This window comes from Dromaius novaehollandiae, chromosome 2 (assembly GCF_036370855.1).
Source record: "Dromaius novaehollandiae isolate bDroNov1 chromosome 2, bDroNov1.hap1, whole genome shotgun sequence".
NCBI lineage: Eukaryota > Metazoa > Chordata > Aves > Casuariiformes > Dromaiidae > Dromaius > Dromaius novaehollandiae.
This window is the reverse complement of record NC_088099.1, coordinates 5,839,385-5,897,022: the sequence shown is the minus strand read 5'-3', so window position 1 is coordinate 5,897,022 and position 57,638 is coordinate 5,839,385. Positions and strand designations below refer to the sequence as shown.

Genomic DNA, 57,638 nt, shown 5'->3' with positions numbered 1-57,638 from the left:
TAATTTGGGAGCTGGCAGGAGCATGCCGCAGCGGGGCGATATAAATATTGTATGTGGATTGCTGCTTCCAACTGTGGCAACGCTGGCTGAAACGGGGATAATGTGCACTGATTGTATCCAGTGTGAACACAACAGGAGCAATCATGCAGATAATTTGGCTGATTTGTGTCTCTGCTTGATTCTTACCTTACTCTGCATGGAGTTTCAATGGATTTTGTGCTGGGCCCTCAAGCATAGTTGGGCCAAACTGCTGCTGGGGAGCATGGAGGTAATGACATGGTTGCGACTTGCACAAGGTAGCCCCCAATTCTTAAATGCAACGATTTCTCCAGAAGATCCCATAACCTGGAGGTGCTTGCCTCCAGGCCAGCCGGATGGTGACACTTCACCGTTACTGCACTGTTACTGGTCCTGGGTATCGCCTGAGAGCTCTTTGCTCCTAGGTCGTCTGCAGCTCCTAAGCATACGAACACCACCGCATCCTTGTAGCAGGGGTGGACAATCAGGACAACTGCTGAGCGGGAAGGAAGGGCAGCCCAGTAGCCTTGTTTGCAGGGAAAAGGGGCCTTCAGAAGCAGGGTGCATCGGCACATGGAGAGAAACAGTGCCAAGATGCCTGCTATGTGGTGTTTGGTGACAGAGGAGTCTCCAGCTCCTGAGTTTGTCCTTTTCTTTTTAAAAAAAGAAAAATCCCATTAATGACCAGATGTTTGAAGGAGCCGTGGCCCTGCAGAGCTCTTCTCCATCATCATCCTATCCCACCTGCTGATAAAGGACAATTATCATGTTGCTGTTGGCTGTTTATTTGAAATCACTGATCAGGCTGGAAATGGAATAAAGCTGCAAAACCAAATCTTTTGGGTTTCTTTAAACATACGTGTTCTTCCCTTTTGTTTACAGTTGTATCCCTTAAACACTGATCACTTGTATTGCCCCCCGCCCCCTTGATCAGATCGAGCTCACGCTGTGGAACGTGCCCTCTCAGCCCCACAGAGATCGCAGGGATGGAGCTCCGTGACAAAAGCTGCACTCGCACAAATTCTGCCTCTGGTCATCCCCCAAAACCTCCTGGCTTCTCCAGGCTTCTGGTCTGTAGGCAGATGGACTCTCCTGCCCACCTGCACCTGCTTGTGGTCAGAGAGGCCAGGTGAGAATGGAGATGCCATCTCAATGGAAGAAAAAAAAAATAGGGTCTTTTCTGACACTCAAAATCCTGCATCTAGCCCTAAATCTCATCAGCCTCTTGAAATAAATCAGCTAATAAATATGTTCTAAATATGTGGGTTTTTACAAGTCAGCTTCTCATTTGTTTTTCCTGCATCAAGTAGTGCACATTAGTCTGCAACTGATTTTCTGTGGTGAATATCTCTTCTGCAAGGCGAGAAGGGGCTGAACTGGCGAGTCTCACTCCATGGGCTACACCATCATGCGCCTGGCTACTCCAGTATCTTTTCCTGACCCCAAGGCTTCCCACCATCCCCCTAGTGCTTTCCCCTCCTCTCCCGACCCAGCACTTACACATCAGCTGAAAGTAGCCCTGGTCCTGCCTAATTTTAAATTTCTAATTTCCTAAATTTCCTAATTTAAATTTCAGGAAGACCCTGACCTTGTGCAAGTGGCAATTTGCAAGGGGGAGAGGAGAGGACAAGCTACACTATGGTTGTGTGACACACACTTGTCTTTGTGACTATCAGCAATAGAATGTCCACAAAAGGCAAGACAATCCTGCAAAGTCACGCCTACAAAAAATTTTGCCTACTTGTTTTTGAGGTTTGCAAGGAAAAGGAGCCTTCCCCTGAACAGTGTCTGCTGGAATAACTGCGCTGGGGCTTGGCCTGATTGAGATGAGGTTGGGTTCATTGACAAATGTCAGCATTCCTTCCCTGCAGCTCCTAAGAGATCGAGGTTGGTCCCAGAGTCATTAGATGCCAGATGGCCCCTGTGGTCTCAGAAGAGTCCGTATTGCTTCTTCTCGTTCTGTTGCTTCCATTTGGGCATCTGGTAGAACTCATGCTTGGATTTCCCAAAGATATCGTGGAAATCGGTGTCAGAGAGGTAGTACTGCGATGGGAAGACAAAGCAAGGAGACAGTCAGTTTTGGCCTTTGTGGAGGCTGTGACGCCTCCCTGGACAGCATCCCTATCCCACCATGCCAGTGCTGGCCCCTGACTTCAGTCAAACATCTCCTGTCCTACTGTCTGTCCTCATGGTGGGGAAGTGGAACATCCCAGCAGCTCTTTCTCATCCTGCTTCCCAAAGCTCAGAGGGGGTACAAGCCCACCAGCCCAAAGGGGCACAACCGTTTTGGGGTTACTGTGTTCTGTCTGGAATTCTGCCCCATTAGTCACACCGAGGCCAGGACAATTCATGTCACTTCAGAGGAGTTCTGCTGGCTAAAATAGTGGGTGGTTTCTCAAACAGCAATTCACAGTGAAAGCATTTCCCTCTCACACAAGTCTCCCAACAGTATTCTGACTGGAAATGCCAGAGAGCCAGGATGTTTTATAGATAGCTGTTTTATCGGTGTTACTCAGAAAAACTCTGTGGGAAGTGTAAATGGGGTTTTTGCTGGCATTTTGAGGAACAGAGAGCACTCATGTAGAGACCAGCTGAAACATCATCATTAGTACATGAACAGAGCTAGTATTGCTGCAGTGCAGAGCTGCTGGTCCTACTGTAGATCATCTCTCTGGCTACAGACCTTAGCATTTGCCAGGAGATCTGTTGGTGCAAGAAACTGGTCAATCATGGGTGGTAGAGAGTAAAGAGAATCAGCCTCTGTGTCTCTCCCATGTGCTTACTTGAACTTAGCTAAGGCTAAAAAATCCTTGGGCTGAGCAGAAATGTGAAATGTGGCAGTTCTCCTTATCCTTACAAATGGTCCTTGCTGAAATTTAAGTTTCTGGACAAAGAAAAGAACCTTTCTGGAAGGACTTTTGAATGAAAACAGAAATCTAGGGCCCAGCCAGAATGAAACTCCAGGTTTCATTCTCAGCTGCCCTCAGTCACTGTGTCATCGTGTCTGGCAGGATTTGTAGTTTTGAGTCTCTGTCCCCCAAGGACAGAGGTCAAGTGGCATAATAACATAATCCTACCAAAAGTAAATATTTTTAAAATCAGCTATTTAAACTTCATTTTTCTCCCCTGAAAAACATTAGCACTTAAAATATTTTGTTCAATATGCAGTCAAAACACAGGTGAAATTACTACAATTTCCAGTCCTCTGAAGTAGGATTGAACGGCTTAAAGTACTAGTGCACTTAGCTAACACTAAGTACCAGGTTACAAAGACATCAGACCAGCAGTGCCATCACCTCTTTCTTAGCAGGATCCACGCCTTCTGGAAGTTCATCCACCGTTTTGTTGATCAGCACCTCTCGGGAGTAAATTCCTTCACCGTTGGGCATTGGGGAAGGGCTGCTGTTGTAGTTGCTGCTGTTGCTGTAGCTGTTGCTGTTGCTGTCACTGTGGTTGAAGTGTGTTTTATACTCAGAGGAAGCTCTTTTTGTACTTGAAACAGTCGAGTTGATCACGCTGATGTTTCTCTTGTTCAGGTTGATGTTGTTAAGATCCTGCCAAGTAAAGGAAACATGTCAAGACAACATGCTCTATCAGTGCAACAGACTGGGGCTTATCCCATGTCATTCTCTCTGCTGGGGTGGGAAGGACTGCTCCTGGCATAGACCACTATTCAATCTGCTGCTTTGCAGAATTGAAGCTGCAAGGAGAAGGTCCAAACTGTAACATTAGCCCAGCACCTCCATCCAAGGTTGTGTCATGATGTTAGGATTGCAAAAGCTACAGCATTAATTGTACCCCCTAGAATTAATCAGGGCAACTTCCAATAGCCTAGTTTTTCTCAGGATAATGGCAAGGGAAGACTCATGTGGGATTAGAAAAGGTAAGGATAGATATCTACCTGGCCTAAAGCTTCAGGATTACTTGTGTACCCCTTGCCAACTTGCTCCCTCTCCTGGTTCAAAGTCGCTGCCTCTTCTTTCCAGCCTTTCTTCTGACTCCATTCAGGGCAGAACTAATCCCTTGTGACAGTCATGTTTGGGACTGTTGGGACCTTGTGCTAGCCATGCTTTGTGGCATCTCCCATTGCGCTGTCCCTCCCTGGCCTGCGGCACCTGTGTGCCCCTTGCCAGAGTCCAGGATCTCAGGGATCACAGCTCTGCAAACTGCTCGTGCAAAGATCCTCACTTACACCTTTAATTGCATGTGTAGTTTAGAAATCAGCTGTCCAGCCTCCTGCCCACAGATGCCTCTGCACAGGACTGTAAGAGTCCGAGGAGATCAGGGTATATTTAGGGGCTATTAATCACATCTCGCTCTGCTTTCCTTGGAAGAGCACAGCTCTGATCCTGAGAGCCTGAGGTCCCTGTACCTGCTCTGAGCACTATGCCCTCTCCTCCCTGTGACCAGGCTGGGGAGCACAGCGGTATCAACACCCTGATGTTTCCCACCCACAGGGTCTAGGAGCCACTCACCACGGTGATCTCGGATAGAGCCGACACGTCTCCCAGGCTGTTCTTCATCTCCTCATAGGACTTGCCATCCTAAAGGTAAAGAGAGTCATGAGAAGCAAAGGCCACCTTCAATGAGCACATGCTCCTGTTCTCCAGTGGGGTTGGGAGATCACATAAATTACAAAGCCGTGGGGATGCCAGTTATGGTGGCAGCTGGTGTTTCCTTTAATCCCAACTCCTGAAATCAGGAGATTCTGCCAGAATCTGAGCTTTGATTTTTAAACAAAGAAACAGATTTCAGCCTCTGCAGTTGTACAATACAAGGTGAAAACAGGAAACTTAAAGACTTCATAGAGCAGGAGGCACACCAAGAGAAACCTTATTTAGCACCAGATTTAAATCTTCTAAATTTTAAACTGCTCTTGCAATGCTTGAAAATTTAGGATAAGCATTTTTTTCCCCCTGTCTTTTCCTCCCTTTTTAAATTTAGCTAAAGCTACTGATTTTTCAAAGCCCAAACCTCAGTCCTAGGCTTGTTATAACTTGTGCCATGTATTACCAGATACCTCTTATTTCCTAAAAAGGATTATATTGGATATTTTGGCAAAGCCAGTGACTGTGTTTTCCTAAACAGCCAGGAGATGTCAGTTCTTAACAGCACCATCTAGAAAAGTTCCCCCAAAAGAACAAACATAAACACATGGACTGCAGAGCAAACGGATTTAAACCGAAAACTGAGCAATGAACACACACACCAGATGTTCCTGGGATGTTAACGGCTTGAACTGCTGGTCTCTAGTTGCTGAAGCTGCCTACAGGGGATATTTTACAGGGGCATGTATTTTTTGAGCTGTATACTTGTTTTTCAGTGGTTCCTCAAAAAGACTCAAGTTTTTGACCTTTGTTTCAAGCATCAACATTGTTTTAAGGTTCAGTGCTCTGGAAGTTACTTTCTTATTTGTCCAAACCCTGCTGTTAAGGCAGACTTTCTACCACCACACCAGCTGCAAAGAAAGAGGATGCAAATTCAGCTACAGGAAAAAAAATACCTCTGTATGAGATTTCCTGCAGCGTGAAGTCCCCTGGGGACCTTCATCCCTGCTGCCTGCCTGTCCCATCTGCAGGCTCCAGCATGGGACTTCTTTGCAGCGCTTTGGACAACCAGAAAACGGGAGTGCTTGTGAATCGGATGAACACCAATGTTTGCAGAAAAAACGGGGCAGAGAAGGGGTGATCAGTGGCAGCCTGCTGGGTAGAGGTCCGGGGGCCCCGCACTGTGCTGACTAAGCTTGCTCTGGGAAAACACCACCTGGGAGCCGAGCTTTTCCCAACTCTCCATCATCGTGTGGCTTTTCGTTTCCTATGCCATGCCCACCAGTGCCACGAGGTACCAGGCGCATCGGTGCACAGTCTGGCAGCGCTGCTCCCACCTAGGTGTTTGCTACAAACCCAAATCAGGCCCAATACTTTGGGTAGACAAACCAGCAAAGCCCCTGCAGGGTTGTTCGGTATTCCCAGTATGCTCTGTGCTGCAGCACCAGTGCCCAGGCTGGCTGGTCTGGTTGATGTGAGCTCTGCGCGGGGTTAATTACTCCTTCCTTCGTCCAGCCCCGCTATGCACAGCCTGGGTTGGGGAGCGGCACTGGCAGCACTTCGTGGGGCACCATGCACCAGCTGTGTGAGCAAATCTCTGCTCCGCCTTAAACTGCTGAAATGATCTGAAATCTGTGCGTTTTAAAGGGCAGAGGGGGGAACGACTTCTGTCTTTCGCAGGTTTTCCCTTCTGTATAGCTGGTATTTGTAAATCAGATTTTGAGAAGATGGGTTGTATGTAGGGACCAAAGGTGACCTGTCAGGGCATCCAGTGCCAGGGCTCTGATGGTCAGTCTGTGAACCTGGAGAAAAGACCTATTTGTTCGCATCTTTCATTTTACTGGAGTTTGCCCTTAAAGCCGGGTCAGGATTTTTTCTCTATGATGGTATTTTGAAAAATGGACATTTTTAAACTCTCTTTATGAGGTGGGATGCTTCTGTTGAAACTCTGAACTTGATTTTACTCTTAGCAGCCCCAAAATGTACTTTTTGGTTGAAATCCCAAATCATCTGATTTGGGACCTGATATTTTTAAAAAGAAAATGTGAATATTGTGAATTAAAGCACATTTACTTCCATTCACAGAAGCCCTCAGTTTCACCAAATAGGTACTTTTTGCTGGAGAAGGAACAAAAGCTGGACAGGTAGCCCTACACTAGGAAGCCACAAAGCCCAAGAGATGTCATAGCGAGGTTTTCCTCCGTGCACCATAGTGGATATTGACAGTGACACACTTTAAGCACTGCTGGGCACATGTGCACAACACAGGACTTCCTCCATAACTTACGCTCCATTTGTAGGGGTCCCAGGCGTTGAACCACCCTGTGAAGTTGAGAGGTTCATAGCCCTGCTTCACCAGTATTATTGGAGTTGCCAAGTCTCTCCCTGCCGGATGGGTCTTGAGATACTCCTTAGCTGAGGCAATTGCCTCGTTCCTCTCCTGTGTGTTGGAGGCTTTGCCGACCCAAAGGAAAATCTGCAAAGAGAGAAAGTAATGCAGATCTGCCATGTAGATCAGCGAGCAGTTAGGACCTGTGGAGGCACAGTTATTTGTCCTCCCCTGTCTATTGAAGCAGAGATAAGCACAGAATTGTTGTTGCCAAATAGTCCCCTGGGATTTTGATCCTAGATTTGTTCCAAATCGAGCAGGATTTTGCTTTTGAGACAGCCCCACAGTATAAATGTTTTAGGAAACAGCTCTCTCACATTTCAAGGCAGTTAAACCTAATCCTTGAGTGATCGAAACTCAGATATCCTCCGAGCAAACCACTTGGAGTATGTTTTCAACAGGCTAAAGCAAGTTCTTATCATTGGTCTAGGAAATGAGGGGGACAGTTTCTGGGTGCTACCCTGCTGGTGAGAGAGCTCATGCCTTTGGTCTCTGTGCCTCAGCTTCCCACTTTCTGAAACGGAGTTAACAATACTACCTCACTGAAGTGTTTTGTAACCGGATGAAAATGGTTCGGCATAGGCCTGCCTATCCAATGGGACATCGGGAAGGGTTTGGAGATGGGACAGAAGGTGTTGCCCTCAATTTCATGTTGAATACTGGATTATAAAAAGAATTAAGCCAGATGTGGTTTGCAAGCAAGTCTAGAGGGAAGGGGAGGGGGAGTCCATGCTAACCTCTTCCCAAGTGTCTAGCAGCATGACATCATCTTCATCCAAGTCTTCCTGGCAAAAACCCACCACCTCCGTCATGATGAAGCGTCCTGTCTGGTTGGAGCACTCGAAGAGGCGAGGCTGGTAGTGGGTGTTCCGCTCTTGAAACCTTCCTCACACGTGGCAGGGAAAGAAAAAGCAAGAGAGATGGAAACCTTTCCATTGTGGTTTACCGCTGGCCCAGCAACTACTAGTTATAACCGTGATGGATGAGGTGGGAACATCATCGGGCCTGAAAGTCAGTAATGTCAGTTCTCAAGGAATTCTTGGACAATTTTAACAGTTTAACAGTTTTTAAGATAACTCTTTCTCTACCCAAAGAAGGCAAAAGCAGAACCCTTCCCTACTCATGGGGATAAGCTTGCTGTCAGGTGAAAGCCACATCAGCCCACTGGGTTGCAAAGGAATTTGTCACCTGCCCAGAGGCCTGGAGAAATCACAACAGCAAGTTTAGAATCTCCTGGGGCTGCCCATCGGTCTAGTAATGGGTGGAAGTGAATATGTTGTTTAGGTAGCCCTCGGACAGTCATGTCCTAAGACAGACACAGGATGCATTTACTGTAGAGAAAGAACGGTTTAGCAAAGTTTGTCTGCTGGGTCTGGATCTGGAGCTCCTACTCCACAGAAGGTCTGACCCTAAAACCTAGACAAGAGACACCTCAGTGGAATTTCCAGTAGGGATTGTGTCAGACCAAGATTTTGGGGATATTCTGACCTAGTGTGCTCTGCGGTGAGGGCATGGTATCAAAATGCTTCCCCACATCCCTCCAGAGGATCATTTGCTTAATATTGCATGGCCAAACCTAGAGGAGCAATAAGGTCATTATTACCTCTTTTCACTGGCATAAGGGGCTTTGCCTCCCAGGGCTTCCCAGAACTCTGCTGGCTCTTGTCCCTCCAAAACAGTCAGCTTGTCCCGTTTTGAGACGACATCAGCAACCATCTTTGCCATCTCTCTTTCATCTCCACTGCAGCCCTGAATTCAAGACAGAAGATTGAGGCAGAGTTAGGGGCAAACTGGCAAAACTTATCTATGGGGCAGTGCTAGCCTGATCCTGCATTCTTTTCAAAAGTTTTAGACTTGCTTTAATGCTTTTAAGAGTCTCACCCTCTAATGGGTTGAGTAGGCAGAAGGACTGAGATCCACACTGACTACACCTGAGCTGGTCACAAAAACTCCACACCTAGTCCCTGGAGGGCCATTCAGTGCTGCCAATGGCATCTGGGGCCCAAGTCATCTCATCAAAAGGTAGATGCCTAAAATAGGTTAGATGAACATGCGCTAATCCCAGCTAATTTCTCACAGTTGGCTGGACAGGGAACCTGGGGTGGTTTGCTCAGCTTGAAACGGATCTGCTGTATAAACATCTAAAGCGAGGTGAGGTGAACCCCAGAATGGGTTACTTCTGTGGAGACACAGCCATGTTCCTGCTAATCATACAAAGAAAGGACCTTCTCCTGGGTGCACTGGCTGCTTGCCCAAGGATATACCTCCACGGGTCTGTGAAGGGTAGAAGACTCAAGCCCTGGGTCAGCAATTTTGGCTCCCATCAGCTGCCTCCCCTCAACTCACTGCCGTCTCACCTTCCCACACCACAGGTAGCAGACTTGGCTGGTCATCAGCAGGAAGACATCGTTAGAGTTGAGAGAGGAGGCCCGGGCCGGCACCTCCGTGGCTTTGGTGTTCATCTCGTCCGTGCCCCTCACCTGGAAGAGGCGGATCGCAGGTTCGGGCGTGCTTGTCTGACCCCGGCTCGTGCCTCCCTGCAAGGAAACAGAGGGAAAGATGGCAGTGGGAGGTGAGGATGACATGTAAATTCAGAGTGTGTCTGGTTAGAGGAGAAAGGCTCTTGAGCTCACAGCTCCTCACACTGCTGCAGCGAGGGACCACAGGCCTGTACAGAGCCCAGCTGGAGCAAGTGAGTAAATCCAAATATGTTCTGATTCCAGGTCAGAATAAATCCCACATGTCATAACCTTTAAATTTCTCTCTAGTTATTCTAAATCTCGACAAGCTCCTGTCTGTAAACAGACCTTAGGATCTGCTACGCCTTTGCCATGTAAAAAGAACACAACAGCTGGACTCGGATTTTCAACTGTGGTGAGCTTAGCTGAATGTCTGCTGTGGAAGTCATACGGTTGGGCCACCACGGAGTGTTGAGGGCAATCCTGCTCTTTTCCAGTCATTTATAATGTCTCTACAACAGATGGCAGCAACCAAAGCAGCAAGCGAAGTGGATTTGAAGGTAATGAGATGAAATTCAGGCAGGGACAATTCAAACAGTGTAACTTCTCGCAGGGTAATTTGGGGGACCCTCTCTGGAGGGCAGCCCCTGAAGGAACATGCCATCTGCAACTTACAGCACAGTTCTTCTATTGTAACTCTGCAAAAGATTTTGGGATAGAATTTGAAAGAACCTCAGATGTAAGTGCTGGACTTCAGTGACAGGCTGCTGAGTCCAGCTCAGCCCAGGACTGTTCTCCCTTAGGTATTTACTGTGTTCAGCCTCCTTGGGAAATTAGTACGGAGAGCTCAGATTCAATTCCTGAGATGTTCCCTCTCCACCAGAGACTTCTCGGTGGCTGTGGGAAGTCCTTAGCCTCTTTGTGTCTTAGTTACCCACTATTATGGGGAAGTGCACAGAGCTGCTTCACTTAATGAGAAAGGGGATTCTGAAAACACAAACACAGCAGTGGTGGCTATATAAGAACCAGAAAGAGAGAGCTAGAAATGTTCCATTCTTTCCCCACGCCAGCCCACACAATCCTAGCAGACACTTCTCCTTAACATCAGCCCATTACTCCGGGCTACTTCCATTGTAGCCACTGCTCCATCGTCGGTGTTTGCACCTTGCCCATGCACACAAAGCCAAATTACCTCGTAAATGATGAGTTTGCCCTTGAAGATCGCCAGGAAGTGCGATGGCTCCTTGCCCATTGTCACGCGCACCTGCACAGCCTCATCCCCGTACTTTTTGTCCAGCTCCACGGCATTGAGGGCACAGGCCGTGATTTCATCCACAGAGGCATGGCGACCCTAGGGGAGAAAGTGAGGACGAGGTGAAGGGTGTAAAGTTCTGCACAGTGTAACTTCCTGCGATACTTCCCAAGCTTGCTAGAGTCGTGATCCAGATCCCTGCCTATGATATCACGAGATCAGAAGTCAAACTACATGATTTTGAATTTGCATTCTGGTCTTGGAGCCTTTAAACCTCATTTTCTAAGCTTTTCTCTGCAATCTAGAGGAGGAAAATATACTTAAAAAGTAGAAAGCAGAGATATTCAAATATTCACATGATCCAGGTCCTAGGAACTCAAAAAAAAAATCTGAAAGCCTGCAAGGTTTGACTTCAGCACTGTAAACCCCATAATCCTTCATGCTCTCTGTTTTATATTGCCATCTTTTAGTCTGATGGCAGCTTGGGCTCAGAGAGTCCGTGTTGCTTGCAAGACAGAGCTTGGGATCTTTGCGAGTGGACAGCTGATAAGCAAAGGGCATGTGAGTTCTCTGGGATGTGTCGGTTGGGTTTTTGGGTGCAATTGCTTCCGTCAGTTGTAGGCTTCCAATAAACACGAGTTTTAGTTTTCTAACAGACACAGCACAGTCCCTTCTGCTTCGGTCTGACCTACCTGCCACATGTAGAGGACATAGTGAGGCCTGCCTGATCTCAGGTAGGTGTACAGGACCAAGTAGCAATCACCCCCATAGAACTGCCCGTATTTCTTGCGATCCACCGGCTGCATGTGCAAGTCCTCAATCCTCCACACCTAGCAAGAGAAATGTCTTAGCGAGCAGCAGTGGAGTCAACGCGAGGATAGAGCACAGCCCCTTTGCCTGCAGACCCAGGTCTTCAGCTGGGAAGATGAACCTTCCTCTCTTCCCTTGGATGCCAGCCTATGTTTCCCCACCTTGAATAAGTGCTTGCCAGCAAGCTCATGTCTCTCCAGTGACTCTCACAAGACATGGGCCATTAACTAGACTTTTGGCAGTTGGTGACCCTCAAGGAGGTGCAGCCCCCCGGTGCTTCACAGCCCCAGGGCTCGTCTCTCAACCAGCTCCATCTTCCACGGAAGGCTGCAAGGACAGAGGAGGACCTCTGCTCTGCATAAATGTCTGTGATATGGACCTAACTATAAGACAGCGCAAAAAGGGAGTCGAATGTGTCAGTCTCATGCCCTGTGCCTGTGGCAGGAGAGGGGCAGGGTAAACTCAGTGACTCCTTTGCTCCACTGGCCACAGGTTGGAGAAGAAATGCCCTTGAACTATAGTGAGTTTTGCACTAGTTAGAGTTGGCAAGGAGTTCGTTTTGGCAGCAGTCGTGCTTCCCTGGGGAGGAGAGGTGAGAAAGCTGGGCGTGCTTTCGCAGATCCATGCAGCTGCTGCATGTGGAATGACAGAGGGATTCGAAAACACTAAGAATTGCATTGCCTGTCAGAGGAAGGAGCTCTCTCACCTCTACGTCGCCAGAGGCATCATCCACCATTCTCTGCTCAGCAGCTAGCTCTGGTCTGGCGTGGAGCTGAGTGGTGTCAAACTTCACCTGCTCCACCTTGGCTGGATGCACCGCCAGAATAAAAGTGTGAACACAAGACATTCAATGCATGCAAAGCATATAAACCATGCAAACCCTGTGTACCACCCTCACACACATACACAATTACTATGTACATGAGAGAAACATGGTTAACAGGTACATGAAACCAGTCTTGCCACCAATAAGAAAATGTTGTTTTTAAAATATACAAGATAAGATAAAATATACAAGACAAATTTTTAAAATATACAAGAGTGCACACACTCTGATGCTGATCAGCCCTGTGTTATGAGCTGGCAACTGGCCACACTGCACATTACAGTGAAGTTGTGATGATTGGTTGGTAAAAATGTTAGTTACCTCCTGACTGAAAATTCATGATTATTTTCCAGACCTATACTTATTTCCCTCATTTTAAAATGTTTCTTTTAGAATTTAAAAGGCTACATTTCTCCAGTCCATGATAAAGAGAGAGTATGCATGGAAGGGAGAGAGAAAGAGATGGAGAGAAGAGAGAGAACTTGCAAGGAAAAGAGAGATTTGTGGCTGTGAAGTTATCACTAATGGAGACTTTCAGCAAGTTTGTCACTAGCCTCTCATTCATCTGTAAGATCTCTCTCTTCAGTATTGTTTTCCCTCTGGGGTTAATACACTGCAATATTCACTTCAGCAGCATGATAAATCAGTTACTGTTTACACCGGTGTAAGTGTAGAATAATTCTACTGACGTCAGGAGGGTCCTGGGTGGATGCCAGTGTAAATGAGAGCAGAATGTTGTTCAACACTTCCTTATCACATCCATTATTAGCCCTTTCTAAAGAAAATTTTGTAAAAAGTTCTGTAAGTGTGAATTCTTACATATATTTTTTCAGGAGAGATTGATCTTCTGCCAACATTTACATGTGGAATAAACAGCATTTTGGTTCACATAAGAAGCCTCAGCAGTTGTGAACATTGCTCAGTTGCTGATTCCTTTGCATCTACTAAATGAGGTGGAAAATATAGGGCATGAGAAGAACGTGCACTACATTTTCAAGATGCTGAAGAGAGGGGGCAACTATAGTGAATGATGTTCCCTTAGCTGTCACTTAGCACAGGCAAGCAGGCAGCAAAGCCAAATCTGGGACAATTCACGGCTCTGAAAATGTGCTTACCAATTTTGCCAGTAGTGTAGACTTTGCCCAGCCCTTGCGTTTCATCCTTTTCCGTCCACTTCTGGAAGAGCTGTTTAAACATGGCTGACTCCGCTCCATCGTTTATCACTTCAATGTTGGTGGAAGGAGGATAGCCTTTGGCTTGGATGAAACCCTAGTGGGGTTGCAGAAGGACTTTAGTTGAGATGCATCAAAGCTTTTACAGACATGAGAAGAAGGATGTGGAACTGAGCCAGTCCAGACAGCAAACATCTCCCTGCAGCTGAACACAGCAGCATGACCAATGACAGGATTCACCTCAAGATTAAGACTCTTGCATGCAGACTTATCAGTGGAGATGTCTGCAAGCTTCCACTATAGTACCTATGTTTATACCTGTATTTAGGCAACTGAACCCTGCCCTGAAGTTGGTGACCTAGATCACATCCTAAAACTAATCTCTAAATGGCATCTTCATCTTGAAGATAATCTCACTCTATGGGTCTAATGAAAATCATCCTCCTCTGTCTCACCCAGATCTGTAGACAGCTTCTGGTGAGGAGGGAAGGGGAAGGAGTGGTGTTGGGGTGTGCCCATGACCTGAGGGCACAGTTTAGTTCTCTGCTTCACCCCCACCTTTTTGCCTCGCTTTAAAAAAGTGTGTCCTCCCTTTTGCATGTTAAAACATGTGACTTGTCAAGATAGTAAAGGGATGGAGGCAGTTAAGTACCACAGAGTGTGATGTAGTCAGAAGAGACAAACACTCACACATAGGGCAGCTTTTAAGCTAAGAGACTACTTCAGCACAGGTGTTCGATCCAGTCTGAGGGGGAAGAAAATTATCTGTTCTGCCACAACGTCAGACATCATTGCTCAGTTTTCAGTAACTGCTTTCGTGTTTTTCTCAGCAGGCTCCAGGACAACCCAGAGGTACAGTGCTGACAGCCGCCCTTCAGGGAAGAAGCCTGAGTGTGGGCTTCTGAGCATTCATTTTGCGCTGTAAATACCGCAGCCACACACTACCCCCAGGGAAAAGCAGAGCAGATGGTCTTCCCATCCCTCCCACCTGCCATGCTGAAAGAGATATCTTTTGTTCTACATTTGTAGCTCAAGGCCAGAATTTGCAAAGTTGATTGCCTACTAAAAAGCATCTGAGTTAAACTTTTGAAAGGAGCACAGAGGACTGAGAGATAAGTTTTAAGGCAAGGTTTGTCTAAGCTTTTCTCCCCTGAGACAATGTGTGATCAGTATCGAAGTTGGGTATCCCCAGGCAAGATCTCATTGAAGGTGAGGCCATTTATGGTCTTCAAACAAGTCATTAGATAGTCGATAGGAACATAGTCAATAGAGTTAAAAGCCAAGTTCCCTTGTAGTCTTCACTTCAACATGCCAACTTGTAAAAAGACCTACCAAATGTCCTGCTCACTCAGGCTCCCTCAACGCTAATTTTGTCTGAAAGGATGTGCTGGGACATGCTAGGTCAGAAAATAATTATATGATACCTTATTTGAAGGGGTGGCATAAGTGTGCTGTGCTGGTATGCTCTACCTTAACGTGATCCCTGGTTTTATCTCAGGCTGGCCAATCTGAGTTCATAACAGATCTCTTTCTACCCAGTGGAAGATCCCCACATCAGCTTCAAATTCACACGCAGAACCTGAACCCAAGCCTATCGGCATTATCTTGTTGATCGCAATGGACCTGAGATTTAGCCTGTAGCACCTACATATAAGACCTGCTCTTTTTTTTCAGAGAGCGATCAAGTTCCCCATTAACTTCCCTGAGGCATCACAGTGTTGATTGGGAACGGAAGAAATGCCTTTTTGGATCAGAGCAGCAGTCCATGCTGCCTTGGGCAGTGGCTGCAGGAGATGCTGTTTAGCGAGCAGGTGTGACGCTGTTGACTATCTGCAGCCTGAGCCCTTCACTCTCCCCAGCAACCACAATATTGAGTCATGGCTGTGAGAGGGAAGAGAAGATCCTGCCCCCTTTAATATCACCTGCTGACCATGAATTTGTCTAATCCCTTTCTGAACCTGCTGATATCACCAGCGTCTACCATGTCTTGAAGCAACAAATTCTACAAGTTCATCATCTGCTGTAAGAAAGTATTTTCTTTTGTATATTCTTTTATTTTCTTTTCTTTAACTGATTTCCGCCTAGTTTCAGTGACATGTCCCAGTTCTACTGTGATTTGGTGAAGAACAATTTTTCATTTACATCATCCCACCTCCCTTCAAAGTTTAAGTCCTGTTATTACACAGACCAGTTCCTAAAGACCCACACTTAATTGAAATGAGTGGTCAGATCTAGATTAGTGCTTAGTTACCCTCCCACGACATTGTTTGCACTATATTACAGCTCACCAAAGCTCGGCTGAAGGCTGTTTTCTTCTCTTCCTTGCTGGATAATTTTCCTCTCCAAACATAGATTTTAAAACCACCTTGATCTAAAATGTGGCAGTCCTGATGTGAAACAGAAAGGAAAAACAGATGTAATAACCTTTTTTCAGGGAAAAATTCTCACTTGTAGCATATCTAGGTTGGGTCCTGCTTGGAGATCAAGATCTTGCTTATTTCCTTGCCTTGCAGAGCTGTTAACCCTGGTGTAACTGTTAGCAGAAGCAAGAGAGGATGGATTTTTGGTGGTGCATGAATGGACTATGACTACCTCAATTGTACAGTGCCTGGGTTCTTGGGTACACTGACCTTGTAAGTGCCTCTGATCCCAGCAGCTGCTCTGTAACTCTGAATAAATAAAACATATATTTTTTCCTAGGCACTTCTCCAAACTGGCCATTACAGCCTCATGAGAGCTGCTCCCAAACCAACAGGAACACCAGCTCCAAAAAGGCTCCAGAGAAGCAAGTGCTGAATTTCACCCTCACCTTGCTGTGCTACAACACTGCTGATGGTGGTTTTTATTTATGCTGAGTCTACTATTGAAGGAGCAGAAAAAGCCCAGTTTAGACCTCTTCTACTCCAATATTTTCCATCCCTGATCTGAAGTTATAGGTCAAGAGGACTGCCAGGCACCATGTCTCCATCATGGAGAGCTGATGGCCCCAGTTGACAACATGTGTAACCAAAGGCTTGGTGATTCTGAAATTGAACTTTGACAGGAAAAACACAGCCTTCATATGCCTATAAAAGGAGGCTGAGATTTAACAGTGCTGACAGCAGGGACTGAAAGGAGCATGGGTAATGGGTGCAAGGTGAATAAAGGAGCTGGAGCCAGATGACTTGCAGCACAACCCCATTTTGGAACAGGCCACTTTGTGCAGCAAAGAATCAGGATGAGCAATTCTCTGCCAGATTTTAGCCAGAAGGGTATTAGGAAGGCCTCTGTTTTCTCAGTGCCTTTAGACAACGAGTCTGTAAGGAATCTCCTTACAGGAGGGTCGCTGAGTCTTATCACTTGCTACAACAGGAAGACATATCTAATCTTCATAATTTTATGAGCAGAGTGGCTGTTTGCTCTCATTTCTGCAAATGGAAGGTCCCAGAGCATCACTGTGCAGATATTAAGAAGCCTGATTTCCACCTGGAATTTAATCCTGGTCCATTTCAACCCACCTCGCCTTGACTCTCCTTTTATAATGATTGCCAAGATAATACATTTCTCTTCTGAGAGGGCTGGTTTGCCACCTTTTGCTAAAGCAGCCTCAATCCACTCCTGGCCTCTGGGCACCAAGACTATAGGTGGAGGCTAAGGTGTCTTATTTTTAGAGGACACCTGACACAGTTTGAAGGATGGAAGGGCTGATAATTTGCTGCAAACAGGGTATCTATCTCATAGAAATCGGTGCTCATCTGAAAACAAAGGAGGTCACAGCAGCGTTTCTCTCTATAAGGACTGAGGTCTTTCTCTCACCTCGTGCTGGAGCAGGTCCTGCGTCAGGGGCCTAGTAGCTATCTCCTGTACCACCAAGTCATTGTCCTTCTCGTAGACACTGAAAGAAAGAGTCATTGCGCAGAGTCAGGCTGCACAGAGCCCTCTGTGAGAAGGGCTGGTGTTCAGAGGCTCAGCCTGAGACTTACTGGTAGAGCCGGACGTTTGCTTTCTGCAGCTCATCTGCTTTCGTGTCGGGGATGGCATCTCGGAGCTCCCCACGCCTCTCACCCAGCACCATCTTCATGATCTGCATGAGGTCTGGAGAGTCCTTCTCGTTGTCGATAATGCCGATTTGAGCACGGCCGCCTCTTTCGCTGTCCCTGATGCTACGAGCCAATGCGAGGCCCTACGTGAGGATCACAAGGGGATAAATCCAGATCCTGACAGTGAATTCAGCAAGCATTATCTCAGACCTATAGTAATGATGAAGAACTAATAGTCTAAGCTAGATTACTACAGTTCTCTGAAGCTGCTATTGTCTTGCAAATTTAGCTGTTAAAAAATGTGGATGTGTCCATTATACCTGCTTATTAACTAACTCCTAGGAAAACATTCCTTAATAGAGTCACTGCTGATGTTTGCTCCTGTAGGGCACAGGCGTGCAGTAGTCACAACAAACATTGCATATGTGTGACTGTACATAAGCAAACCCAGCGACCTCGTGAGACGCAGTCTGGAAGCGAGATGCACACATGCTGAGCAGAATAGAAGCCAGAGGCAGCAGAACTGCAGGACCCTGGATGTAGCACGATGACATTTCAAATTCAAATATTTCAAGTATTCAAAAAACATGAAAGTTTTCTGTGACAAAAACACTGTGAAATGTCAAACAACTAATTAGGCTGAAAACTCAATTTTCCATAGATAAATGATGATGTGTAATTTTTTCACCATCTCATAACAACAGCTTTGAAAGCAGCCCTCTTTGTTAGGCCTAGAAAATGATTTGTTTGCCAGGCCTGAGGTGAACCATGGCCTGTTCCTCACAGCAACCTTCCCTCTTCCTGCTCCCCTTTCTCTGTGTCCTACTAGCTTACTTGTCTCTTCTCCACCCTCATCTGAATCTTCACCTCTTCCCCTGTGTCCTGCCAAACTGCCTTCCCTGTGAACCTCCCACCATCCCAGCTCTTCAGGTGCCACCATATGAACAGCAGCCCCAGCTGCCTTTTAACATGTGTGATGTCAAGCTATGAGTTCAACCACCAACTCTGCCTATGACCCAGTGATAGATCTTGCCTTATTAAATCTCTGTATCTCGGTTCCTCTATCAGTAAAATAAGGATAATGACCCCTTTTTAAGTGTTTTGAGAGCTGTGGATGAAACTGTCCTTCCAAAACTTAGGATATGCATTCTTGCTTGTCTCATATAGGCCAAACTGGGATTCCCTGTGATGCTGTTAAAAAACTAAAAATTTTCCTACCTCTGGGGAAGTTATTGCAGTTAAACCAGCTGTTGCTACTGACTGTTTAGGCCCTACCTCATTCAAGCTATGGGGCACAGAGGGCTGGAGACATACCTCTTCGGAGGGAGCTAGATGCCTTTCTGGAGCTAGAGCTAGTGATGTGTCCAAGGCCACCCCTGACACCTGATTTGAGGCTTGAGCAGAGTACTTCCCTGGCCTCTGATATCAGCAGATGGGGAAGCAGTTCTACCAGGGTTTTCTCTGTTCATCTATGTGTCTCTAGTTTTGCTGACATTCTCACTTTGCAAGCATCTTTCACCGTTTCTTTTTCTTTTCTTTTTGTTTTGCCTCGCTTTAGGCATCAGAAAGTACCTCTGATAAACCAAGCGGCTTTTGTGCCTGTACTCACCCTAGATTTCTCAGCAATGCTGCAATTGGGTCCATTCCATTGAATCAGCACTTTCCCGAGATCCAGCAGGAAAACATCACCCTTATTAAAACTGTTCCAGGAAAGCTCTACCTGTCACGAGAAAATGAAATGCCTTGGGTTGGTGGGCACAACGAGTGCAAAAAGGGTAAAGTCACAGTCATAGGAAACTTGCTGTGAGGAATGTTAGAACTGTTCTGCAATGGCATGCTCATTTTTCTATCTAGATTCAACAATGACACTGGGATTGTAAGATCTGTTTTCCTTTTGAATGGATGTGAATAACTCTACTCTTATTAATGCAGGGGAGATAGGGTAGACTTTTGTGTGCTGAAGGTGTGTCCCTACTCATTCTCCAAAGATTCCAGTTTTCCAAATTATTTTCTGAGAACAACCACCACTCTGTGAAAGAAAGAGCCCGGGGTGGCACTCATCTATTCACTGAGCCAAAGGGCTTCTCGCAGGATAATACCAAATCCCACAGCGAGTTCTTGAAAACTGTCCCGTAGTAGGAATGCTCCTGCAGAGATGAGCTATCCAGCAAGTAAACCTGGTGGAAAATGGGTGCAGGACGAGAGGCAAGGAGAAGTGATCCATAAGTAGAGAGGGCTCCTATGCTTACCTCTGTGGCCGATATGTGCTTCTTCCCCTTGACATGAAGAAGACGCTTGATGTTGTACATATTGGTCTCCACATGCTTGAATCCTGAAGCTACTCCTCCCTTCTTGTAGCTGGTGTGGAGCAGGGAACAAAGAGTTCATGCTGGTTAGAAAATACTTGCTCCTCTGTCCTCTGAAAAAATTCACATTTTTGGTGACAAGTAAAAATCTAGAGAGAATATCATGTTAGATTCCCCAAAATGGCATATCAAATGCTGCTTTGTTGTCTGACTCTACCATACACGGTCTCTGTTCATACCATGACTCCTCATGATGTCCTTCCACCTGTTATGGGTGTTGTGTTGCTGCCGTGCATCTTGGAAGAAGGTGTGTGGCTGAACAGGCAAGTCAGAGAGGGGAATGGAAACATAACACAACCAAATTGAAAATCTCATCAAGCAAGACAGTGATGTCTCAGAATCGAAATATTCCTTGGACATTCAATTAAGAAACATGTTTTGCAGAAAATATAGCTTTTTGCTAAAATTTGGTTTTGTTGAAAATGGTTGTTCTATTCAAAAGTAGCTGAGAAAGAAAGCTGTTGACATAGGCAGCACAAAATGCTGTTGTAAAGGGATGCAGGATGCCATCTTCCTCCCAGATTTAATCTACCAGTTTTGCTGTTCTTTTATCCTTGAATATGCACTTTGCAATGCCTGCTGCTGGCACAGTATTGACTTACTGCATGATGCCATCACTTCCTTTCTGTGCAACTTTTCAAGGAAGAAACTTTGCAAGGAACTTTGCAGTCACATCATGAGAGGACATGGTCCCCCCAAGAAAGTCCTAGAGCCCTTTTACAGGCTTCTGGACAAGTCTAACCCCCTTCTACATATCCTAGTGCATTTTAGAAAATCAGTCCAATGTTCATGGTTCAGGTCTCTCATTAAGCGAAGCAGTAAAACTGCAATGTGTGAGAAGGAGAGAGAATTGCTGGGAGTTTTGTAATTTTTAGCCATGTGGGTAAGATATATTTCATCATAGTCTGGAAATGACTGGCAAGCATGGTTAGGCTTATGAGTGATTAACAGTATTTTAGACTTGTTTGGTCCAGTAGTACTTACCCACAGAAGGATGCTCTGGTGGTTAGACTACCTGCTAAGATGTAAAAAAGGCCTGGTTTAATCTCTAATTCTGCCCCAGACTTCCTGTATGACCATAGGGATGTGGTTTAGGCCAAGATGAAGCCTAACTCATATTGATCTCAGGGGCAGATAGGTTTCTTAATAGACTACTTGTTTTTGAAAGTCTGAATTTTAGTCCCTCTTTGCCTCTTAGTGATCATTAAAATGAGGATAAAAGCACTTCACTGTCTCACAAAGGTCCCAAAGAAACTCATGAGATGTAGGGGTGCACAATACAGCAGCATTGAAAGCCAGACTAGGATATAGGATAGAGAGCAAGGATGGGTTTTCGTCTGAGTTTTCTTCAGCTGTTTAAAAGTAAGGCACTTAAACTCCGTTTACTGCTGGTGGAGAGAGACAGGTCTTCTGGAGGGCAGCTATTGGAGTCACCTTCCAAAAACCCTGAAGGGGGCCAAGACCACACGATTGGACAAGATGGTATCTTTTAGATGTCTGAAGCTCAATGAGCCAATTTTTGCTTTCATTACAGGAGAATTACTCCCAGTGTGAGCCAAATTATCACTTCTCTTCAAAGTGGAGATTAGTGTAAAGTGCCCTGAATGGGCCTACTAATCTAAAGTGCATGGAGGAGTGGAAAGAAGACCCTAGAGTGAACAAAAGGGAGGTTAAGAGGCATTTACAGCAAACATCTTGGAAAACAACCAATGGAAGAAAACAACATGGTTCCAATCCCAACATTTAAAAGTAAGTATTTTTAAATAGGAAATTTGTCTTTTGCATTTTTACTGACTATAGAGTGGTCCACGTTTTTCATATTTCTGAAATGTTGATGCTTCTGGGATAGAGAGAAGCTGAAAGAACCCTAGGGACTGTGACTTGTATCATTGTAGGGTGTTTTACACTACTCACATAATGCCGTTCCGGAAATAGCTTTGGAAGGTCTCAGATTCGTGTCCTTGCACTTCCCGGTGCTGCACGGGGTTCCCCCCAAGCGCGTCATCTATCTGGGTGATGTACAGAGCCACAGCACCTTGTTCATCCTGGGATGAATCCTTGCCAATCCAGTAATGCAAGTCTGTAGTGGAGCCACGAGAGGTTCTTTTGTTCTGGAAGAGGTGGGAAAGAGGAAATTCAGGATGAATTTTCCCAGTCCATACAGGTTTGGCAAACAACACCGCTGGCCAGGGAGACCTGGCATGAACAAGCAATCATGGAGCCCTTTCCTAGGGGTTTACCTGCTCCTGCCTTTCTCCTGGGCAAGAGAAGGCAGGACTGAGCCCTATGATGCTCCCTGGGAGCTCAGGCTGGGGTCTGGCTGTCCCTCTGGTGCCTTGGCCTCCATTACCATCACCCTGACCATTATGTCACTGCTTTCAAAGGAGTGGCAGTAGGGACATGAAGGGCTGTGTCAGCACAAGGGGGTTCAGAACAGACCAAAGCCCGGGTGGTGCAGTGACTCTCAGGCAAGGTAAAGCAGGGAGTCAGCTCAGCCCCCAGGGCCCTGATTCAGGAGAGCACCTATGGGGCCTGCATACATACTGCACTGAAGCATGTTTCTGTCTTAGGTACTTTTATGACTCTTGTTATCACGGAAACAGAGCAGATGTGAAATTCCAAAAATTCATGCATTCAACCTGTCCTGCTTTTATAGAGTTTGATACCAAAACTTAACGGATATTCTTCTCATAGATCACTTTTTTGAATGTAATATTCACTCGTATTTATTTGCCTGGAGGTACTCTCCTTTCTCTCCTTTTCTATCACACTATTAAGTAACGCAAACTGCCTCTGAATTCCTGCTGACTTGCAAAACAGACATAACTCCAAATGAAGCTGAACCTATGCGTGCATGCTGTGATTCATCTTACTACAGAAAAACCCAATAGCCTAGAAAGAAGAAGCAAGTGGTCTGAGAACAGGTGTGCTTATTGTTATGTGAGTTGTGCCAGCTGTTTTTTATCACCTACTGTGTTAAACTCTATCATCCATGCTTGTGAAAGATCATAAAAGCTCGTATTCTACACTGGATTTGACACTAAGTTCTGTTTATCTGCTTTGTGTAGTGGTACCGCAGTGAAAAACACTTGAACTTGAATAAAATACAACTCAGTTTCCTTCGGCACAACTAATTAATTTGTGGCAAAATCTCTCTATTTAATTGACTGTCACTGAATATGATCAAAGTCCCATTGTCCTGTGGACAACCTTTGTTTGGAGAGCCTCCAGTCAAGAGGCATAAAGATGAGTATTTTTATCTTCTTTTATGCGAGGGGGAAGGAGAGATGTGGAGTGATTAAGGGCTTTTCTACCTGGGGAAGCTTTTGCAACATAAGCTGAGTCTGTGAGCATCAAAATCTATAGTGATTATGTCCAGGCCCTTGCAAGGACACTCCTATTCTGCTCTAAGCATGTCTTTGGGTGGCTGCTATGAAATCAATTCTCCGAAAGCACTTGAAAGGTAACATAAAGGCATCTGCATGATGAATTACTGCAAGACAGTCATTCTGTGTAGCTGCCTCAGCCTGCTTTCCCAGCTTGACACACAGTGGATTCAGCTTGCAGAGAAAGACACATGCAGGAGGATTCATTTGCCGAAACATTGGCATTTATGAGCTTTTTGAGACTTTCAGGGCTATCCAAGACTCCTGCACCGGGCATATATGGCTTAGGACTTACAGGGCATGTTTGCTTCTCTGAAGAAGGAGGTGCAAGGCAGGTGAGATAGATACTTATAACATGTATTTAGGCATCTCAACCATGTCCCTAAATTTAGATGTCTGCATGTTAGAAAGGTCTAAGCTCCCACTAGAGTAAATGGAGATCTAAGACCCAGATCAGTAGCTGTCAGAGACTACCTAGATGGTCTGTATACCCACATAGGGATAGCGGAGATGACACAAGACTGGCAGGTTTTCTATGTTTTCATCTGTACCTGGAGGCCAGGTGGGACACCCTACAGCAAGTGCAGGAAATTGAATCAAGCCCATAAAATTAAGAAAAGGGGATTCTTCAAGAAATCTTCCAAGAATTGTGTCCTGTGGCACACCTAAACACCAGGGGGTCAATTCAGTTGCCTCAGCCAGGACCCTGGGGACATTTGAGGTGTTTTGGGTCATGCAGGTTGCGCTTCAGGTGCTACCCCAGAAGGGTCCAGGTCTCATGTCACATCTGCTGGCCCTGTGTGGACATCTTGGATATTCCAGGGCCTCTAAAACGGCACAAAACTCTTGTGTTTTAGCTGAAACCATCCCTAGAGGCACATGGACAAACGTTTCTCTACCCTGTAAACATTTTTGAGGGTTAAAAGTAGGTTCCCTGCCCAAATAATCTGGGCATGAACTTGGGGTCTGGAGGAGATCTACATTCAAGTCTCCTCTCTAAAAAATTCACACAAAGAACATAAATCTAGCTCACACACATCCTCACTGAAAATCCTACACAACGATCTATTCAATGGTTAGATATTTTGTGAGGTATAGGAAACCCAGGTTGCTTCATATGATTCAAGAACTGCATGGACTAGGCTCTGCCTCTGTTGCATTACAGATGTGCATTTATGTGTCTTTGGTTATTGTGGAACAGCGGAGGCTTCGCTGTCACTTGACTCATGGGAACGTTTGCAGAAGGGACACTCTGACCCAGGAAGTAGGAAATGCTTCTGGTTTCCATGGTGTAGACATTGCTTGTCGCAACGGGGCCTGGATTGCTCTGAGCAGATGAAGAGATTTGGAAGGAGGTCCAGGAGCTGAGTGCAACACATCAGCTTTAGGAATGCAAGGCACTTTGTATAGGCCAGACTGTAGGGTTATTCTCAGAAGTTCCTCATGCTTCTAACTAGACTGGGTTCAGCTGATTTTAAGTAGATATAGAGCAAATTTGCCTGGGATGGATGAGGTCTCCTAACAGGGAGAGGCAGAAGACTATAGAGCCTCTCTGCTGCTCATGTGTCACAGAGTAAGTGGCACACCTCCATAACCCACATCATCCACTGAAAACAAGGCCCTCCAGCTGGCCACCTCTCACACCCCCAAACTACTCCTATAAGTCATACAAATTTAAGCCTTGCTTTAGTTTGCCAGGAATATGCTAGCCATTTTGCCATCTCTGTGCGTGATTCAGCTAATTAGAACATAAATCATTTTAATAAATTGCTGACTTGTTGGCTCTTCTGGCTTTCTGATTCTATAAACACACAATATTGTTGCAACAGGCAATGTTAAATTCAGGCGCATGATTAGATGATAGTGAACACAGAGGCACAACCATTTTTATCCCCACAGTGCTTCTCCCACCTGTGAGAGTGTCTGAGGGTCAAGGTGGAGCTAAAGAACCTGTTTGCCTACTGATGTTTGTTTGCCATACTTACATGTAGAATTATGTAACAGTCCCCTTCAAAAAAAGTCCCATAAGCCTTTTCAGGAACAGGAACCATCTTCATATTCTGTAAAAAAAAAAAAAGAGCATTTAGGTCATTGCTAGAACTCCAAGAGCTGGAAGTTGATGAGTGTGAAACGGGGAAGCTGGGATGCATGAAACACTAGGGCGACGATTAAGGTTTGGGAAGGAAGGACCAAGGAGCTCAAGTCGCAGTTACACGCTCCATGGCCCCCAGCCAAGAGCAAGGAGTTTCCTGGGGCAGAGAGCTTGTGTGTCATTTTGGAGAAGGAACTGATAATCACACTTAATTGCTTTTAGGGATACAGATAGGGTTTGAGGATACAAACACTGGTTTGCCTCGTCATATTTGTTGACATTTTTTTTGAAGGCTATTTATTTAGAGGAGGATGAATCATGGTTTAGTTTGGCAGCCATACATCAAAATGCTGTACTGGCACCTCAAACATCTCCATGTCAGACTTGCAACATGTCATCCTGAGGAAACTCCTAACTTCCCATTTCCACCTCTGTGTATAACTAGGAGTAATTGGAAGAGTTCAGACAGGAAGGACTGAGTGTAGAAATAAGAAGGTGCCTGGATAAGGCCAGTCATTAGCGTCTGTGGAAGAAGTTGTACAGGGAAACCATGCATACCCACACTGGCCCATGGCTGGGCCTCCTTAGACCAGAGGGAATGAAGATTAAGTGCATTGCTGCAACATTCTGGCAAGGGAGATCAGAGGGAGACCAGGATGACTGCTCAGATCAGCAATAGCACCAACTGGGAGCTGGGCTGGTGCTGTCACCACCAGGGCTATTGTTTTGTTTTCTTTTTTCCAACACACTGGATGACAGATACCAAAGCAGTTTGCCCTCGCTCATCGTGATCCTTGGTGGCACTGCCAGGGCTGTGCTCATGGGCTGGGAAAAGCCACTTTTCCTGGGGGAAATTCTGAAACTGCTAAGGGTTGAGAAGAAGCAAATGAGAGTGCTCTATGCTCAGATTGACAAGGATTTTTCACTCTCCTTGTCTCTCTGCACTCATGTAGATCGAGCACTTGAAGACCAGTAGGTCAGGCTGAAGTGCACCAGAGCTTGGGTTTGTGTGGGAACGTCAGCAGCAGTGAGCATGTCTCATCCTAGGTTAAGTTTTGGGATATGGTTTTTGCTCAGCACCCATCAGTTCAAGGACCCCTTTCAGCAGCTTTAACCAACTATAACTACTTCTTTAGGGACACATAGCAATTAATAGTGCAGAGAAAGATAGACTTGAGGACACTGATGCATCTCTCACCCCTCTAAACTGTAACTGCACACTGCACTTGGTCAACCAGCCATGCCTACCCAGTGTGCCTGGGTGTGCCACACACCAATACGCACAGGGCTCCTGGGCCTGATCTGTCTCTGTGGTTCCCTGGAATAGATACACACACTTTTCTGGTGGCCTGACTTGTTTCCTGACATACAAGCCTGGCCTCTGTGAATCTGTGGTTCTCTAATTACAGATCCACTAGAAAGCAGCTTAATACAGCATTTGGGAGAGAAAGGCAAAGGCAAAGACCCTGGACTATTTGGAACATAATCTGAATTTGTAGAGGACCACCACCATTTTGAGACACATGCAGGAGACCCTTCCCACTGCTCCCCTGGGCTGGCTCTGGACCTCAGTCTATGGCCCCTTCTTGCTGCAGGGGAACCTCCTCTGTGAAGCTGGCCAGAAAGAAGAAGCAGGATTGAGCCCTGCTCCAAATCACAAAGAAAGATTGCCCCAAGCAGAAGGTGATCTCACTTGCTGCAGTATCCCTCCCTGCAACGACCCATCAGTCAGAGTGGGCAAGCTGGGGGTGAGATGCAGCTGGACACTGTGGGAATACTTTCCCTGCAAAATTGTGTGCCTTCCTCATGGCAGCTGCCCCACTGCTGGTACAGATTAAGGTCACTAACCCATAACACCTCTTCTTCATGCAACAGGTAATTAACTTCAAATGTGCTAAAACAGCTATGCAACAATTCCCAAGGAGGGTAAGAAAGCCTCCTGTGCTGGAGAAGTACGCTGACAGAATGTATTCAGTCCCACCAAAACTAATGTTTCCTTAGTCACTGCTATCCCTGTTATACAGAGGAGGGAACCAAAGCACCAAGCAATAACATGTTGAAAGTTGCATAGGGAGGAAGGCAAAGCTAGAAATTAGGTTTCCTGTTTCCCACAGCTGCATCTTTCCTGTAAGACCATCTTTTGTTACCCAGACTACTTCAAGAATATCTCTTTCTTGAAACACACAGACAGACAGACACACACACACACACACACACACACACAAACAAACACACAATGCATCACATCACTCTCCTCTTGTCGTACCTCTATGCCCCATATCTGGAGTCCCGGCTTTCTCTCGATAATTGGAAGATTTGAGTCACCTTCTGTCATCTTGACCCCTGAGCTGGAAGGGAAAATAAGAAGAGAAAAACAGAATAATGATAAATAACTACATAATCGGATACAACAGTAAGTGAACTGAGACTGAAGCTTCTTTGCTTTGGACGTTCTTGCCAAACCAGTTTGATACAGACACTTATGATACTCGATTAGAGCTGCAGCCCAAGGACTGGGTTCATCAAGGTGGGATTCATCTGACCAAGTGCAGACATCTATATGTGAGCTAGTCACCTGGATTCCTCTTACAGTCAGTGGAGATTTAGATATTGGGGCAAACCACGCCATGACATAGCTCCATCTCTCCGCTGCCTACAAAAAGAGGACAGATCAGCTCAGCTGTAGTTAGTAAGAGTTAGGCGGGATGAACTCCCACTCCCAGTGTATCCATGCTCATGGTGGAGGACAAGCAAAGTGTGGGATCACAGCCCAGCAAAGCATGGTTAGGACACCGTTCTTCTGGTATGGGATTATTTTATATGCATTTAAAGAGATGGAAAGGATCCAGCAAGGTGCTGAGCCTGGCATCAGTATTGCTTTGTTCCCACAGTTGCACAAGGGGGGCAAGGACAACTCAGGACCTACAGGAGACCCATGCCATCCTAGAGCAGCTATTGGAGGTCAGGCCAGGTACCCTGGGCCACTGGGGGCCTAGGGAATGGAGCCCTTCCACCTCAGGGTGAGAGTCAGCTCTAAACTAAGACACCTACATATAGATGTCTCAGGGTGGGGAGATCCAGGCTTTAAGCTCCGTTAAAACCAACGGAGACCTAGCCGGTGCAGTCAGTAGAGCATAGGGAGTGATTCAGTTGATGACCCAGATGTCTGCTTTATGCATAGCTGAGCAGTTCCCTAGGCTCCACTGCCTGCATGAGGAAGAGGCGGGTTTCAGTTGCCTGCACAGAGGTCTCTAGGGACATCTGAAATGCTCTGGATATCTCCAGCTGTCACTCTTGAAGGGTGAAGGTCTCCTATCCATCCTTGATCATATCTGCCAGCTGTGAAAAGAGAAAGGGACTGCCCTTAATTATGTTACCCATTCCTACTGCCTGAATAACAGGTTTTGCTAGAGAAGTGACTCTCAAACACAGCTGTTTACACCACAGCCTTCTGAAGCAGATCAAAACCAAAACCAGCTTATATAAAAACACTGGGTTATATGCTAGCAGAGCTGGCTGGCCCATGGGGCCCACCAGGTGCCTCCCGAGCAGCTTGGCTCCCCTGCAGTGGCCGCGGCACAGACCGTTTGTGTAGGGGTGACAACCACAGCAGCCGTTGCAGTATGAGTCAATCCTGCTCGCAAATCAAGGCCCAGCTTTGAGAGAAAACATGGCTCACTGATTTTTGTGTTTTGCATTCATTTGCTTTACCAGTATGCTCCTCTGATTTACATTTGTTTATAACAGACTGAACTATTGTACTATGTTAAAAACAACAACTTGATTGACTGCATTTTTTTCTCTGCCGCTGGATGACAAAGCTGCTGTGATTGTAGGCCACGGCCTCTCCTGCGTGCTTCTGTTCAGCTGTAAGACAGTGCCTATCAGAAGGAACTGTACCATTGCTGAACACGAACTTGGCAGAATACCTGAGCCACAATAGATGAAAAATAAAAGAGGCCACAGGCAGAAAAAAAAAAATACCAACATGAAAGACGCTCCTTCTGAGCAAGAAAAGCACAAATACAGGTGATATCATGCCAGAAGGCATTTTTATTGCTTGTGTTGTGATAGCATGAAGAGATACGCTGCCCTCGGCACCACTAAGACATGAGAAGAGATGGTCTTTCTCCTGAAAAGTTTGCACACCAAATAAGAGCACGAAACTTGTGGTTCCAGGCAGGACCTTTGGCCCATCCACGTCTTCCACAGTGCAGAGCTGCCAGACCCTGGCTCCTTGCACAGGCAGCAGAGAGAAGCAGGTACCTGTAGTGGTGGTGGACCACAGCCCCAACACCTCTCCACTAACTGGGCAGGCATCCGCAGTCAGGCAGCCTTGGATAGTAGGAGTCGGAAATGCTCATTGCCCTTTTGAACACAGATATATCTGAAGGACCATGGAAGATTGACCCCTCGTGTACGGCCTCATGTATCTACCAAGAGTGCATTTGTCAGCCCGCATCTCCCTTTCAATTTCTCTAAATAGCTTCCAGGCAAGAAGAGAAACAGCAAGGAGAAAAGGGACGTTTTTCACCTCAATTCTCGGAAAGGCAATTGAAGCCCACACAGACTAAAAAAACAAAACCAAAAAGGTATTTCAGTGTCTAAGCAGGAGCTAGACACTTTTCTGAGTGGAGGCCTTAGTGGCTCACCTCCTGTGGAGTCTGTGGCTGCCAGGAACTGAATCCAGAAGTGTGGCTCAGTTCAGATCCTCAACCAAAAGACCTTCCTTTCTTTCCAATATGGCATTTGAAAAGTCCCTGTCAAAGAAAAAACGCAAATGAAATCTCCTTCCCTCAGCCATCTTTGTCATTTATTTAGGGCACTGTTTTTCCTTCCAGTCTAGTATCAAAGCAGGAACAACTTTAAAATAAAGCCAATAAAGGTTCTTGCAACTTTGCGTGAAGGGGAATTCAGGGGGTGACGCTTTTCAGTAAAATTGATACTGCTCCCTGCAGAAGGCAGCGGGCTCTTGTCTGCCTGCTAGCAGCACAGGAAACCGGCAGCTGGCCAGCTGTGAAACACAGCTGGCTTCGTGCTTCTCCCAATACCCCATCCTCTCCCGTAAAAGAAGTTAACCCAGAGGCTCCACAGATTCCTCTGAGCTCAGGCAATCTTGTCGCCTAAAGCCATCCGAAAGTCAGCTACACTTTACAGATTCTCATGCAAGCCCATGATTCAAAACGGGGATTCTCAATCTCTTCCACTCCTGGGGCTCCTTTCTCTGTTGGAAACCTCCCTGTTAGCTCTGGTACCCCACTTTTCTGGAAAATGCTGTCCCTTCCCTTCTCCTTAGTCATTAAACTTGGGAGAGAGTGTGAAACACAGACAAGGTCAGTGCTTTCTTTGGACTTTCCTGTTTCTTTCGGTTTGTGGCCAAGTTAGAAATAATAGGACTATGACTTATATAATCAGACAGCTCATCTCTTTAATTATTTAATGTGGATTTTTAATCAAATGATCCCATAAATCAACCCCTGTCCAGACACAAAATCCAGTATTTATGGAGTGCAAAATTTTCATCTGTGCTGATACCAGGAAGGGTAGAAACTTGTCTAAATTAAAAAGAAAGAAGACTTTAAGAGTCTTGGGTTCCTTGTAGGGTTTGAACAGTGATGTTCAGGTCAGTTCCTCCCTCAACCAAACTGGTTTTGCCCAGTGCTAGGTGAAGCGTGAACCCACAAGAACCATGAGTCAGCAGCCCCAGGGGCAGGAATCCTCCGAAAAAGGCCGGCGCCACTTCAAAGGACAAGAGCCAGTTATGGGGAAGGTTATTTGCTTCTTCATACACAGGAATGGTTTTACTGCGAAAGGGGGTGAAGAGAGGCACTAGAGGCATTAGAGTAGCTGTAGCCTCCCCGCTTTATCCTCCCCATGCAACCACCCTATTCCACCTCCATGCCCAGCTACTCTAGTTCCACCAATTCCAGGGCCTCTTGCACCCCTGGAAGAGAAGACAAGTTCGCACTAGGAGCACAGGCTGAGGCAGGACCAAACAGGGGAGCTCTGTCTTGGAGCTGCTCTGCTTGGTCAGCACCACTTGATTAAGATGCTATCAATTAAACTGCATTGAGCCAAACACTTCTGGCTGGTAAGGACAGAGACCCTAGAACCAAATGGAGGTGGCTAGCATCTTGGCAGGATGTCACAGCTGGGACTGAGCCTGGAGCCTTCAGAGATAAAAGCAAAGTCTTCCACAGCTTGACCTAAATAACGAAGCTTGTGGATCAAGGCAGATAGTTCTTATCTCCACGCCTGCTTGCCAAATCTGATTCCCATCCCCTCACCAACCAACACAGTGTAGAGAAGAGCTTTTGCTCTAGGAAGGACTAGATGACTAATTAAGTGTCAAGGTCATTCCCAAGCTTAGTTAATAAATAACAAATGGCGTGGAAATGCCAGCAATCACTATTTCATTTTGGTCAGCCTGGTAGCTGTTGAGAAAGAGGTTTTAGTAGGACATTTCTTCAGGCAGATTCAGGCTGTTTGGGTGGGGAGGAAAAATAAAGACTCAGAAGGGGGATAGGAGATCATTTCAAACTTCCTAAGGACATTCTGAATTAAGCCTGATTTGGCTTGTCTGGATTTTGGCGGCACACTTACTCGGCTGCAGTCATGGTAATAAAAAAACCCCAATGAGATGACTAATGCTCTGTACAGCCTTGGGAAAATCGGAAGCAGCTGTGGCTCCAGCCTTTCCAGGCTGAAAGGCCTAATTATTGGGAATACTTGGACTGGCATTGGATGAGGTAAACTAGGGCTGTTGAATTGCTTTCACTGTCCCATTGTAGTTGGGCATCTGGGTCCAACTAGGTGCCACTTTTTTGTTTGCATAAAGGACAGCAGTTAACTCTTATTTTGCCCATAGGCATGAAATTTAAGGTTGAGTTACCTTGTGCGGCTCATCAGCTACTGGTTGGGACTGTTGCTTTGAATGTTTAACATTAGTGAGTGACTGTCCAGAAGTACAGTACTCAAACAATTTAATCTGTCTTTTATTTTACTACTACAGCAGGAGAAAAAGTAGCTTTCATCTCACATGGAAATGGTTGGTACAGAAATCCAGCAATGGGGCTTATCTTCTATCTCATGTTGTCACACGATCAGTCATGTTATCAAGTAGTCTCCAGTCTCTTGGCAGAAAGGCAAAGTTTACTTAGGTGGGAGCTCCTAGAACATACATGTGCATACGTATGTACCATCGTGTGTTGGTGACAGCTCCTCACCTCTCGCACCATCACAGGAGAAGCTGAATCGCATTACGTGCATTGGATATGCTGGGACGTGGTGACTAGGCAGGGATTAGGAAACGTGCTTTGGGCTGCGGCAGAAAGGAAAGAAGTACAGCTCGGATCACCCTCCTCCTCCAGGTCCCATAAAGTCGAGATTCAGGAGCTCAATGTGTCCAGCATGTCAAAGAGAGAGCTGTGCACAGGCCCCTATGGCTGCAGGAGAAATCTGATCGCAGAGAGCATTTCAACCTTCTTGAAAAGAGCTGTTGCCTGGCAGCTAAAATTAGGTAAAATAAGCCTTGAAATGAGATGCTATTTCTGATCTCGGTGGGTAATTAAATATTGGAACAGCTTATTAGGGAAGCTGGCAGGCTTGCCATTGCTTACTGTCTTTAAAATGAGATGGCTAAATGGTGAGGGTGTGCTCTCTGGCCTTGGATCCTTGAGGTCTGTGAAAGTGTGAGCCTCTGCTCACATGCATCCCTCACAGGGCCTGCAGGGAACAGCAAGCTGTGCCACCTCAGCTTACCCACAACCTTTTCAGTTTGGCATTAAGGCAATGACATCGATTAAACCTCATGCTTCAGAGCTCTGCCTGGCCACCTCCATAGGTCAAAAAAAGATCTTCCCCTCCTTGATACTGAATCATCTGGATGAATTATGCAGGGTTTGAAGGTTTTTTAGTCTTCTCATAAGTAGGGGTGGACCAAAACTTGGGAGGGGACATCAGGCAGGATGAAGTAATGTTGCAAAGAAACTCTTTGTTCCCCTCTTCAGGGCACTGAGTCTGCAGCTAAGAATGAATTTCTCCTGAGCTCAGACTAGCAGGTGTTCACCTTTCTCCATGAATGGCTGTTAGGGATTGGCAGAACAAATCTTGTGCAAGCAGCTCTCTGCCATCCCAGGACAGTAATCTTTTCTGGTTTTTGTTCATGTGACAAAGATGGGGATGGTGAGGACTGGGATGAATTTTCTGAACTGAAGTCAGGTAAGGGAAAAACCTTGTACTTTCTCAGGTTTTCCATGAGCAATAACCAGGACCCAGCTGTTGTATCTTTGGAAGCCTGGGAATTTAACCCTTCTCCAGTAGCAGTCCGAAGAAGCAGATCTTTGGCTCAGTGTCCCTTCCTATAAGCAGTGCCTTCACCCCCATCCATTTCTGAAACCTCTGTCTTTGTAGCTCAAACAGTTTTTCCCAGAAATTCACTGATGTTGTGAGCCCCTTGTGAGCCACATACTGCAAATGGGCTTTGCACTAATCCTCTGAACATACTATTGCTTCTCATTTAAAAGGAAGGAGCACAAGAAGTAACACGTTACTAGGAAACAAGCACCTTCCCAGTTGCAACAGCTCTCAATCTGTACCTCATCTGTCTCTTCAAATCCCTTGGGGGGCATCTGATTTAGAAGGGCGGGCAACTCACAATTTATCTCCTATGACTTTGACTAGTCCCTGCAGCTGCCTCATTTCCACCTGCCATAAATTCTAGCTCAACACTTTGCTCCATCCAGAAACTCTTGCTCATCTCTGCACAACTCCCTTTATGACCTCCTTTGTCTTCTGTATTGATCTTACTGCTGGTATCTTTCCAGGACTCTGATCTTCAAGCAGATGGTCTTGGGAAACTGGTTTGTATGAGCAGATTTTCCCAAATAGCTTCCATTTCAAAAGCTCCCTTTAACATTTTAACAACTGACTATTTTCCTTACTCTCCTGGGAACACGCTGTATTGTCCAAACAAACTTCTCAGCAATGTAATAACTATGTAACAATGATTAAATCAAAAAGCCTTAATACCAGCCACAACTCCCAAGTCATGCAGACTGAATTTCCACATTTATACTATTGAATGCAGAGACCATAATGCTCAGCAGTGACCGGCACTAAAAAAGGGAGATCAAGTTGGCTAAACTTGGAGGCAGATAGTCTTTGCCGTGGTGTCCTGTGGAGAAGGTATGAGCACCCACCATGCTCTTGGCTGATTGTTGTCCCATGAAGTCATTCTCCCCTGGCTTTCCTTAAGGATGTCTTTGAAAGCTGCAGGCTCTCTGAGGAAGGTGACATCTCTACATGGTGAGGGGGACTTCCCCAGATCAGGCCCAGGGACAGACACTGAACTCTTTCAGTGCAAACCCACCAGCTCTCTCTGAGCCATGGGAAAAAGAACAGCGGCACAAGAAGCCCCTAAAAGGCTGCTGTGTGCAAGTGCCTTGCAGCAGCGTTGCCCCTGGTAGGGTGCCAGGTGCACTACTTTCGGGTAATAAAACGAAGGTTGACTCAAGCCCGCTTCAAAGGTATCCATTGCACCTTCGGCTTCTCACAATGCGGTTAGTGAGTCAGTAAGGGTACGGAGCCATCCCAAGGGAACGGAAAGCATCGAGCTTGCCAATTCGTTACAAAGAAATCTCTCCTTTCTTTCAGATCTTCCTCCTCTGGTGAAAGGGAAAGATCACTGGCTCGGGACCAACACTATTCCAAAAGCAGGGCTTCATGCCACTGTGATGGCAAGAGATGCATGAAGAAGGAAAACAAAGCTGGAGCCATTTTAACTCCTTCCCTGGTTTCCGGAGAAGCAGCTCAGGTTAGAAACATTCTCAGAAACTTCTGATTATTCACCGCCTCCAGGAAAAAGATTACGATCCTCTCCCACATCAGCATTTGAAGGGAACATTATTTAGCCTGCTGGCTGTTGGGAAGTACAACCGAGTGCGGACATATCCAGGAAAAGGGCACGTACGTTTGGCCATGTGTACAAGAGCTTCCTGAGCCCTGTGCAGCACCAGAGTTTCAGAGGTTTATGGGGACTGTACGGCAGCTGGATAGTTGAGGAGAGACCCTCAAAACAAAGCATTTTTCCACCCGAAATGGAGGACCTGGTTCTTCTTCAGCTAACAACTGCCACTCATCTTTTGAAGATGCATTTAAAAAAAAAATACAAAACCTTTGGGAAAAAAGAATCAGGCCACTGCTTCTTATGGAGGGTTAGAAGAGTATAGTCAAAGCAGGAGAACTACACCCCTTTGGAGAAAGACCAGGAAAGGGGTCAAGGGCTGGGATTCATCCACCCTCAGTCAGATGTCTTGAGCACTTAAGTCTGAGGAAGACTATTCCAGGGCGGTTCCTCTCATCCTCATGCAGGCTCCAAGGCAGCTCTGCTGAATCTCGGTCAGGCTGGGCTCAGTGTCTCCTCAGTCTCCCAGGGAAAGCCTTGGGTGGTGGGCCCAGCCTCCCCGCTCTGCCCCTCACCTCTCTCACGGGAGCTCAACCCCATCTGTGGTGCCCAATGACCCTGCTTGCAAGTTCTGCCAGAGCGAACTGAACCAAACAACGTGAAGCATAGTTAAACCCAGGCTCTGCAAACGGAAACCTTCAGAAGGTTTCATTAAACCTGAAGAGTGCTTCCCCTGCAGGGCTTTCTGTTTTGTCAGGCACTCAGCACCATGTTTTCCTAAAGCAGCTCCTGCCATGGGTACGTTCACTCTGGAACTGGTGCTTTAGTGACATGCCTAATTATCTGTCAGGGTCTTATCGGTTTTGGTAATGCAGGTATCTGTGAGATTCCAAAATTAAGAGCCATTTTTGAGACAGCGAGTACCAGTGCTCCCCTGGCCGACCCTCTTTGAAAACTGTGTCTAAGAGTTAATGGTTTTTGCTTACTGAATATAAGAATTTTATATTTACTGTGTGTGTGTGCATATATGGGCACGCGCACACATACATGTGTGTGTATGCAAGATAAAGAGCAGGTTTTCCCTGCTGCACTGTTTAAAAAGTGCTGTTGAATAAGCCCCTGTTATCAGGACCTTTGTCTGACTGCAAGGGGTGGCTGCTGTGCCTCTGTTCAGACCAGCTGGAGAGCTGGTTCCCAGAGCAGTAGCTTGCAAGTGGGAAGTGGCAAGATTAATATTAACTATCAAATGGAAGGGACTGTTCCAGTCTTGCTCCAGTTTAGACCTGCAAGCAAGTTGTCAAAGAGGACAGGAGGACCCAGGACTGCTGGATAAAACAGGTTTACATTTTGGGTTGCAAACAAAATGACCTGGACCAAGCAGTGCACTCTGTAGGTAGTTCTGCACTTTCCTGGCGGGCATGGCACAAAGCAATGGATTTGTTCAGAAAGCAGGTTCAATTCTTCAGCTGCAAAGGAAAGCTTGTCCTTTGTCTTATGGCAGAGGTGTGTTATCAGGCACAAACACCTTGCTTGTGTCCAGGCAAGCAGATACCACCCAATCCAGTGCAAGCTTCCACGGTCAGAGCAGGGTGCTGAGCTGGGGTGTGAGGTCTCTTACACGAGCTTTTAAGTCTTTGAAACAGCCAGACCTCCAGGTGACTTCTCAGAAGAACGCCAGAAACACCCTCCTCTCCATCATTTCAGCGGCAGTCACCAGTGCTAGCGTTATCCTCTAGGCTTGTGTGAAACTAGAGGAACATCCAGCACCTCATATACAGTGTGTTTATTACTGCTTTGTTCAGCTCTTGCAACACGGAGTGGGTTGCGAGATCATGTTTGGCTCTCCTTGGTGAGTTGTGGATGCCGCTCACCATCTGTACCTGCATCGCCCCACTTTAAGGAACTGGTCTTTGAGGAGACGTCTTCCCACCATCCCACCCAGATTGTGTCTCCTTCCTGAGATGGCTGATCCACCTTTTGGTGTCTGTTCTCTGTCATGGTAGGAAAAGGGGTCAGGGAGAAAAGAGGGCAAATAGAGATGGGATGGACTGTGGGGAGCGAAGGGCAGATGGATACAGGACAATGAAGGTGCATAGCTTTGCCTCTGTGGTCCCACCAGCTGTATGATGCATGGTGTTGGTGCATCACAATTTTGTGAACCTGGGTGCTCTGTGCTACTGAGCACTGCTCTCAGCAGATGCTACAGGGCAAGAAGGAAAGCCCCGGCTGATGGGGATGTCCATCTGTGTCTGCTCACTGGCATTCATTTGGCATAAAAAGGGAAATCCAGGCCATGCAGGACCCAGTGTGTAAATGCAACAGGAAACTGTGCAATCTCATCTTGCAAAATGAAGGCCAGCTTTGAGAGAGCAGCAAGCTAACTGCATAAGGCCAAATGAATAAAACATCCCTACTGCAAATAGTGCAAAAAAACCTCTCACCAAATGACCCTGCTCAGCCCTACTGATACTACAGCACGCTGACTGAGCGCACTCAAGCTCACCTTCCCTCCCACTCTGAACAGCCCCAGGTCCTGTACCCAGATGGGAGACCGCCTGGGAAATGAGGACACCTCCATCAGCAGCGAAGCAGCCGTAGTTGAACACTTGGTGAACATTAGCCCACAGGAGCACACTGAAGGGACTCACCAGGTCCCATTGCTGAGCTGAGACACAGGAAAAAAAAAAAAATCTCAAAGAGAGCTGTTCAGATTAAGATGTCTGAAAGAGCCTTAGAAAGGGTTTTCCTCCAGGACCTCATTCTGTACCCAGAACTGCCAATGGGGGTTTTGTCTGAGCACAGAGAAGGGTATTAGACATCTGAAAGATTCAGGATGGGCAGGATTTGTTCAAACTAAGACAGTTATTTTGTAGACAGCAACAAAATACAGTAATTCAGGCTCTACCACCCTCCCAAAGAGAAGGTGGATATCTGCATAGTCTCAATCACCCAAAATAGAATACGATTTCTGCCTGTTTCCTACCCTGTTCAGCTGTTTTTGTAAGAGCAGTTTTATATAAAGGGCCATCCAGAAACCTGTTCTTTCTTTACAGGGCACAGCAACAGGACATTTTTAGGTAGGAGAGGTCGGCTGCTCTGAATAGCACATTCCACAGGAACTGCCGAGAACAGAGCTCAACCATGCAATTTAGCATCCCCTACGTCTGGTGTCTTTGACGTGGCCATAGAGTGATAATGAGTTTCACCGTTACTCTACCAAGCACTGCACCAGATAAGCATGAATAGGCTTAGATAAGGATGGGGGGGGGGGGAGGTAGGATTTCTGTTTCAAGCAAAGGTCTTTGGAAATCAAGGCAACTGGAGTAAATGCACAACATTCTTTGTTGAAAATTAACATTACATCTGAGAGGACATTTCAGACTGAAGGTTGTCAAAGACTTATAGACAATATTCGACCCTTCCTGCATTCCACTTACATGTAAAATAATCAGTGGAAATGTATAATCATGCAAGATAAATTGTAATTAGGCCCATTTCCAGGGTAGTATTATGTGGAAAGAGAGAACATGAAAAGAGAAGCTTTAATGAGTCTTAGGAACACATATTCCCACGTGACTGTGCAATGTATATTTGTCTGAGAGGCCAACAGAAGCTGAAGAATATATGTGAATAAACAGGGAGCTGGAGCAGATATATTTTAGGTATGGGATGCCTTATTAAAGTTTTTGCTTCCTTGCTTCCTTACATGGTTGGATATTTCACACAAAGCAGAGCAGCTTCTAGAGCAGACATTGAAACCCATGAATTTGTTTCAGTTTGGTCACACAGAACACATTTCAGAAGGTTGAAAAAAGCAAGAGAGCCCTGTGATGAACAAAGGACCTCAAGGAGGGCTAATTATGACATGCTGATTTTCTAGGAGTGACTAAAAGAGAGCTTGGTTAGGTAGTGCAAAGGCTTTCACTGTGCCCCTGAGCTACCCTTCATTGCACAGAGCTCTGGATCAAAAAGGGGTACAGTATATCCAGCTCCATCAAAACTGAAGGGTTTTGGTCCAGCAGGATATGCCTGGCACAGAGCTGAGCATCTGCCCCAGGAGGCAGAGCTTCACTTGGAAACGGCGAGGTCTTAATCTGGTCAACAGCACAGTTCCCTTCCAAGCATGAGGCAGATGTTGAAGTTGGTCACTTCCCTGGCCGGGGATGAACAAGCACTGCACGGGCAGTGCTGGAGGGACAGACTCCAGAATGGATCCATCCCCCCATGAAAGTGAGCCCGAAATTAGGAAGGTCGCAGAGGGTCTCCTCCACGCGTACGAGTCCCAGATCTCCCCGGCCCTCCAGAACAGATGGTAGCAACCTTAACGCCTAAAGTTCAATAAAACTTGCACAGCTCTGGGAAACGATCAGCAGGGACTGCGAGCATCTTCAGCACCCTTAGGCATTCAAGAGCAGGAATTTGTCGTCTCAGCCTAACCAGGAGCCCCAAGATCCCGGGAAGGCAGACGACCAGGGTGACAGCGTCTGCAGCCATGGCATGAAACCTTTGTTCCCAGCTGGGAGGCCCTGGCAACCGTTGCCACAAAGTCCTGCCTGGGAAATAACGTCATGAGACCTACATCGCCGCTGGTGGGAAGGGAGTCGGAGCAGGAAAAGGGCAGCTTGTTTGTGCAGGGAGGAGGAGGGGGAGGCTCACCTGGCTCGGCCAGAGCAACGTGGGGGAACAGCCAGCGCTTCCTTGCTCTGGACTGCGCTAGCCGGTGGGGTCCTTGCGTTTTGCAAGCGGGGAGCTCCCACCGCACAGTGCGCCGGAGCGGTAGGGTATTGTAAAACCCTGCTGAAGAGGAAGGCGGATGCCCTTCGACTGTCTAATCTCTACTTCGCAGGCTCTAATCGACCCATTTAGCTGCGGTGTGTAAAGAGTACCTGGATGATTCACCACCTAAGTACTATTCTTGTGGGGCCAGTTTGCTCCAACTGCTGTAACGTTTGTTTAGATCTGCAGCAGGGCAGCCTTGAATAAATGTGAACCTCCTACAGATGCTAATTCATATCGTCTCTCCTTTGTGTCAAATATTTATGTTCTTAATAGACACGCCTAAGAAAAATACTGGCAAGGAAGCCTCAAGCTTAACTCCATTACAACTCAATTTTCTCTTAGTGCAATTTGCATCTCAAATGAACAGGATGAGAAAACACCCTACACTTATGGAGCAAAACAGCCCAGTTCAGTCATTAGCAGATTTATCGATTAGATCTATCAATAAGAACTTCCAACGTCTCTTTTTCTTGCTGTCTGCGTGCATGACCACATTACAAAGGCATTCAAGCTTTAAGCAAATCCCCATGGCAGCAAAACATGAAACAAACCGGGTTAAAACCAAACGCCTTGCTTGTTGTGTGAAATCAAAGCTGTTCTCTGCAGAGAACTAAATGAAAAGCATGTGTCGTTGGAGCAGCATACGCTGATACATAGACTGGCCAGATTTTCAGAGACCTGAGATATCTGCTTATTCCAAACCCAAATGCAGTACCAGACATGGTGAAATCAAGATGGCCTCATTCTTTTCAGTAGGGAGATCCTGGTGATTTTTTTTTTTTAATTTAAACTTACTCTTTTTTTTTTTTTTTTTTAAATATCCCTCAGAGTAAAAGTAGTCATAAAACTATTCTGGCCTTTTTAAATAAAACTGAGAGGGTTGCAGTAAAGCTGCTTACCTTACCAGAAAGTGCGCAGTGTCCTCGCAGGTCTCTCCTCCCCTGCTAAACTCACAGCCTTCTCTCTCCTTTGGCGAGCTAGTTTCAAGGCACTTTTGTTTGCTGTTCTGCTACCTTGTCAGCTAGGGAACAGCAGCGTTCGGTAATTCAATCCTCTACTTAACTGCAGAGACACTCCTACTCGGAGATCACACCCATTCCCAGGCTCGCAGAGGGACAAAGAGGGAGCCAGTACCAGAGAGTTTCAACCAACTCACTCTTCGCATCCAGTATCCACCAGCTCTCTTCCTTCATGGAGCACTAATGAATAAGGGCTGCTTTAATTAGAAACCTGTTTGGTCTAGATTTAAAAGAGCAGGAGAGTTTTTTCCCCTTTTCTCCCTCTCTGTTGGACAAAGTGAGGCACAGCGACGTTCAGAGCTACATTAAAAGTTGGGCCCAGGAGTCCCAGCTCCAGTCCCTGACTTCAAAGGGGGAAGATCTAGCAGCCAGCTGCTGAAATGCAGCTTGTCTGAGGTGGGACAACCAGCTCCCGTGCTCCCTGTGACCCAGAGGTCAACGTCCCCGTGCCCGCGGACTGGAGCCCTCTGTGCAGCCTGGGAAACGTGGAGCAGCGGCGAGGATGGCTGGGAGGATTATTGGCTGAAACGGGCACATAGCAGAGTATTAGAGCATGCAATCGAGCTGCCCTCCCAGGAGAAAAATAATGATAAACCAGAAAATCCCAGCAAGGCTGGCAATGTTTGCTGTAGTCCCCTCCCACAGCAGAAAGCTCTCCTCTGTGCTGGGAAAGACTGTAGCTGGCAGTTCAGAAGTGGTGTTAAATAACTCACAAGGGGTCTGTGTGTCCCTGTCTGGTATAAGTGATAAACACCTTTGCAAAGCCAAATGTGATTAGAGGCCAAAATATCGTATCGCAGCAGGATGGTCAGGATGCTCAGCCAAGGAGGGGTTTCTAATTCTGGTTCTGCTCATTTCCTTCCCTCCAGCTCGGCCCATTCAGCTGCCAGCACACATGAACAGAAACGGGATGTTTATCTCCTTTGTAAGGTACTTGGAGATACATATGCAGATACATGCTGTGATATCATAGCTCCTCATTAAGAAAGGTCAAGCAGTATCTGCAAGGGTGAAATGCAGTTGCCCTCTCCAAAAGCTGCCCTGATGCCACTGACTGTGGGCTAACTGAAGACAAACCATGTCCTCTCAGTCCCAGCCACTCCTGCCTGACATCTGCACTGCACTGCTCGCATTGGTGGTGGGAACACCCTTCGCTGGAGAGGGGTTCAGGTACCGCTTCCTACTCCGCTGTCACCAGGCAGCTCATCCTTCGGGGGCCAAGGCACAGCTATGGTGGGACACAGCCTGCGGAGATGGACTGCTGGTTTACAGAAGGCATTTGCCCTGCCTGCAGGCCCCTTCTCTCAAGTCTCGTGCCACTGATTTCCTGTGTGCTTTCGGGCAGACTGCTCAGACCTAGATCTTCGGAGAAATTCAGAGACCAGCTTTCCACCGATTTCCCTGGGAAATGAGACTCTGAACATCAACAGTGCTCATCTATGAAACTAGCATACCAACTCTGCCCCAGCTTTTGGAGCAGAGGGAAATGGTCACCAGGCCATCTCACATGTAAGAATGAAGATCGTGTATGTGTCAGAGATACGTGGGGAGGGCAGAGTTTGGAAAGGACCTCTGGAGATCGTCTGGGTGGGCCCTGCTCAGAGCAGGGTCAGCTAGAGCAGGTTGTCAAGGACCACGTCAAATCAGGTTTTAAATGTCTCCGAGAATGGAGACTCCACAATCTCTCTCAAGTAGGAACTATCCAAGTTCTTGCTTTCCTTCCCATGAAGTTTTTCATGCCTTATTCTTAATTTTTCAAGCAACCCACAGCAACTGGAGTGGGCATGGGCTCCTTGGCTAAATCCCAGCCAGATATCAAAATGGGATTAAGCAAACACAGAGTTGCTGCAGATCTTAGGCCTTCTTGAGCCTGAGAGACTGGTAATGTGAGGAATTCCGAAAATACCTAGCGGCTGTTGTGCCACTATTCCCTACTCTTCTTCATTTTCACAGTGAAAAAGTAGCAATTAATCCTGGTGAGCTTTTAAAGAGACCAAGTCTGTAGAAACATCTGTAAAGCAGTTTAGAACAATCAGTGCCGAGGGAAAAAAAAGATCAATTTTTCACAAAACAGGGGCTCATTTAGTGCTGAGCTGTAGGCACCTTTGTTTTCTGCTAAAAAACATCATGCCATGCAGTTACAGAGCAGAAAACATTATTTCCAAGCAGTTTAACTCAGTACTGGTGGAAAACAGAATGGCCGGCTTTCGCAATTGAGACATGATCTGAGATGTTGCTGTTCAGGTCTTCATTTACAGCTATTTTTTCCGCACGCATGACATGATGCATTCATATTCTGCTCCTGGGCCTTGGCTTAGTATTCCCAGAGCTTACAGGCCTTGTAGTTTAAGAATTTTTTTGTGTGTACAGATGGCAGATGAAAGCCGGTTTCAGTGACCCAGTGCAACGGTAAGACATTGAAGACATTGTTAGAAGGAGGTACTGGGGTAAATCAGAAGTTACTGGAAGGAAGATTCTGCCAAAGTGCAAAATAAAGAGGCCCCCATCTGCCTCACTCTTGGCCATCCCATGTGCCTGTGGACAAGGTTAACATTGTGTTTGGGGAAACAGGCTCTGCCAAAGACCTGTTTGCAAAATGACACGTTGCAAAGGTATTTCCACTCTGTTTTCTGGTATGGAGCTCCCGGGGGAAGCGAGAAGGGCCAAACCCTGCAGGGTGAGATAACACAGCGGGGGCCTCGCACTTTGGAAAAGCAAGGGGAGGAAGCAGAATCATCAAAAATGTACAAGCTGCTCAAGAGACCAACACAAAGACCTGCCGCTGCTTGTGCGAGGTTAAATGCCCTGACTTGTAACTGCCAAAGGATTGCATGAATTTCTGAGAATGTTTCAGGAGAACTTTCCTTGATCCCAAAACAAATCATATGACATTTTACTATGTGTTCCTCATCAACCCTCTATAAGGCAGTTCTCTACTCTACAAAATCATCATAGCCAAATGAAAAATCTACATGGAGACTTTTATCAGCCTGCCAAAAGATCTGTACTTACAAAAAACTGGCGGTTTTTAACTTGCTGAAGTTACTCCCCCAGAAGTACATCTGGGCCAGCTGTGGCATCTAAGCATGAGCGAGCCAGTAGGGACTGACAGCCACGAGGGGCTGAGCACCAGTTGCAGGATTTGGGCCAGCTCTCTTCAAGGGGAGTTTTGCTGAGGGAGGCTCTTTGCTATGGGGAAAAGCAACCGTGGCTTTGCTCTCTGGCTTTGCCTAGGCCTGGGCCAGCTGAGGTCAGGGTTTGCATTGGAAACCGTTTCACAGGGGAGCACTCTGCAAGCACCACCTCACTGGGAGCACATTGCTGCGTCTGACGGGCAATTGTGTTCTGGTTAATGTTTAACTGCAGAAAATGGAAATGTCTCGAGACAGAGGAAGGTGCTCGAACACCTGCGTGAGCAGTGGTCCTGCGCCACAGATCTTGCGGTGCAAAGCTGTGCTGCGTGGGCTAGACCAAGCTGTCTTTAGCTGCCTGGAGTCGTCGCATCCCTCCTCCGGTCTGCTTGGGTCAATAGCCAATAGCTGTTAGCACACAGAGGCACCTTGGATCCACAGAAGAGCCGTTTTATCACAGGTCTTGGGTAGCGATCGCTGCTTTGCATGGAGCTGTGCAAACAGCAAATCTAGCTAAGCCAGGGCAGGACAGGCCAACGCCTCTCTGCCCAATTCTGCAGAAATGAATGGCCTTGGCAAGCCAAGGACACAAGGGTAAATGCTGATTTCAGGCTGGAATAGCTTTGATGAGAGATCTAGAGATCCGGTTTGCCGTCCCAGAGCCAACAGCTTGCAGCAGGTTAAGACAGGCGCAGTCTCCCTGGCAAGGGGGTTATAGCACTGAGGCAGAAGAAACCTGTACCTGTTGCTCCAGTTCATTGCTTGGCAGTCTTAGTGCAACCCTCATTTTAAGCTGACTAAGGTGGGCTGTGAGCTGGGGCTATGGGGCTCATATTTCCTCAGGCCTGTGTGTAAAAGTGCACCTTATAGTGCCACAGCATGATTCGCCAGGGCTTCTTGCTTCTCTGTATCCTAAAATATCTATATTCTTAAAGATGGGGGCACAATTGCAATCTCTACCCACTCTCAATTTTAATCATTCCATTTAAAAACAACACCAAAACTACCCCTTTTTGGAAGAGAGTATACCACACACAAATTCCCAAGTGTTTTCCAGCACATGAGTGATTCCTCCCTCCCCAGGATAGTTCTTGCAGCTATTGCTGAGGGCCCAGCTTCAAACCCTGTGTAGTGGGTGCCTGAGAAGATCCATTGCAGTGGTAAGGTACAGATAGCAAGACCAGTGGTGCCAGCCCTAAGAACATCAGGTTGGCAGACAAGGAAGACTGATGCATGGGCTATAAAATTGTAGCCCCAAAGGAGAAATACCTCAGTGAATATAACAGCACTGACGATACTGATAGGATGTAACAACAATGATGGAAATGGCCATACTATTCCAGACCTCCCTTAGTCTTTCTGCATGAGCTCCGGCTGATACTGCAGACTTCGTGGAGTGTTATGCTGCAGCATATTTAGTTTTCCAAAACTGTATTTGGGCGGATGCAGAAGGAAATCCTCAGGGAAGGACTTCTTCTGCTGGTGAGTGACTCCTGCCTTGAAGCAAAAGACCTTTCAGGAGGTTAATTTGCTACTCACCTGAGCGCAGAGGCAGCTCAGGAGACTCTAATCTCCGAGGAAGGCTGGCCATGCATGTGTGCACTGTGGGCGTGGGTTCCTCTGTGCCCCTCTCCGTTTGCTCACTCGCGCCGCGGCCAAGAATTAGCAGGTGCACTGAGAAAACCGGATACCAAGGTGGGACAGTGACGTGGCATGGGCAAACAACGACGCTGGCTTCCTTCCAAAGAGATAAAGAAAGAAAGGCTGTGGCAGAGGGGCCCCAGTTTGGATCCAGCCATGTTCAGACTGTTCTTTAACATGGGGAGATTCCCAGAAGCACCCAAGTCCAACAGACCCTTTGCTCCAGGTCACCATCAGATCCAGTGCCCAACGCCTGACACTGAAGCCAGAGCTTGGGTAGCTGATGCTCTACCAGCTGCGTTCTTGGGTTATTGGCTGACTGTCTGACAGGAAGTTTGTGCTAGAAAAGTTTCCATTTTCAGCTGCTTCGGAAAATGGGCCTGGTTTTCTAGAGCGCCAAGAAGCTTTAAGGAAGTAGTTGGTGTCAATGAAGATTCACCAGGAATGGGCCCATCAGGTAAAGAGAGAGAGTCTGACGGGGTGAACTTCCAGGCAGTGTGGTGGACTTCACGGACTCTAACCCTGGAGACCAAAACCTCCTACTGGGTGTCCTGTCACCACCCCGTCTTCAGCGCTGAGTCACAGTACAAAACAGATGTTTTCCCTAGGTAGAGAAGCACATCCACCTTGAAGAGGAAGACAAAGAGGAGAGGAAGACAAAAAACAGAGAAGAACAGTACAAACATCATTGCAAATGGGACAGTTTTGCAAATTGCTGTATAGATCGTTTAGGAGTTTCACAAAACCTCAGGGACTCTTTCTGAGCCCTAATGAAAACCTTATGAAACCCAGCAAATTCCAGCACGCTTTGGTCAGGGTCATCAAGCAGAGCCTTTGCAATTTACAGAGTCAGCTGAATCTAGCAGCAAGGATACATTTCATAGCAGAGGCTGAACAGCCAGGGAAGATTCAGCAGCAGAGTTGCTAGTTAATGGGTGTTCGAACCTGGCCAAGTTTAGCCGGCAGCAGGCCCTGCACGGCAGAGGAGTCGCTTGTCCCGTGGCGGTGACATCCCCTGAAGTCCGGGCCGCTTGGGACTGCCCTTCCTTGGGAATCGCACCACGCACGAGCAAGACAGAGGGTTAGTGAGTTGTTCTCATGTGTCATACGGGAAGTGGAGCAAAGGGAGATTATGCCATTTTGGCCAGAAGTACGGATGGATTCCACACAAGAACCAGAAAGTCGGCTCAGGTCCCCAGCAGTGAACCTACACCCTGCAGCCAGTGTGACCCAGGTTTGCCTCCTGCAGCATACAGACCAGTCCTTCGACACTCAGAGAAGCCAGCTGATCCCAATGGGTTTAATGAGAGTTAAATAATCTGGAGACCAGAAGGTCTAGCTACAGGACACACCAGCTTCAGTGGTGAAGACTGCTGGAGTCTCCACCCTTCCTACTACTATTTTTCTTTTCTTTAGCATTCAGACAGACCAGCAGTATTCACCCCTGTGGTTACTTGGTTGCTCATATTGGTACCTGAGTGCCCACAAAATGACTCCACCCTCTCTTTCAAGCTTAATTTTTAACCCCCGTCTTTTCAGTGACTTGGCTACATGTGTGACTGCACAAACTCAATCTCTGCAAAGGTGTGGGGGAAGGCAATGAAATCTTGGAGCCCTGATCTGCTGCCAATGCACATGAGGGCCCCCCATGAAATCAGAGCCATAGCCGCTGCCTGTCTTACTCGAAATTGTGGTGCCCAAGTGTGGAGATATCCATGTAGCCACATCGAATGGGAGCTCTGCCCTGAGAGAGGCAGTGAGGAGAGGCTTGGGGCTTGGCTCAGGGACTTTTGAGTCTGCTCCCCATGTCTTTCCTTGAAACAGGCCAAAAATTTCCGGTGGACACAGGTAGTCTGGTAGCTGAGCCGAGTTTATCAGCTCTTGTTGTTCAAATCCACCAAACGAAGCTAATGAATTTTAAATCTTCGGGGGTCCAAGGACAAATCATGCGAGCCACTGAGCCCTGGGACCAAGAGGCAGAGCCAAGACCGTGCCCACAGGTCTCTGCTTACAGAAGGCGGCCAAGGCCGGAGACCGGCCTGGCAGCGAGCTATTGTTCGCAGGAATGTGGCCCCGAATGTGCCAACCAGGAAAGAGCAAGAAAAATCAATCGCTGTAAATGCTGAGAAGTTGTCATCTAGTTAAATCTTGCCCCTCCCTGTTTTTCAGAGTCCCCAAACGGTAGAGAGCACCTTCAACTCCTGATGCACACACTTGCTTCATTACCCCCACGTTACATGCTAGTCACGTCGTGCTCCTGGAAGGGACTCAAATACTGCTGCAGCAAGCATGATGTGGGCACTGATATTCAAAACAGCTTCAATTCAGCTGATGAATGAAGATCAGTCACTTTGCTGGGCCCTGTACACACTTCTCTGTGCTGCCTGCAGCCTTCTTAGCGTTGCCTCCGTATACTTCTTGCAGAGCACCCCATGGATCTAAACAGGAGAGCAAGCGCAGGGTGGGCCGGAGCAGGTGGTGTCAACCAGGACCCACGGAGCTTGTCTGCATCTCTGAGAAAATGGAAAACGAGTCATGAAAACTGTTCAAAGGGAAATACAACTTGGTTTGTGTCATCATAGCTGCTTCAACAGCTGAAGAACTCATGCAGCCAGGTTTTAGGCAATGCCATAGTCTACAGTTAAGTTGCCTGTCAGAAAAGGACCTCAGGAAGTTAAAGCCAGAACTGAAACCCGGGTCTCCTGTGTCCCCCGTATTACCCACTGGGCCATACCTCACCACTGTGTTGCACTTGGACTCGCAAAGCTGGTCACAAGCTTGGGTGCCAAAGAGTGATGGTGTCCCTCAGCTTCCATCACACTCTGCATTAGAGGCCAGTGAGGAGCTGTGATACACTCCAAAACCCTCTCATTTTCAGGACAAATCTCCCCCTGAGGCTGATGCACCTAATTCCTTTTGAGAGTTTTTCAGATATTAGTCAGTACAAATATTGACACCGCCCGTTGTTCGCGGGTCACAGCGTTGACACTGGGCGAGGAGCTCACATGAGCTGAAAGCATTTTTCCAGGCAGTTCTGGTTACCGTGTTTAAACACTAAGCAACAGACTCGTGTTACGTCGGTAAGAGACTGCAGTCTTTCTACTACGAGGGAGAGGTCACATTTGGGGCATCTTTGTCCCACTTCCCAACAGAAAGAGGCCAGTTTAGTGTTTCTCCTTCCTATGTTTCCTGGCTTTTCTGAACAGCAGCCAGCAGCACTTGCATAAAGAGCCCATTCTGCAAATCACAATATTTTCTTAGCAGCTCTGGCAGAAATGGAAGGCCTCGGAAGTTGCAAAATTGCCTCTTTTAGACCTATGGCTTCACTTATTTGGATTATACATGTTGTCCAACAGAGCTCACGGCCAGCAGCTAACGGCACACGCTCTGATCTGTAGGTGTCTGTACAATACAACCAGCATTTCCATTTCTTAACAAAATTGCTCGGAGATGGAGGATAAAGAGATGCCAGGGAAATCACAGCGCATGTGAACGAGAGATCACATCAACACGCACACAGACGTTGGCTTCCTGGACATTTTTTGTGCAGGTGCTAGCTCTGGTTTTGCCTCACCAGGAGTCAGAAGCATCAACGCTTTCATGAATGGGGAGGAGGAAGACGATGCTATGGCTCGCCAGCACCCAAGTGCCGGAAGGGCAGGTCATTCCCACCTCCACCAGGAAGCTGCTCTTCGGCCCTCGGGGCAGGTCTGCTCTACCGACAGTGTGGGGAGGTTTTCTCTTCCCAGCAAGGACCTGAATGAGGCAGTGAACTGACTCCTCTTTACTTAAATGTACTGGAGCCAACTTTTCCAGGCCACATTTCTTCCACCACGGCGTACAGAAATCCAACTCCAGAGACAACCGCAAGCAATGCTTTCAGGGTTGCATTCCTGGGCTGCCAGATGAATCGTTTTCCAATCACGCAGGGGGAAAGTCCATCGCTAACACACAAAGGCCAGGAACCAGTGTCAGAAGGGGATTTAAACAGGATGGACTGGTTTCCAGCTTTCGGACCATGTCAGCGAAGCAGAGCAGTTAACACCCCACGACATCCGTGTTTGCAGCTCTCAGACAAACCAGTTGTGTCAGTCGCACTCTGCTTCCTCCGCGGGAGGTTGCGTGCAGCACAGTGCTTGCTGGTCAAATAACCTGACTTGCTAGAGAAAAAATGAGTTTCTTGCCATTTTAAAAGTATTGCAGTTTGTACATAGGAAATGCAGGAAGGGGAATAGCCCTCCAGAATTGCTTTTTTTGCCTCAATTAGTGACAAATTGATCAAGCCGAGGAAGCAAGCTCTCTCAGGAACATTTTCTACTTTACACAGAAATCGTTGATTTTTCAGTAAAAAGCCACACCCCGGCTCTCAGCCGTTCCAGCCAAACTCTGAAATGCTTCAAACCTCTGATGACGCAAATTTAAAGTTATTTCCTTATATTCCCCTTCTCCTCTCCTAAGCCAGGCTTCCCAGCTGGATTACATATCCCAAAGATGCCTCTAAAGCTGCTTCGCCGTGGTGCTTTGCACCTCACACTTTCTGGAAACCAAGCGGCAGCAGATTCACATTCTGCTCAGTTGTGCGGAGCAGGGAGCTTTCACAACATCTGCTTTTGATGATTGTTACTGGTCCGAATGCGTTCCTGCCTGTCCAAAAAAGATGGACAGGCATATATCTGCAACTGGGACAATAAACAGCATTAGATGTTTTTTTCCAGTAGAAATGCATAGTGTCCCGTGGCCCTGGAGACTCTGACATGGCCAAAGGAGAGAAGTATCACTTGCAGCACTGTGGTGTGGGCAGGGTGCCTGCATTTATCCCAGATATGATGTGCTTCCACTTAAACCAGGGAAATTTTAAGTACGGTTTATGCCTGGCCACATTCAGAGTCCAGGGAGATTTATACACTTCCAGATTATGACAGCTGCATTTGTTCTTCGGTATCTCCATTAAAGGAGACGTTGAATAAAGGATGCATGACCACTGAAGCAGGATACCTAGAGTAGTTATGAACGTACTCCAGGTATCCTGCTTCAGTGGTCAACACAACCTTACAGCTAGGACATAGCTATGTGTATTAGTGTCCTAATGTGTTGACAAAATCTTTCTTTTTGCTGAAAATGAAGCTGTTTTTTCTACTAGACATGACACAAATTTGACTGACATCCTGCTTAAAACAAAGTATTTATCCTGACAACTGACCTTCATTTTCCTCTCATCTAGAAGAAATTGTCTCTCTGTGCTACTTTCCTTTCATATGGGTCATGTTTTCCATGCCGTCACTTTTGTAGCACTGTCAGTCCAGTTTGTCAATATTTTTTGCCTTAGAGTGCATTGGCCAAAACTGAACACAAATCCAAGTGAAATTGCTCTGGCAATTATTTCCCAGATCTTACCCAACCTTCTTATTGAATATATTCCTAGAAGGAAACTTTTTTTTGGTGGTGGTGGTGGTGGCTTGCCTTTTTTGAACTTGTGGCTATTTTTCTTCAGAAGCATCACGCAAGTGATCCAGCTTTGCTTGCCATCCACTGCCCCTCCCAGCTTTTCTTCTGCAGTGTGGTTCCCTTCCAAACAGTCTCTGGATTTCTTTTCATATATTTGATCCACTTGTATTTTTTGTGCAGGTGAGACAAATGCAGTCTTTCCATTCGCATCTCTACTTTTAATCACCACTGGGAAATCTCACCTCTACTCTTGAAATACCTGAAAGCAAGACCAGCGAAGATGAGTCTGGCACATCTGCCGAATACTACTCCACCCTCTGATTTCTAGATACCAGCACTGCATAAAACCAGATGCTATACAGGGAAACGTATATGAAACTCCTCACAGCCCGTCCTTAGGGTCGTTATCAAACAAGGCAAAACACTCACCGGCTTCACGGTAATTTCATCGAGCCCAGCAGTTTCAAAATGTTGCTGGGTTAATTGGTCCCCATCAGCCCTCAGCCCTCGGTTGCAGGCATCCTCGACCTGTTTCATTTGGGCAGACCGGCCTGCGGCAGCTTGCTCACCTGCGGCTTCGGAGACCCCTCGCCTGGACTGTTTTTCTGGTTTGACAGTGAAAACATTGATCGATGAGACCACATCAATGGCCCCACCGGCAAAAATTCAACTGCGTAAGCAACTTCCCCGAAAGAACAACAGTATTTAAAATCCTGCCTCTATTTTATCTACCTCTAGCGAGATAACTCGATTCACTAAATGCAGTGGCCAAAACAGTCCAGGAGAGAGCTTTCCCTGTGGGAGACTGTTAAGAAATGGATACTTTGAAAGCCCCATAAAGCCCTCCCGGCTTAAAGAGGAGACGGCAGAACAGGGCAGTTTGGTTCCTTTCCACAGGGCTTCGGGCACGACCGAAGCAATTTCTGTCCAGATTTCCCGCTGAGCAGTGCCGTTTGGATGGGGATGGGGGAGCTGAAGGATGACCAAAGCCACGTTACCTGCCTCTGGACGTGCGATAACGGGAGACAGCAGAGGAAAAGGGAAACAGCATCGGGAGCAGGTAACAGCAGGGAAAACGCTGACCTCAAGAATACACGACTTGTGTCCATCGCCACCCAATGACTTGGGTCCTCCTGCAACGCGAGAGAATTGTCCGACAATCATTTTTTCTCAGCAAAAATCACCTGACTTCATTGTTCCTGATCTTGCGTGTTTTCCAGCTCAAACAGCAAGCTTGTAATTGAAATGCTTTGAAGTTGCTGCTTCTGCTTTAGATCTGAAGGCAAGTGTAGGTATCTGAAAGCTTGCGCTTCCCCTTCTCCTCCCACCTATATTAGCCTGCTAAAGACATTATCTCTTTCTACCATGCCATTAGCTGCTTTTAATTAGAGCCATCAGGATAACCTCTGAACAGATATTTAAGAAAACAGGACTATCTAGAGAACAGGTCTCCAGACTGTTAGAGAATAAAAGCAATTAGACTACAGTTGTTGCTCATTTAAGAGCAAAAGAAATAATCATAGAACTGTTTGAAACTTTCTGAAAATGCAATAAAGAAATCAGACATTCTCTGATTGTTCTACAATGGCCATAAAAACAGGAGAGGTGAATGGAAAATTCATAGGAATTGATAGGTTTGCAGTTTACTTTGCCAAAAGACTGGCATTAAGAAAAGCAACTCCAAACACTCTCAACCGGCTCTATTTGTCGTCATAGAAGCATTAAACACGTCGTCTCTAGAGCATTAAACGCACAGTTGGACCGACCCAGCACGGAAACCTTGCTCCGCCACACCTTCTCCTGGCACGGGCTTCTCCGCACACTTGATTTGTTCTTCCCAAGTGAAACCTCTGAATTCCCCGGGCTGGTTTCAGTTCGTTGTTTAATGTTATCTGCTGTGCTCAAGCCTCCCCCCGCCCAAGGGCTGCAGGCTTTGGTTCGGGTGCTTTTTGCTTTCGTGCAGACGGCCGTGAAAGAAGGAGATCCCTCAAGGTGGAACTCACCAGGAGCAAACACGGGGCCCTACCCCACCGAAACAGCCTGCGTGGTGCTCACCTCGCACTTGTTAATTCTCTCCTCGTGCAGGAGATGTGCTTCCCCAAGGCGAGCTTCACATAGCCATCGCTTTGCATCAAGGCGATCGTATATGCCACAGCCTCAGCAGCTACCCTGATTGCCAGCTCAGCTAAGAGGCCTTCTGCTGAAAATAACTCATCAAGAGCAGGTCCCCATCATGAGACAAGAGATGAGAGGTTTGTAAACGGTGGCACACGAGCCATCTTGAGGTGACACGCGGCATCTGGAGTCAATACCTGTGGGGAAGCAGAGAGAGGCGCTGGCTGACAATTTTCTGTCAGGATGTAGAGGATTTATTTTAATCAGTGAATCCAAGCTCTGTCACAGCTTGGGTGATATAGATTCATTAGATTCAAACCAAAGTTGATGAAAATGTAGGTTGTAGAGATATAAGGAAGATTAAGCTTTTAATAAACTACTTCCCTCATGACTTAAGCCCTTGAATTTTGCCAAGACAGAGGCCACTGAGCTGGACGTGATTTCTTTCATTCAGTCTGGTCCCACAGCAAAGCAAGCTTCACGCGGGCAGGAGAGGCATGACACGGAGCTTAAAGGGTAATGCTCTCCTCTGAAGGTGGAGAATGGTGGCCTAAGGCTGGAAGTGTCCTTTCCTCACCCATCCAGGTTTAGGTGGTTTGGAACACAAGCTTATATGGATTTTTCCCAATTCCCTGTAAATCAAGCATGCCTCAGCTTCTGCTGACAGAAAGACTGACAACCACCTACACAGAGGCCAAAGCTGTTTAAGTTTCTAACATGTGACTAGTTCGGTGGAGAAAAGAGAGAGCAAAAGAGCACTATCAGCCATTTGGCAGTTCTGCCTCAAAACTGAGTTTGGAAAATTGCAATCAGCTGTGAAACTGAAGCAGCTTTTCAGACTGCCTTATTAAAGCACAGGCCTGGGAGGCCAGTTGCTGGGAACTCAACTCTGGCAGCTAGTGACCCAACACTGGAAGCACTCGAGGGTGTTTCATCGCAAACAGCCTTTGCAGAGGGAGCGCCTGGGTGGAAAGCCCATAGACTCACGAGACACGGGAGGGGATAACGTCGTGGGTGAGCTGCAGAGCAGGGTATGAGAGACTCCGTTTCAACGTCCTAGCTCTGCCGCAGGTCGCCTACGCGGTCTGGGACATCCTCTCCTCTTCCCTGCGGCACCTCCACTTCCCCATCTGTAAAACGGGTAGTTGGCTTTCCTCCTAAGGGGCCCTCCATAGACAACTCCCCCTTTGAACACTGCATTTCTTATAAGGCTGTTGGGGACTATGAAGACGTGACCACCTTCTTCTGCTGTAAAGGCAGAGACACCTATAAGTCATTTTGATTTCTCACCACAGACCAGAGCAGGAGCTAACTGGTGTTTCACTTCCCTCTGAGCGAAGTTTCACTAAATTCTGAACTACTTCACTTGCTGGAGCCACTCTATACATTTATCGAGCCAATTGTCTTATCAGAGGAAGAACTGTCATTCCCTTTAATTATGGAGGTTCATAACGAACCAATTTCTGCTTTGCTAATACCACACAGTAGTTCTCAGGGGACAGCTGCTCTAAAACTGAAGAAGATATTAGAAAAGGGAACTTGCTATTATGACAAATCAGTCACTCTGCTTAAACATTTCCAACCCCCTCCAAAACCAAGCTGCAAATCCATTTTTGTAGCGACATCCCTAAAAATGTATGAGAAGGTGTAAAAATGGTGACTGTGCATTCCGGCCTGTCAGAAAGCACATCAACTGCGTTATTTTAAAAACATAAGACAGCATCAGAGCTGACAGCCTAGTTAAGAAGAACAAGTTAAAGAAGAACTTTGTTTTCTCTTTGGAGTTTAATTTAAAAAAATCTGGAAAAACTAGCAAAATTGGTTTCTGGTGCCACCTTACAGCTGGCTCACTCCGGCATGTGAAAAGTATTTATTCCCTCAACACCTGAAGCATGGATTTTCAGAAGGTACCACAGTGATACAGAATCAAATGAGACAAGGCTGCAACCTTCATAAAAGATACAAGAAATTTTTTTTTTCGATTTTTTTTTTCACTCTTCAGACAGTGATGTTTCAGACAATCAAATTATCTGAAAAGGTAAGAAAGGAAAATGCCTGGAAGCATCCAAGCAACTGAAACAATACAAGGAGAAATAGCATCTTGGAGAAACCAGGACCAAATTTAATGTTGAGTCATTAACTGGAACCTGGCCCTTTTCTGCTGCACATTATTCACTGTAAATGTTGGGAGACACATCTCCTGGAGTTTTGCTCATTTTAATTTAAATTCTGAACATTGGTTGGATTACATTAATTGAGTTTGACATTAATTCTGTGTGTCATGGGGAATAGGTATTTGCAGATAATCTAAGTTTTGGAGCAAAGAGAATTTTTTTATGTTGCTAATGGTCGTGCAGGCATTATCTGTATTATAGCAGCATCTCTGTATCGCCATCACCATCAGGGATCCACAGCGGTGGAGGCTGCACCTGGCAAAAATCAAAGTTGCCATCTGTGAAAGGCGCAAATTCAGTCCGGACCTGAATCCCAGCCTAGAATTAACTCTCAAGGCAGCCTCCCCCTCACCATGGAAATGCATGAAAACCTGTAGAGTTTAGAGCTGAATTTATGTGAATGACCTGCTTCTCTTCTTGCAAGAGCAGCTTACGTTAATAAACACAATTCAGGGCTAGAGCTGCCTCCTGTCAAAACACGCTGACAGCTGAGGAGAACGAAGGACCCTTCAGAGCGAAGGCAAGGGGTTTGTCTCACGGTGGACCGTGGTCCCCAGCGAAGCAAAACACCTGGTTTTTGGCCAGCACGCTTCTCCCATACGTGTCTCAAAACACCCGTTGGTGTCTCTCGGTTCCACTTTGCTTCATCAGTGAACCTCTTCTTCACTTCCAGTAAGGCTGTTTCTATAAATCAAACGGCAATACACGTAAAATGTAATATTCTTACCGAAAGAGCTTGGAACGCAAAACCCGGCTTCGCTCCCCAGAATTAACGAGGAACAGATCTGCAGGGAGTCTAATGGGACAAAGTGAGTGCAAAGTATCTGCGAAGACGTTTGCAGAGCCGGGGCAGCCCAGAGCGCGATTGCACGCGGCGCTGGATTTATCGCCTGCTGCAGAGTCCCACCTCCGCTCCCCTTCCCCGTCCCCTATCAGCCATCTAAACGCAGCCGTTCGGGAACACCCAGCTCTGATGACTCGAATTCATGACTTGAATTCATACTCGCCCGACTTCCCCCACTCTGGCGCCTGCGAGCGCTCCCTTGGCTGATGTTTCACCTTCGTTAAAAGCGAAGGGAAGAGAGAAAAGCCGGCCGGTGGCAGAGAAGGATGAACTTGCTGTTCCGCGTAGCGGCAGACACCGTTGCAATTTAAAGGCTGCTTTATTTCAGGATGGAGGGAATCCGGTTTCGACAGAAAAGATCAGCAGAGCCGTACTTCTGTATTAACTCAAAGTCAGATGCAAGGAGACATGCGTAATTCATGGTATTCCAGCAACTGGTGTTTTCCAGGCAAGATTGTGCGAAAAAGAAAAAAGAGAGAGAGTGCCCGGGCAGGGAAGTATCTTGATTCTTCTAAAACACGTCTCAAAAGAGTCAGGGGAAACAACCAGGTGAGAGCAAGCAAGGAAGCAGCTCGTCCAAGGTAACTTGGGGTGTCTGCAGCAGAGCTGGGGATGGTGCCCAGACCTGATGAATCCTGAACCCACCGCTTTTGACCCGAAGCCCTCCTGCTCGGAGGAGGACGGACCTAGCAGGGTGAGGGAGCGAAGCTCTGCAGGGGGTGAAAGAGGACGTGCACCAAGGAGCGTGCAACTGTAGAAGCAAGAACAGGACCTCAGGGACAGGTACCGTGAGCAGGATCGACGGCTTTAAAACCACCTTCTCACAGGAAACTAGAGATTTTCCAGCTTGTTAGGTGTTTAAAAATGAGATGATGTATTTGCAGGGACAAGCAAAAGGGTGTTGCCCCAGATCTCCATTCCCCTCCATGCTCGGACCATGGCTCGTTTGCACAGGGAGCCCAGATACGGCCTCCTTGGCAGCACCTACCTCACCCACCATCTGCACGAACCAGCTCAGCTGCCTCTCTCTGCGCCGAAATGCACATTTTACCGATTCCCTGCAAATCCGACAGCCCAAACAGCAGCAGGTCCGAGGCTGTGGGCACAGATGCAATATTTGGGCTCACTTTTGCAAGATATCTCCCCAGCCTCCTGGCCCTTGCTGCCCCAAAGCTTTGGGGGACGTCTTAGCCCCACGTGGCTGAGCCCCCAGGATCGGTGCATGCCAAGCGGTGGGGAAGCCAAAGAGG

At 46.8% G+C, this 57,638-nt stretch overlaps 1 protein-coding gene across 4 annotated transcripts; it reads right to left on the bottom strand.

Moving 5' to 3' along the window:
• Positions 1 to 785: 785 nt before the first annotated feature.
• VILL (villin like) lies at positions 786 to 41,471 on the bottom strand. 4 transcript variants are annotated; one of them, XM_026096519.2, is made up of 21 exons: positions 40,919 to 41,471; positions 29,989 to 30,096; positions 27,603 to 27,684; positions 25,230 to 25,304; positions 21,773 to 21,969; positions 19,742 to 19,850; positions 19,102 to 19,212; positions 17,436 to 17,635; positions 17,269 to 17,347; positions 15,762 to 15,860; positions 13,417 to 13,570; positions 12,182 to 12,282; positions 11,358 to 11,495; positions 10,606 to 10,764; positions 9,312 to 9,491; positions 8,558 to 8,703; positions 7,692 to 7,836; positions 6,853 to 7,041; positions 4,494 to 4,562; positions 3,315 to 3,572; positions 786 to 2,061 (listed from the first exon to the last, which is right to left on the bottom strand). In XM_026096519.2, exons 3-21 carry the CDS (start codon positions 27,669 to 27,671, stop codon positions 1,948 to 1,950), a joined length of 2,592 nt encoding a protein of 863 aa, XP_025952304.2. In that variant the 5' UTR covers positions 27,672 to 27,684; positions 29,989 to 30,096; positions 40,919 to 41,471; the 3' UTR covers positions 786 to 1,947. The 4 variants fall into 4 exon arrangements, with proteins under 4 accessions (XP_025952304.2, XP_025952315.2, XP_025952297.2 ...); XM_026096530.2 differs by having other exon boundaries at positions 40,924 to 41,471; XM_026096512.2 differs by lacking the exon at positions 29,989 to 30,096.
• Between the last annotated feature and the right edge of the window lie 16,167 nt (positions 41,472 to 57,638).

What these genes read in the sequence shown, in the direction of transcription:
- VILL (XM_026096519.2), bottom strand. Translation starts at nt 27,671, where the DNA reads ATGACAGAAGGTGACTCAAATCTTCCAATTATCGAGAGAAAGCCGGGA. An exon ending in GCAAACTCATCATTTACGAG is followed by an intron (nt 9,492 to 10,605) that starts GTAATTTGGCTT and finishes GTTTCCTTGCAG; the next exon opens with GGAGGCACGAGCCGGGGTCA. An exon ending in CTCTATCCGAGATCACCGTG is followed by an intron (nt 3,573 to 4,493) that starts GTGAGTGGCTCC and finishes TTTACTTGGCAG; the next exon opens with GATCTTAACAACATCAACCT.